Source organism: Hylobates moloch, unplaced genomic scaffold (genome assembly GCF_009828535.3).
Source record: "Hylobates moloch isolate HMO894 unplaced genomic scaffold, HMol_V3 SCAFFOLD_1, whole genome shotgun sequence".
NCBI lineage: Eukaryota > Metazoa > Chordata > Mammalia > Primates > Hylobatidae > Hylobates > Hylobates moloch.
The window spans coordinates 126,212,055-126,282,860 of NW_026652276.1; the positions used below are offsets into that span (position 1 = coordinate 126,212,055).

Here is a 70,806-nt window from a genome sequence, read left to right on the forward strand (position 1 = left end):
GTAAACAATATATTAATAAAAATTTTATTTTTAAAATATTAAATATCTGTACATATATTAATAAATACATAGTTTTTGAATGAGAAAGTTTACTGGCAATAACTTTTTCAAAAGCTTTGAGAATGTGTCTTACCTATTGCTATTTTTAACTCCCTATAAACTACATCTTATGCTAACTAGAAGTATATACTTTGATTTCCCTGGCCTTCATACTCTGCAAGATAAAATCAGAAAAAATAACCCTTAAACCTTTGGAAAAACACATGACATATGACACTGGCCATTAAATCATCAATATATTTGACTGAATGGAATTTTTTATTTTGTCTAAATCTAGTTGCAGAAAAACATGAAAAGCAAAATTATAGATGGCGCTGTGGTGACGGCAGATTCAGACACTCATGCTTCTAGACATATGTATTAGTTCATTCTTGCAATGCTAGAAATACCTAAGACTGAGTAATTTATAAGAAAAGAGGTTTAATTGGCTAATGGTTCTGCAGGCTGTACGGGAAGCATAGCAGCATCTGCTTCTGGTGAGGCCTCAGGAAGCTTCCAATCATAGTGGAAGGCAAAGGAGGAGCAGGCACATCCCATGGCTAAAGCAAGAGCAAGAGAGCGAGGAGAGAGGGGCCACACACTTTGAAACGACCAGATCTCACGAGAACTCACTCACTATCATGAGAACAGTACCAAGAAGATGGTGCTAAACCATTCATGAGAAATCTGCCCCCTGATCCAATAACCTCCCGCCAGGCCCCACCACCAACAATGGGGATTACATTTCAGTGTGAGATTTGGTGGGGACAGAGATCCAAACCGTATCAACATATTCCAGAAAAGTATGAAAATGAATCAGGCTTCTAGGGTATTGTCATACGTCCTCCTCCTGGTTTAACCTTCAGGTGTAACAGTAGAGAATGTGTTCCTCTTCCTAATAAGCGCAAGCCTTGAGGCCCATCGTCTCATGATGGAACTGCATTAAAGACCTCCCCCAAGCCTGGCATCATTGCATCCACAGTCTCCTCTCCTAGTTGATAATTCCCAGCAGCATAAATACATGTTGATTTCTCAGTTTGCAGCGCACACACTTACTGACACTCATACACACAGTGGCCTCTTAATTCCCTATCTTCCTCTAGCTATTGCTTCATGTCTCTACTCCCTAGCAGAAGAAAACTTTTGCGAAAAACTGTCTAGGAACACTGCCTCTACCACCTCAGCAAACATCTTCTCTTTAGCCCACTCCAATCTGTCTTCTGCCATCAACACTGAAATAATATCACTTTTGTCATCTTGCAGATGAATTCCAATTGCCACAATCATTGGGTACTTTCCTATCCTCATCTTTATCTCCCAGCAGCATTTGACAGGGTGGCCGCTTTCCTCTTTTTGAAATGCTCTCCTTCTTGAAATCTGTGGTGTGACAGTCTAATGTCCTCCTCAACAGGCTACCCCTCCTCAGGGCTCAGTTTAGGGTTCTCTTCTTTCATAAGTACTTGCTGTGGATAATCTCATTCATTTTAATGGCTTTAAATACACTCCATCTGCTGACTGTTTCCAAATTTACATACTCACATATCCATTAGCCTGCTTGCCATCTCAGTTTGGATGTCCAATAAGTATTTCAAATATAGCTTCTTGAAAATGGGTATCTTGAGTTTCCTGCATAATCTGCCTTCACCACTCACAGGCTCCCTAATCACATCCTCTCTGTTACTCAAGCTAGAAACCTGGGAATTATCCTGTTTTCCCCTCTCATGCATTGCTACAACCAAGTCCTCACCAATTCCACTTCTGAAATATGTATCTGTATTTCCTCTAGTTCTTTCTGTCCTTGGCCACCATTCTGATTTGGGCTACATCATCTTCAGCCTCGATTTCTTCCAGAGACCCTTAGCCTGTCTCCCTAGATCCATTCTTGCCCCTTCCCAGCACATTCTCCTTACACTGGCATCCCTTCCTGTCACTCCAAACTGAATGCCACTTGGGACGCAGGATATGTTATGGGGGTAGAGTCAAAGGAGTTGCTTATGTGGGATGAAAAGAGAGAAATCAAGAATGAGTAGGATTTTGCTGGAGCAGTTTGATTTTTGTCAAGGTGGGAAAGTTTGGATGAGGTACAAGTTTGGCTAGTGGGGTAAGTGATGGGGTGATCAGCAGTTCCGTTTTCAATATGCTAAACCCGAAATGTCCATTAGTCAATCAGAGGTGGTCTATGGTTGGAGAAATGTTAGACATATTTGTTGAATGGATAAGCCAACCAAGCTAGGCTATCAGAGAAGCAAATTTACAGGGAGAGATTTGGAAAAGTTGTTAGGCTATGATCTACTGAGACTTATGTGACGTTCTAATGGAAATCTTGTATTATTTGGAAACATGGGTCTGGACATTAATAGAAAAATGAGACCTAGATATATAGACCTGAGGGTCATCACTGCATGTTTAAATTATGGAAGAAAATAAGATGGCTCACTGAGACTTCTAGAAAATTAAAATATTTTCATGTCATATTTTTTATTCAAAAAAGTTAGTGTTATTGAGTCTGATAGAGGAAAATATTGAGCATCGTCCCTGGCTTTTACCCACTGGAAGCCAGTAGCTCTCATCATCCCTCACCCCCCTGCCCCAGCGTGACAACCAAAAATGTCTGTAGACATTGCCAAATGTCCCCTGGGGTGGGAAGGGGATCATCACTGGTTGAGAACTACTGATTAGAAGAATGTCAATGAGAAAATCAGTACTTCTTTTTAGTTACTGAAATGTAATATTGGGGAATATTGGAAAAGAGTTTTTATCCTGAAAAATGCTCTTGGAAAGGATTTTAGAATTAAGCTGGCTGCATGTACCCAAGGATGTAGGGTTGGAAAAGAAGAGGGTCAAGGAGGGCACACTGGCAGAGAGCAAACTGACCCAGGGCGGAGGAAGAGAAGCCCTGGACACAGTGATAGGGAGGCTCAGTTTTGTTGGCAGCCTGTAGCTTTCACTCAGCATTGCAGACAGCCTTTTCTCCCCCTGCAGTAATCCTGTCTGCCAGCCACAGGCTGATGGCTTTGGCAGAAACAGACAATGTCCCCAGCATTGCTGGACCTGATGGTTTATTAGTTCATTTGACAATTTCAGTGCAATTCACCTGCTGCCCCCTAGTGGAGCGGCTTGGTGATGCCTAGTAAATTGTAGCAGTTCCTGATATGAGATTGAAACTGTCAAGCTGGCTCTGAGCTTAAACACTAGGGTCCAGAGACTGGAACTCGTTAACCCTCTAGCTTTCCTCCTGTCCTTCCTCCAAATTGCATGCCTAATGTTTACTAGCGACTCCACAAACGTGGAGGAGGTGAGTGCACAGACAGGTGCTGGGGCCAGCAGAGGAACACAGGGGCAGGGTAACACAAAGGTTGGAAGTAAGGTAAAGAGTAGCCCAGGACATTATACTGAGCACGAGGGAATATCTCTCTATTTGCCTTGGCTGTTGCTGTTCTGGATTCTCTTTATGGAAAAAACGAGAGGACAGCAGCTGGAAGCGATACCATCCTGTTTCGAAGGCAAGATGGAAATGTTATTCACTAATCTAGACCATGGAATGACACTGCTCCCTAAGAGTTGCAGTTGAAGACAGAGCATCTATGTTTGTGTATTTGCCAGAAAAACACTAATCATAGCAGAATTCCTTAGCACAGATTTAGAAATATTGAAGGGAAAGTCCTGCCCCTGAAACATAATTGCATATGGGAGGGTGGAGGCAGGTGTAGAAAACAGTTCTCTGAGGAGAGTGGGAGGGCAATACCCACATCGTGAATGTTACAAAGGCCCCTACTCATTGCACTTCTTTAAAGAATAAATTTTTAACTTAAAAGTCACACTACACAAATTATGAAAAAATTGTATTTTTAAAAGATCACAATTTATTTAAATTAGGGTCATCCATAGTGCACCAAAACTATTTTTGGTTTTCCAAGAAAAAATATGTATGCATAAATCTTCATGTTAAATGGTCAGATTCTAAGTATATATTGAGGGTAGAATCAATGGGATTTTTGGATTTGCTCACAGGTTGGATGTGAAAGGGATGCAATGTGGGATGTCAGAGTCAAGATGACTCCTTCCAAAATAACCTAGTAAAATGTCTCAACATCTTCATGTTGTAGGGTATGAGTAGGGACAAGGGAATTAATTTCTAATTCAAAACCTGAATCAGTTACATAATTGGTTTAATTTCAACTCATAATGATTTTCTGCCATAGTAAAAACTGGAGGCATGAAGTGATAAAATGCATTATAAAGAAAACTTTGAGGGGACAACCCCTTCCTAAAAGTTAAAGTACTCTAATTTATGACATGGTTTTCTGACATGAACTAGATATCTGGTTTTGATATCTAATAATTGCCTGATTTGGGGATGCATTTTGTAAGTTTCTCCGTTCATGAATTGAAAACAGAAAAGTCAGTCTGCCCGCTTGCTCTTACTAGGTAACCTGCATATAGAGCCTCTGTCTTAGCTAAAGCTCCTGTTAAGAAATTAACAAACAGAGTGTCTTAAGTGATTCATCTCTCACAGTTCTGAGAGCTGGAAAGTCCCAGATCAAGGTGCTGGCAGATTTGGTACTGGTGAAGACCTGCTTCCTGATTTGTAGTCAGCCTTCTCCTTGGAGCCTCACATGGCAGAGGGCAGAGAGAACAAACTCTTGTTTCTTCTTATAAGAGCATCAACCTTATTCATAAGGAGTATACCCTTATTCCCTAATTACTGCTCAAAGGCCTCATTTTCTAATACCATCACATTGGAGGTTAGGCTTTCAACATAAGAATTTTTTTTTTCTCACATCTGTAGCAGCCAGATCAATATATGAATACATTCAGTCCGTACTATCAAAGGACAATTTGTTACCTGGAGATACACTTTGCAACCTATTAGTCAACCGAGGATACTGAGTAGGCAGTTGAATATATTCATCCCCAGTGTTCATGAACCATTGATTCCACCTCAAGTCTATCTTTGACACACAGCATGTGTATGACTTCTCAGGGTTAAAAATAATTATCCGTAGAGGTTTGTCTAAATACTATGCAGATAACCAATTCCTCTGGAATTTCAACTTTTTAATGCTTGGATTAAGCCCAGCCTTGAAAGAGCTATTTGCTGGGATTCCAATACTTTGGAAATTTTAAAAATTTTTTACTGAATTGCACCTCAACATAACATTGGCCTATACCATCCCCAATGAAATTGGTGATTTTACCTCTAGGAATGTTAACATAGATCGCGCCATTATACAATTTTCATTATGAAGCCCCAGGCCTTAGTACACTTCAGGCCTTAGTACCAAGATAATGATGCACCTTCTAGATTATCTGTCTTACTTGGGGAAGACTGATCCATGCAAGTGAATCTTCCTTCTTTCCAAAGAAAAAAATGTTCAGCCTGTAATTCTGGCACTTTGGAAGGCCAGGGTGGGCAGATCACCTGAGGTCAGGACTAAAAATACAAAAATTAGCTGTGCATGGTAGAGGGTGCCTGTAATCTCAGCTACTTGGGAAGCTGAGAACAAGAGACTTGCTTGAACCTGGGAGGTGAAGGCTGCAGTGAGCCGAGGTAGTGCCATTGCACTCCAGCCTGGGCGACAGTGAAACTTTGTCTCAAAAAAAAAAAAGAAAAAAAATGTTGAGTCAAATATGCTGCCTAATATAGCATGTGTTCAGGTTACTGCAGCTTGTATTTTTGCTGTAAATACTTCCCTGGGCTATATCTTGTCTACCGATGTTACCTTTAACTGTAATTCCCTAAGTTGCTTATCATTATGTGTTTTAAATAGCTACCTCACTTTGTTCATTTTGAATGAGACAGGAAACAAAACAGCAAACCTTGGGCTCAAGGTGAACACAGGAATGACAGAGGTAGAAGAAAATAAGAAATTAACTGTAGAAAGTTAAGTTAAAGGCCAGGCACACTGGTTCATGCCTGTAATCCCAGCACTTTGGGAGGTTGAGGAAGGTGGGATCGCCTGAGGTCAGGAGTTCAAGACCAGCCTGGCCAACATGGTGAAACCCTGTCTCTACTAAAAATACAAATATTAGCTAGGCATGGTGCCGGGCGCCTATAATCTCAGCTACTTGGGAGACTAAGACAGGAGAATTGCTTGAACCCAGGAGACGGAGGTTGCAGTGAAGCTGAGATCAGGCTATTTCACTCCAGCCTGGGTGACAAGAGCGAAACTCCGTCTCAAAAAAAAAAAAAAAAAAAAGAAAGTTAAGTTTAAGAGCCTATTGTTACAATGAGATCAAATTGATAAAATGTAAAATAAACTAACAGGACATATTAAAAGAAAAATGCAAAGAACATTCTTATCACATTTTCAGTGTGCCATGGAATCTGCTCACATCTTTACTAATAATCTCTTCCAAAACATGGGCTATCTCATATATTCTGAAAATGATTTTGATTTAATGTAAAATGTAAAGAAGTACTTCCATCACCTAAGTAAATTAGTATGTTTCCTAAAAGTAATTTCCTCCAAAAGCAATTTTAATTTGCTAAGAGAAAAATAAGAACAAAAACCTTTCTTACTGCCACAACTACCATCTTAAAAAACAATACCAAAAATGCAAATAATAACCTATTTCCATGTGTTACTTCAATGGAGTTATCTGTGTTAAGTATTCTTGTCTAAGAAAAAGCACTGGCAAACAAAACCAAAGCCAAAACACAGAATTTTTGCTATGAATTTTAAATTTTTTATTTTTGTTCTGGAAATTTTATGTTTACTTAAAACCTTGTATATAATAGAAACACAATCCATTGAGCCTTTGGATAAACAAAATTTTTGGAGTTTACTCATATTCTTCAAATTATCCCACACAAAACTGCTTAGAAAGAATGTGTTAAACTATATTGATGATTTAAAAACAAGCACAACAACATAAAGAATCTTCCTCTATTTCAAGAGAAATGATTTACTGTGAAGTTATCCTTTTAACATCTTTGGTGTCAATTCTGGGTGAACCAGGATGGTCGCTTTCTCTCTCGTTCAATGATTCTCTTGCCCTGATCTTGTTCAGACGGTGTCTCTCCCGTGTACAGCACCACAGTCTCTATGGTGGGAGCCTTAAAAGGGCCCCCTTCTTGCTTCCCTATTTGTCGTCTGATTTCTGCAGTCTCCTTGCGCACCTTTTCATAGCAGTAGGCACAAAGGACATGTTTCTGTTTCAGGTGACCACATTCAGGACAAACGTCTATGTTGTTCTTTAAAAGAATAAACAAAAACGTATTTTAACAAGAGGCAATATAACGAACAAATAACCACTGACAGGAGCAATGTTTACATTTTAACTTTCTTAGGATGTTCAGGCTACATGAGGTCATCATGCACCATCTAGTTCCACCTCACTTTAACAGGAAGACTGAAGACAAGCAACATTGAGTTCGAATTAGAGAAAAACTAGAACTAGAATTTAGCCAACCTGAATCTGGTATATCTTTACTTAAACACAGCAGTTGTAGTTATGTAAAAAAGAAAAAAAAATACTCATTTCCCCTAACTCCAAATACTAAATATCAAATAAGGAATTCGGCAACATAATGAAGTCATCCATACAATCAGCATCTTAAATAAGACACCAAGGAAAAGTGAATTCCCTTTGTCTTTCAATCTAAGGGAAAACAAGATAAGAACATTACAAGTTGACTTCCTTGGCTTCCTCTTTTTATCATGGTGTAATTCAAATTCCTGTACAGAATACAGGTTTGGTATATGGTATAATTTTTATTTTTAAAAATGAACACTGATTATTCCTTAATGTAAAATTATTTTCTATGTTACATTCTTAGGGTATTTTAATGATTTATATATATGTATATATATATATCCAACTTTAACTATAAAATAGAATAATTATAACCTCTAAAAGATTTCTCAACTTATTCTAGATGTAGGTTTGAAAGAAAATACAAAGAAAAATACTAAACAGGATCATTACAGAAGCTTTAAACACTTGATAAGATTAATATACTAACATCTGTGAGGCAGATAATAAAAGAATTTCCTTTTCTGAAAGGAAGAAAGAGGCTTGTATATTACTTGCCTAGCCATATTCTCATTTTACTCCACTACTGGAAACTGGATTGCATGTACAACTGAAGGTATGAAGACACCCACAGTCAGTTGATCTTCTTTTCAGGATCAAAGTAGCCAACATAACACAATATATACCGTATGTAACAGAAAATAATTCAAGGAAGAAAATAAATGCACAGGATAAGAACTATTCCCTCAGAATAAATGTGATCAGGGAAGTCACATAATAGATCAGTGCAAGATCTCATTCCTAAAATCTTACATCCTCTTGAGCAAATTTATGAATTACTGTAAGTCTTAAGTAATAAAGTGTTTTTCAGTTCTACATTTAAGTTCAGCCCCAACCATCACTCAATAATACTTTCTGGCTTAAGTTCTAAGGTTTTGCTTAACAGAATGTGGACGCTTATGAAAGTCAGTTTTCTGTTCTTGAGTTTCATTTGTATGGTGCTGCTGCTGTGGAACACCATGAAGTAAACAGTAACTGAAATCCTAACTGTTAAAACCATAAATCAACAGATCAGAGGTAATACACACTGTAATTTTTCTTTACTAGATCAATGAAGACAGTACATCCATGTTGTCAGAGAGGAGAATCTGAAATTGTCTGAGGATAGGAAAACACAAAGAAAATCTTTAAAAGAACATGAGGTCAAAAATCAGAGCTCGAAAATCTACTGCTTCATAGCTGTGTGACCACAGGCAAATTCTTTTTGCCTCAGTTTCTTCATCTTAAAAATGAAGAACGTCTTATTTGCTTTGGAGGGCTATTGTGAAGCCATGATGGGATATAATAAACATAAGGCACTGAGATACATCATAGACATTTAATTGTTGTTAGCTATTTTATTACTTAGGGTTTTCCTTCACAGTATTTTATTGGAAATGATAAAAAAAAAAAATAAATATGTAAGGGCATGTAAAAGCCAAGATTCAGTATACCTACTGCTTCTAGCTTTAATTCTAGGCTCTGCCATAGTTAGGATGTTTATTCATCTGTAGTTCGAAACTCACACAGCTCAAGACTGACACAGCTCACAATTCAGAAGTCATGTAGGCACCTCACAGCTTCGTTCCTTGCCCAGTCTCCAAACTCACTCCTTCCTTGACTGTGTTTCTAATACTCAGGCTAGAGGACAGCAGGCATACATAATGAGAATATTGTATTTCATTTAGGCCAGAGGAAAGTAGACACATATAATCTGAGAATCATTTATTCCTAGGCTATAGGAATCTACCATGAGCTTATTCAATGGAGGACTTGAGGAAAAGCACACCCACAAAAATCAATGCATTACCTTAACTTTAATAAGCTTCTGCGGATTTCTTCTCCTACACCGGTTAACTTCAATGGTGCGTCTATTTTTGGGAGCTGCCATCCAAAAGATACTACCAAAAAGGCTGGAATTCTCTTTACTTCCACTGGTATCATTTTCTGGCTCTGTAAATATGGCTGGGCCCTGTACTGCTAATGCTGGTCCTAGGAAACAAAACATAAGAGATATAGAATTAGTTTCTAGCTTCTAAATTACTATTTACAGATATCATTTTCCTTAACAATCAATGGTCAAACATACACACACACACACAAAGACTATATATAAAATTTAGAATGTGAAACTCAATAATGGGAAACCTTAGCTATTAAAATACACTAAAGCTTATACAATACAATTTTAGGGAACACAGAATTTTTTCTAAGTGGATCCTGCTGAAAAGAGATCAGTGAAATTCCATCAAGTTTCTTATCTCATCAAATACAGGACTCTGATAGGCACCTAACTTGAACAAAACAAGCAAAGAATCACTCAACTGCCCACATTCTATTAACACTTGGTGGGTAGTAAGTACCTGATTAATTTACAAGTAAATCTAGACAGATTTCCTGAATACAATTCTGACCAGCACTGATGTAACTGCCAATTGGCTCTTTCTTATATTCAAACTGAGTCAGGTCCTTTATGATACAACCTCTTAAGTCACTTAGTTCCTCATAATATTTAATCTTGATTCCTGTCTGCTCTCTAAAGAGCCAGCTCACCATTTCTCTGTATGGCCTTATTTATGTGACTATCAAAGTTTCTCTTTTTCTGAATTGCTTATAAATCAAGAGATTACCCTTTCCTTGCTATTTCTTAGCCGTGCCACACTACTTTTTTTTTTTTTTTGAGACTGAGTCTCACTCTGTCACCCAGGCTAGAGTGCAATGGTGTGATCTTGGCTCGCTGCAACTTCCGCCTCCCTAGTTCAAGTGATTCTCCTACCTCAGCCTCCCAAGTAGCTGAGATTACAGGTGTGCACCACCACACCTGGTTAATTTTTGTATTTTTAGTAGAGACGGGGTTTCACGATGTTGGCCAGGCTGGTCTTGAACTCCTGACCTTAGGTGATGCACCTGCCTTGGCCTCCCAAAGTGCTGAGATTACAGGCGTGAGCCACCGTGCCCAGCCGCCATACTTCTTTAGATCTTAAGAACTCTTAAAAATGCACAAAGTTCTTTAACACTTAACAACTGGCATTTATTTTTAATATGTCCACAAGTACTGCCAAGCATGCCCCGGTGATTAACAACACAGGCTCAGGACTGTCTGTGAACTTGGGCCCATTGTGAGCCTACTGCTTCAGTTGGAAAGTGTATACACCTAATGGGACTGTTGTCAAGATTATCCCAGGAAGTACATGTAGAAAGCTTGGCAGATTGCTTGGCATATAGTGGCATGTATTTTCTTGGTATATTTCTGGATATTATCACTTTCAGGCTGCTTCGAAATTGAGTAGAATGTAAATGCCAAAGCAATGACAGTTTCAACATCCAAGATACTTCCAATTAAGATTAATTCCAAGTGAAACATGGGAAACAGAATTCATCGCCTCAGAGCTCAAACACCACAGAAAACATGTACTGCGGGGAAGGGGAGGGGAGGGGAGGGGAGAGGGGAAGGGGGAGGGGAGGGGAGGGCAGGGCTGGAAAGGAAAGACAGATCCAGAGAGTGTTGAGCCTTGAGGCCAGGTGAGACCTGCAGAACTCTCCTCTCAGGACAACTCTGTACAAATCCCTGAACTCCGCAGACTTGACCAAACTCTAGCATAGTTTCTAGCAGCATAGGGCTGTATCCTAGGATGACGTCGGCCCCCCTTTAAAGTGCCTGCCTGAGAAAGCTCAACGCTGCCTGGAAAAAAAAAAAAAAAAATCCTATTTATTTTGGCCAACATACCCCTGATAGTAGGTCCCGAACTCTCTCAGAGCATTTCCTGGAAAGGGCATATAATTGTAAATACGTATCCCTTGCAACTAACTGGGAAGCGTTTCTTTCAAGGCCCTGAGAGCCATTCCTTTGAAATCTAATCATTAGGAAGGATAGGGCCTTTGTCTCCCAGTCTCTGCGGGAGGATAGAATCCTACCTAAGATAACTGCGAGCTAGCAGACACAGCCGGATAAGCACATTTGCACTGACTTCACTGTACTACACTTCTCTGACTCTAGAGCCCCTACACTCCCGCCTCGCTCATTCTCCCTTTAAAACGCCCAAGTCACCTCTGCACAAACCGGGATGGAGCTCAGCTCTTTACCTGCAGTAGTTACTGAATAAAATCCGTTTTCAGCGCTTTACTTACTGGCTGGCTATGATTTATCTTTGACACGAGCTTGGGTTACATTCTGTGTACGAATGGAAAAAGCAGAAGTTTTTTTTTTTTTTTTTTGCGGCGGAGGGAGCGCAAAAACAGTCTTTCTGTTCTCGCTAATATGTGAATGTCACGAACTACGTCCCCGACGTGCGGCCGCGGATCAGAACCGGGACGGAGGGCGCAGAATGCAGGCTGTGTCTGCTACGATGCCCGAGGTCCCGTCATCAGCCCCCTCTCCCACGGAACCTTTCTTTACCTACCCCATGGAGGACTGGGAAAGCCCGGCCAGCTCTGCGGAAGCTTCCGCAGCAGTCGCTCCCAGTAGTTTCGAAGCACTCCTCGGGCCGCAGGCCACGGCGGAACCACCAAGACCAGCATGGCCAGCGCCATTTTTCCTGCTGGAAAACCGCCCCGGTCCCGCCCCTGCTTTCAGCATGCGCACAGGCACAGAATCGGGCAAGCCTCCCTTCCTAGAACTACAACACCCCGCATGCTCTTGGAGCAGCTCTGACTCTTCTCCAATCATAGAGAGAAAAGGAAAGGCGAGGGGCGGGGAAATGAAAGGAAATCGGCCACAGTGCGCATGTGTGCGGATGTGCTTTGGCTCTTTGGGTAAAGATGGCGGAGCGCGGGTACAGCTTTTCGCTGACTACATTCAGGTATGGAAGGGGCCCTCGAGGTCCTCAACGTAGTTGAGATTGCAGTGCTCTGTCGACTTAGTTTTTCCCATTATGACGTCGGCATTGGTGCTTCTGGAGGGTCCAGTAGGGAATGGAGGTGGAAATGCGGCTTTGCAAAGTCATTTGCCAGGGCGGCCCGGGATTCCTGGAGCTTCCTTGGTCGGAGGCTGCTGGAGGGTCGGGGGGATGCGGTTTTGTGGGGTTAACATGGGGCTGCGGGACGGTGAGGCACATAGCCAAGGATTCGCTTTCACTTTGGAGACTAGAAAAGAAGGCAGTTTTAGCTTAACCATCTCTGGGTGGCCCGTTCCGAACCCAGGATTTTTTTCCTGGCTCAAGTAGACCTGATGCGGTGGTTTCTGAAACTTGGAATCTTGGTCAAATATATGGGGTTCCCTTTTCTTGGAAAACTCTCAGCTTTACAGTCAAGTCGGAGTCTTGGTCTCCATTTGGCGCTAGTTTCTTTCAAAACCTCCCGCTTTCGGTTTCTTCGATGCACGAATTAGAAACATAAGGACTAAAAACCGAAAGCGCCTGTGACTTTTTTGTGAACCCCTAACAACGAGGCAACAGTTTGAGTTTTGGCCTTTTTTTGGTGGACGGGGGGGAACGTGGGGGGGTATGTTTACTTTAAACAAGATTGTAGGCTTTTCTATTGTAGAACAGGGGCTTAGAATAATAAGTTTACTTTCCTAAATACAGTTGGGGCGAACCGTGGCTCTCAATGTGAGAAAACCATCACCGAAGACTTTAAAAAATTGACTGGGAAAGTTTTCTGACTTACCCATTTTCTTAAGGATCAGTAATGCCCAGTTTACTTCAAATGTACTCCTGACAACTGAAGGCAGGCGGGATCTAACTTGTTGAGTACTTTCTGTTAGGTGCAACTTAACCTTAACCTGCTCCATCTCTTTCCACTGCTATAATGAATGTTATCTCAGCTTCTTACAGATGAACTAACCACAGCTTGTACAAATTAAATAATTTGTCTAAGGTCATCGGTGAGTAGCTGAGCTGACATTCAAACTGGGTTTTTTTCTGATAACAAAAATACACTTTCCATTACATAATGTTGTCTTAAATTCCAGAAGTACCTTTCTCTTGGCAGTTTTCAGTAAGCAGTGGGTGTAAGTAATAGTTTTTTTGTAACCTTTGAACGAGATTAATTTAATTATGCAATAAAAGGTCTCATTATATTACACATGACAGAATAGTGTGTGCAGGATGTATTCACTGTTCATATTTGTGAAGAAAACAAATGTGGTCCTTTTTTTAGAGACAGGGACTTGGCAGCCTCCAGCTCTTGGACTCAAGGGATCCTCCTGCCTCAGTCTCTGGAGTAGCTGGGACTAGAGGTGTGCACCACCCTGCCTGCTAATTTTTTTTTTTTTTTTTTTAAGGCGTGGGGTCTTGCAATGTTGCCCAGGCTGCAAATGTGGTCTTTTATCTCGAAGAAAGTGTAATCCTGGTGGAGCTGAAAACATAAAACAACCATATACCTTCAGGGACTGAATCTTTTTATAACAAATTTCTTTATTAAAATAAACTTTTGGCCGTGCAGGGTGACTCACACCTGTAATCCCAGCTACTCGGGAGACTGAGGCAGGAGGATCACTTTAGCCCAGGAGTTCAAGACTAGCCTGGGCAACACAGCAAGACCCTCTCTCTGAAAAAATTAAAAAATTAGCCAGGCATGTGCCTATAATCCAAGCTATTTCGGAGGCTGAGGGCGAGAGGAGCACTTGAACCCAAGAGTTTAGGATGCAGTGAGCTGTGATTCTGCCATTGCACTCCAGCCTGGGTCACAAAGTGATACCCCATATCTAAAAGTTTTTTTTTTTTAAAAAACAAACGTGTGTCTGTGTGTGTGTGTGTGTGTGTTTTAACATGGTGGGTTCAGCTGTTTTAGATAAAAAGAAAATATTTGTTTCTAGCCTCTTGTAATCAGAAGTAAACTAATGGTGGAAGGGACTAGAGACCATACAGGATGAAACAGTTCTTGTGGACCACATTTGGTTGAGGAATTGTCAACAAATGAGTAAACAAATTGGTGCCTACTAATACATTCTCTTACTAAGGGATTTTATTTTAAAAAGGGTGAAGGAAGGAATTTGACTTTAGATTGAGTAATCAGGAAAGGCTTGTGCTTGGGGGTGATTTTTGAGACTGGAAGATTAAAAGTAGCCAGCTATTTGAAGATTTAGGAATAAGGATACTTGTAGACAGAGGGAACAGCATGTATGAAAGCCCTGAAACTGGGAAGGAGCTTGAGCTCTTAAAGGAGTAAAAATGAGGCAAATGTGCTATAGTGAGCAAGGAGGTAATGTGGGAGAGGGCTAATCGTGTAGGACTTTGTAGGCCAGAGAAGGAGATTTTATTTTAAGTGAACAAAGAAGTTATTACAAAATCTAAGTGGAGGTGACATGGTCCAAAGGTAACTTTGGCTGGGGTTGGAAGTAAGGTTGAGAAAGAGGAAAACCAGTTAGAAGGCTATTTCAGTTATCCCATGTAGGGATGCTGATGCTATGGAATGGGATAGTGGCATTATGGAATATAAAGATGGTTGACTGCTCAGCCAGCTCACAGGTTAGTGAGCTTTCACGCAGTGAAATCATGCAGTGGTAAAGATAGGTATGTACAGGTAATAGGAACAGAGAAATGGTAACTATTAAGTTTACATGAGCCTTTAAATGTTACTCAGGGGTATATGAATTAGGTATTGAACAATAATTGAAAGCTGGATGGACCCAGAAAGTTATGATATGATTATTGAAATAGTGACTATTAAAGGAAAAAAAAGTTCAGCCTAATTTTTTAATTTAACTGTCAGTTGATGTAATTCTGCTCAAATTAACTAATTATATCAAGAGCCTTATAGCTGTCACTCTTAGGTCTGTTTCTTTAATTGGTCTAGATGTGTCTCTATCAGCCAAATGATTGTGGATTCCTGGTACTAGGTTATGTGCTGGAATCCTGACTGAACATAACTACTTTATTGAGGAAGACAAATATTGTAAAAATAATAAAGAGACCGAGGCAGGAGGATTGCTTGAGACCAGGTGTTTGAGACCAGCCTGGGCAGCATAGCAAGACCTTGTTTCTACAAAAAAAAATAACAATTCAGATATGATGAATCTTAGGCAAAGAGGAAGTACAGGACATCACAGGCATCAGTGAATAGATATTCAACTTAATCTGAGGGGTCAGGGCAACTTCCCTTAGGACATGATTGAAGGAAAGGAGTTCACAGGACAATAGAGAAATGCATTTCAGACGGAGGGATTAGCTTGTCAATGAGGCGTTTGAAGTCTGAGAGTAGTCTATGTGTTGTCAATGAGGTGTTTGAAGTCTGAGAGTAGTCTATGTGTTGTCAATGAGGTGTTTGAAGTCTGAGAGTAGTCTATGTGTTTGGAGCAAGGAGGGATGGAGTTGGGATTTGAGTGACCAAAGGAATATTCGTAGTTATACGAAGAGAAAATACAGCCTTCTGAAATTTATCTTTTCATTAGTAGACGGGAGATAAGGACCTAGCTGTGTCACTTTGGACAAATTACTTTCACTCAGACTTTATCTATGAAATTAGGTTGGTTTATGATGATTCTAATTAAACAATTAGGTTGAAATAAAGGATAACTTTAAAAGGCCATTTTGAGACTTCTGTTTAGCTACCAAATCCATGGAACCAGATCTGTTAAGTGTGACCATCTCGTGACTTCTAGAAATAATTGTATATTATATAAAGAATACTTAATTGTGAGTGATATCTAGGTCTTATTGTCTTAGACCATGTCTGTTTTCTAAAACCACCCTCCGACTTGAAATATGTGCTGCTGTTTGGTTTTCAACAGACACGTACATGTTCTTAATAACATTACTATTCAGTATGTGCTTGTTACTGATTTTATGCCAGTTAGTTTTATAGGAATTACTTCACTTAATCACAACAATGCTTTGAAATAGGTACAGGACCCTTGTAGGGGATGGTGATTTCAGGACCCCCACAAATACCAAGTCAGGGCGTATTCAAGTCCTGTAGTCAGCCCTGTGGAATCCACTGATACGGAGAACCAGTTGTGGTTACTGTATCCTCATTTTACAGGTGAGAAAACAGGCACAGAAAACTTAGAGTGAAAAGAAGCAACAGTAATACCACTGCTCCATGTGGCAGACAAAAAACAACCAAAGAGAAAGTAGTGCTTCAGTAGGAGTATGTTCCAATTGCCTTGTAAACTTGGTTTCTTTCTTTCTCTCTTTCTCTTTTTTTTTGAGATGAGGTTTCGGTCTTGTTGCCCAGGCTAGAGTGCAATGGTGCAATCTTGGCTCACTGCAACCTCCACCTCCCGGATTCAAGCGATTCTCCTGCCTCAGCCTCCCAAGTAGCTGGGATTACAGGCATGCGCCACCATACCTGGCTAATTTTTGTATGTTTAGTAGAGACAAGGTTTCACCATGTTAGTCAGGCTGGTCTCGAACTCCTGACCTCAGGTTATCCACCTGTCTCGGCCTTCCAAAGTGCTGGGATTACAGGCTTGAGTCATTGCGCCTAGCTGTAAACTTGGTTTCTGTGCCACTTCATGATAGAGGTCAAAGGCCAGTTACTCCCTGGGGTTGGGTAAATTGGATTTGACCTGTATGTCTGTACTATCTCAGAGATGTTCTTACAATAAATATTCAATGATATGTGAACTTACAAATACTTGTGTTTCTTTTAAGCCCATCTGGTAAACTTGTCCAGATTGAATATGCTTTGGCTGCTGTAGCTGGAGGAGCCCCGTCCGTGGGAATTAAAGGTAATGAAATGCTTCATTCATTTCAGATGCCTGTTAGTAGTTATCCTAATTATTTTGGAATTAATTAGTAATTAATTTATACAGAGCTGTGGCATTATAATTTTTAACAATTTTTTGTTAATTTACAGTGTTTTGGAGTTTAAATAGTAATAAGTCTAAGGTCATTCAAATTCCTTTTCAAAGTAAATAATAACACCTTTATCTGTTAGTTGTGATATTCACAATAGTCTTTCTCATTCAGAAAACTGAGTCTTTTTTTGTTTTTCCACTGATTATATCACTACTTCCTGGCAGTTTTTATCCTTATAATTTAGGAAAGTTTAATTATAAAACATAAGCTAAATGTGTTATGTTTCACTTTAAAAGCCTGTATCATTTATTGTAAATTTCATGTTATAAGAATATTGGGACAAGTAGGCAGAAATCCATTATTTTAAAACATGTGAACTCTCAGGTATCCTTAGAGTGCTTTACAAAAGGTTATATAATACCTTTAGCTGTAGGGAGGATTTTTTTGTGTAGTACTAAATGACCAGTGAGGGAAAAACTGACTTAACCATTTCTTAGGTATTTTTGGTAATAGGACTCCGGAAGAAAAGGTTTTATAAATTAAAGGAAATAAAGGAGTTTGAGTTTAGCGCATCCGTAATTAGAAAGCTGTTAAAACAGTCTTAAAAATGATTAAACATTTATGTCTCTCTCTTTTTTTTCTAAGCTGCAAATGGTGTGGTATTAGCAACTGAAAAAAAACAGAAATCCATTCTGTATGATGAGCGAAGTGTGCACAAAGTAGAACCAATTACCAAGCATATAGGTTTGGTGTACAGTGGCATGGGCCCCGATTACAGGTACTTTATACTTTTTATAGTGTTTCTCACTGTCTCATGAATTGATTGTAATCTGTATTTTCAGGAGAAAAACCAAGGTTGTTTTCCTTTAATCTTCCAATTCCTCTTTTTTTGTGTGCTTTGTTTAGCAATAGCAGCCTCATTGAGAGCTGAATTTAGTTTGCCTGTATAGGTTACTTTAAAGAGAATAACTCAGATGTGAAAGAGAAGGTAGATAGATTACATAACTCCTCTTTTCTCTGTTTAGTGGACTTTCCCTTCTGACATATTCCTCTTCTACTATCCAGGAACTGGGCGTAAGGGCTTTAGTTTTTGCCACTGCGGTTTAAAAATAATGAAAGCAATTTATGTTATAATAAACTATATTTTAAAAAGTATGAGGCAACAAAAGAAAGCATCACCATCCAGAGTTATCTTTTTTCCTGTTCTTCACAAAGGAACAAAATTCTCAAACACCACTGCAAGTTGTTGATAGTGGCAGCCAACCAGGATCCCAATGCTTGTATAATCACCCCTTTTATATTTCACAGGAAGAGAGAATAATCTTGTTACTCAGGGTACCAGCAAGTTGAAAGAGATTGACAAGCTTTCTGTGTCTGTCATTTAAACAAGTAAAAGGAGTATTACTTTATTGCTCATGATTTTGTGGAGCAAGATAGGTAGAGGCAAAGTTGCACTTCAGTGAATCAATGCAACAAGGTCAGTGGAATGTGATCAGGCAGTGAATCTTGTCACCACTATACAGGCTGGATACTGCAGTGTGCTGCCACTGATACGATAAACTGAGGGATGGGACATGACTGTCACACAGAGGGAAAATGTGCATATTTCAGATCAGTAGTATATGAGCTAGTAAAGATAAATCCTATTTGTCTTGCTAATATATTTGATATATAATATCTTCTTAATCTCTTTTGACAAATTTTACTTTTGAAAAAAAATTTTAAGAGACAGGGTCATGCTGGGTATTGCTTTTATCATTTTAAACTGCACTGGAGAAAACTAAAGCCTTATGCCCAGTTCTTGTATTGTAGAAGAGGAATATGGCAGAAGAGAAAGTCCATTAAACAGAGAAAAGAGGAGTTATGTAATCTACCTTCTCTTTCACATCTGAGTTATTCTCTTTAAAGTAACCCAGGGTCTTGCCCAGGCAGGTCTCAAACTCCTGGCCTCAAGTGATCTTCCTGCCTCAGCCTTTTAAAGTGTTGGGATTACAGGCATGAAACACTGCACCCAGCCGAATTTTACATTTTTAGTTACAAGTAGTTTCTTAATCTCTGAAGGGTACTCCTTGAAGCACAGGCAGAGAGATTGAAACAGTCTACAGAAAGTAGTGACCTGAAGTGAGAAAAATATGCCCAGAATTGTGTGCCTGTGTGTTTATGTGTGCTTGTATGTGTGTGTGGGCTGGAGTGAGCTATAAAAAGATAAGCGGCTGCCCTTGGTTGGGGGGACAGTCTTGAAGAAACCATGGAGCAAGATAAAGTTCTCATTTTTGTACATTACATCTGTTACTTTTAAGCTAACTGGTACTCTATGATGCTCTGATATTTTCTTCTATATCAACTGGAATCCAATGTTAGAGTAAGACTAGCTTTGATCCAATAGCCACCATTAAAGAGATACATGTTAAACTTGTGCTGCAGGTACATGCCTGTAAAAGGAGAATGAGTCTTTAGGTAGTAGAGCATCTTCTGTGTAATTAAATCTTATTTTTTCCTTGTTAGAGTGCTTGTGCACAGAGCTCGAAAACTAGCTCAACAATACTATCTTGTGTACCAAGAACCCATTCCTACAGCTCAGCTGGTACAGAGAGTAGCTTCTGTGATGCAAGAATATACTCAGTCAGGGTAAGTTGCTGTTTTTACTTGAAATGTGCCATGAATTATAGGGGGAAGTTATTTTAAAGAGTAGATATATAAATAGAGTGGGACTTACCATTCCTGTATTTGCTTAACAAGTGGACAAAATCACTATGATGAATATTTCTGATCTTATCTGGATCTGGAGTATTTATTTAAGGAAAAAAATGTGTTTTCTTGTTGCTCATGTAACAGCAGAAAGCAGCTTCTAGATATACAAAGTTCTTTTGCCAGTGATTAAAACACTTTATGGGCAGACAATCATTGCTACTTTTAATTTTTTTTTTTTTTCTTTGAGTCAGAGTCTCACTCTGTCGCCCAGGCTGGAGTGCAATGGCATGATCCTGGCTCACTGCAACCTCTGCCTTCTGGGATCAAGCAATTCTCATGCCTCAGCCTCCTGGGTAGCTGGCACCACGGGTGTGCATCTCCATGCCCAGCTAATTTTTTTTTTTTTTTTTGTATTTTTTTTTGGTAGAGATGTGGTTTCACTATGTTGGCCAGGCTGGTTTCAAACTCCTGACCTCAAGTGATCTGCCTGTCTTGGCCTCCCAAAGTGTTGGGACTGCGCCTGGCCACTACTTTCAAATTTATCTTTCTAACCAGAAATGATGGTAAGCACATGATGAAAGCAGCTCTTTGACATATTCATATTTCTTTTCATTCCCCAGTTTCTTAAGTTTGGGTGTGGATGAGATAGCATATAGGTAGTTGTTGATATGTAAACCTAGTGGAAAAGCTGCATTAACTGAAAATTGTCATTTTGTAATAGGTAAACCTAGTGGAAAAGCTGCATTAATTGAAAGTTGTCATTTTGTAATAGGTAAACCTAGTGGAAAAGCTGCATTAATTGAAAGTTGTCATTTTATTAGGACACTAAATACTACACAATTATTAACCCAAGTGTCTTAGGTGACACTGTTCAATCCAAATTTTTTTTTATTTGGCTACCATTCCTCACTACCATAAAGAGAATTAGTTTTGAATTGATTCACTCAGAAAGGTGTTAAATACTTTTTAAGGAACTTACAAGTCTAATTCAGTTTGCCTGATAATTTGCTTTATTCGAGAGTACTGATAAATTCTTGAGGATGACCCTAACACCATGAAAATGCCAAGTAATTTTCATTTTCCTCTCTGCAGTGGTGTTCGTCCATTTGGAGTTTCTTTACTTATTTGTGGTTGGAATGAGGGACGACCATATTTATTTCAGTCAGATCCATCTGTAAGTATCATTTGATGTATTTGAGGGATTTGTTAAAAGTGCTGTTTGAATATCTAACAGAAATAGAAGCCATAAAAACTTTACAATTTAGCAGTATTTTCTTCTTTTTCTCTTGGGCTTTAGAAAGTATGAGGTTGTGCATTTTTGTGTGTATATTTAAAATTTTGGTAATTTGGTCTTCTGATAAGGAAGCTGTATTAGTTCTACCCTCTTTTGCCATGTTCATTAACATCATACACTTGGGGGATTTGTTGAAATAGTTGTTATCAAATGTGTTTAAACCTGTTACTTTGGGAAATATTGCAATTGAAGATGTGGATCTGGAGGACAGTGTTGTAGTGTTTGCCATCAGTTGAATCTTGGGGCTGACTTGAGTGACTTTTCCAGCAAAAACATTAATCTATCTTGAATTCAGTGTTTTGCAAAAATGATTGTGTAATTGGTACCTTGAGTGAGTTGTCTGCTCTAATGCAGAAGAATGGTATCTGAATAGAAGGTGTTTGTAAAGGATAATACTACTACACATCTGTCCCATTTGCTATGAGAACCGTAAGACAAAATTCAAGATTAGGAAATGATCTTTCATGTTTTATGGGTTATTAGATAATTACAAGTTCACTCAGTATAAACCTTATGATCTGCTTTTATAACCTGAGATGGCAAAAGAAAAATATTTTGGTTGTTACTTAAATCAGAAAAATAAGTATTTTGGAAACTTTGATAGTGTTGTTACTCCATCTCTGAGCTTCCAAAGCTAAATCACAAGCCCTCTTGTCTTTCTTTCCAGAAGGTAGCAGAAGCCCCCATTTCTGGAATCCTGATTTTATCTTTTGTCCTATTTTCCTCTATTGTATCTAAAAAACAATTGTTTTCATTTAAAACGTATTGGATTATGTTTCTTTTGTTTTTTTTTTCCAATGAGATGCTCTCTTTTTAATTCACTAATGATCAAGAGTTGATCACATTTTTCAGATTTATATGATAGATTTTTAAATCGCTTCAGTCTATTAAGCTAAAATACTACTCTTGATTATTTGCTTTAAGTTAACCTCAGTTTCTTTTAACTGGCTTTTCTACATAATTTTACACTTAATTGCATCATCACCAGCTCATCAGTTTGATGAGTTCTGATATATGTAAATGCCTGAAGAAACCATTACTACAATGAGGATATCAAAAATTTCCAGAACCTCCAAAAGTTTCTTTATGCCTCTTTGGTTTCCATCCTTCTAGCCTTCTTAAAAAATAACCTATTCTGTGACATTTTCCATTCTAATAATATTCTGTGACCTTCGAAGTTAGAGAACAGTTAATAAAGCTAAAAATTAAATGGCAGGGCAATATAATTGTATTTGTGTTTTAAAATATGGTTTTTTACTCTTTCTTTCCTGATTAGGGAGCTTACTTTGCCTGGAAAGCTACAGCAATGGGAAAGAACTATGTGAATGGGAAAACTTTCCTTGAGAAAAGGTAGGCAAACTCATTGTAACAGCATTCATTAGCAAACTCACTTTATGGTTTTTGGTGCTCTTTAAGTAAATTAATATCATGGGACTAAAGAAACTTGCTGTATTACTCTGTATATGAATATAGTTACAGATAAACCAAAAACTTCTCTCCCTTCTAGTTTCCTAGACTTCAGTATATTAAGTGGTAATTGATATTCATTTCCTAAGGAGTTCTCTTTCTACATTCTATGGTTTCCTAAATGCTTTTGGTTTTTTTACTTTTTAATTCACTTTTTGTGCCATTTCAGGAGGGAAAAAAAGAACATTGAATCTGGAATAAAACATTTGGGGAGACAAATTTTTAAATGATTTCATGATAACAGTTTACGACAGTAAAAAAAATTGTGAAACCAAATGCCTGGAGTTGAAGGTATATTAAATATTTGATATATGTGCTTGATAAAAAGTGGAGCACTATGTAAAAATCTGTCGGTGCCCAAGTACAAGCTGCTCTGACTTATTTCCAGCTGTATTCTAGTCTCAGTGTTACTGTAGTCCTTCAGAACTCTCCAAGCTTTTGAAGAGGAAAACGTTTTATTTCTTGATATGTAATAGTTGCACATATTTTTGCAATACATGTGATATTTTGATACCTGTATACAGTGTGTCAAATCAGGGTAATTGGATATCCATTACCTCAAACATCTGTCTTTGTGTTGGGAACATTGCAAATCTTCTAGCTGTTCTGAAATATACAGTAAATTGTTAACGATAATTTCCTGACTGTACTATTGGACACCAGAACTTATTGTTCCTGTCTGACCGTATTTTTATACCCCTTAACCAACTTCCTTCATTTCTTCTTCCCTTCTCCCTTCCCAGCTTCTGGTAACCACTGTGCTACTCTCTCCCTCCATGAGATCCACTGTTTTAGCTCCCACATATGAGTCACAACATGCAATATTTATCTTTCTGTGCCTGGCTTATTTTGCTTAACATAATGACCTCGAGTTCCATCCATGTTGCTGCAAATGACAGGATTTCATTTTTTTATGGCTGAATAATAATAAAAAAATTTCATAACTCCGTTTAACAGATGAGCCTTCACAGTACATTTTTCACGTAATGTTAAAGTTATTAAAAGTCTTAGGCCTGGGTTTAAATGGTAAACTTAATCCTAGGCTCTTAAAGCACTTTTTCATTTTTCTTTTATATATTAATGAGTCTTCCAAAGATTTCACATTGTTACTACATGATATGTTTTATTTTTTGTTTCAGAGGCATTTTATTTAGACAACTAAAAATAATTAGATGTTCAGAACCAGTGTACAATGAAAGAGAAATTAAACCAGTTACTTTATCATGTATTCCCTCTTAACAACCAAAGCAAAAAACAACAGCAACAAAGACATTCTGCTTTAAGGGAAAAGTCAGATAAATAAGGCAATATATTTTTCTTCTCCATAATGACATAAACAGCTGCAAGAACTCTAATTGTAATAAGAGAAGTCGGATGTTATCTTGTACATATTCATTAAAAAGATGACAGGCCATTGTACTACAAGAGGATAACTCAACCTCCCTTCATCTGATACTGTTGAGATTTCACTTACGGGTAACACCAAGTTAGTTGTTCCAGCAGTGGAGCTAATTCATATTCCTCATTATTTATTGCTGTTTTTGCCTTAAGCAGAGAGTAACTCTGGAAGGCTGATGCTTTTCTCTGCTTGCTCGTTCTAGTCCAGTTGTATACTATCTGTGGCACATGCTTGATGTTCAGGCCTTAACTCGAGGAGTTGAAGAATAGATGGAATCTGAATTCTCTGAAGCAATTTATTCTAGCTCTTCTCTTGTCTCTGGAAAACCAATCTTTGGCTTTGCCAGCTCACCACTATCTTCTTCAGGAAGCACACAACATTTCCAAAGGCCCTATGTTTTTCCTACCACAGTTTGCCAGTCTCAGTGTTCCACCTTCAGAACCACTGGCATAGAGTTCTCCATCAGGATCAAATCTCACACAGTGAATAGGACCGGAGTGTCCTTTGTAGGATTCTAATTCTTCTCCACTATTATCATCATACTTACAAGTTTAACATCTTCACCACCTGCAACAAGAAATTCTTTCACAAGGTGAAGAGATTCAGAGTTAATGGTTGCAGGAGCTTGAAAGGATTTAATTGGTTCCAAACTTACCGTACTGTCAAAAGCACTGGATCAGCCATAAGTTATTACCAAAATCTCTCCCTCAGGAATATATTCCATACTACTAGCCAACATAATAAAATTTAGAGATTTCACTTCTGTCATAGTAACATGATCCCAAAGTCTAACAGTTTTGTCATCAGAAGAAAGAATCTGTTTATCCTCACTGCATCATAGGGCCTTTTTTTATCTCAGAGCTGTGATCACTAATTTCCTCAGGTTCTGCTTCGGGTTTGTTCAAGTCATATATGCAAAACAGTTTATCCTGTCCCCTGGTTAACAAATAATTACTATCCTGCATGAAATCCATAATCTTGATAATGTGTTTATGAGCCAGGGTCATCAGTTCATCTCCTGGGATAGCATCCCATACTTTGTGAAATCTGAAGCTGCTATGGCTGCTTTGGTGGCATCCTTATTCAGTGTTGCACTCCAAACAGCATCTTTATGACCCAAAATTGTTCCAATCCAGTCTCCTGTATCTCCCTGGCATAGCATAGGTTTGCCGTCTTTGCAAGCACTGATTTAGAAATACCCGTAAGGCTGGCCGGGCGCAGTGGCTCACGCCTGTAATCCCAGCACTTTGGGGGGCCGAGGCAGGCAGATACCTGAGGTCAGAAGTTCGAGACCAGCCGGCCAACATGGTGAAACCCCGTCTCTACTAAAAACACAAAAATTAGCCAGGAGTGATAGCGTGCGCCTGTAATCCCAGCTACTCAGGAGGCTGAGGCAGGAGAATCACTTGAACCTGGGAGGCGGAGTTTGCAGTGAGCCAGGATTGCGCCACTGCACTGCAGCCTGGGCGACAGAGCAAGATTCTGTCTTGAGGGAAAAAAAAACCCTAAGGCATGATGCCACTGAAGGCCAAGTCAGCCACGGGCCGTATGTGGCTAGAACAGGTGAGCAGCATCAGTCTCATTGCTATGGAGGTGGTGAACCCAGTGATTGGGCTGGTGGGCTGAGGGTCATCCTTGTCTTCTCTCCTCTGGTACAGCACCCGGGGTTCCTCCAGGCTTCACCCTAACACGGGCTGGGCAAAGAAACAGGAAAAGGTGGCACCGAGATTAGGAAGGAGCTAGGGAGGGGATGGGGAGTCTGGGAAGGGTGAGCAACAGTTGACAATGGAGGGAGGAAAGTAGGGGATGGAGAGAACCGAAGAAACGACACAGCCACTATTCGCACCGTCCACACCGGTATCGGCAGGAAGTGACATGCTATGTTTTAGCTTATAAGAAAAAGATTTTAGCAAGTTCTGATTTTTCTGTGTTTTAAAAATTATAATAATGCCACCACATCCTGATTGTTAAAATATTTATACTTAAGAAGTTTCCTGGCTGGGTGCGTTGGCTCATTCCTATAATCCCAGCTCTTTGGTAGGTCGAGGCAGGCGGATCACACAGTTAGGAGATCGAGACCATCCTGGCTGACACAGTGAAACCCATCTCTACTAAAAATACAAAGAAATTAACTGGGTGTGGTAGTGGGCGCCTGTAGTCCCAGCTCCTTGGGAGGCTGGGGCAGGAGAATGGCATGAGCCTGGGAGGTGGAGCTTGCAGTGAGCCATGATAACTGCGTCTCAAAAAAAAAAAAGAAAAAAAAAAATGTTTCCTAAACTCATTTTAGGGTCATACCCTTCATGATGTTGGGAATTGAGCACCAGATATTGTCAGTTTTTTTTTATCTGGGGACAGCTACAAGGAGGTGATTAAAAGAATGTATAATTTAGTATTTTTAAGATGTTTAGAGTTTTAAAAACTTACATTGTTGCTGTCATTGTATTTAAATAGTCATAAAGAATATAAACAATGATATAAGTAATTTTTTTTTTTAATTCTTCAGATACAATGAAGATCTGGAACTTGAAGATGCCATTCATACAGCCATCTTAACCCTAAAGGTTAGCTCAGTATTCAACAACTGGATTTATAATGATTTCATGATTAACTGCTTAGAAAATTGACCTTTTTTCCTCCCTCCTCAATAGGAAAGCTTTGAAGGGCAAATGACAGAGGATAACATAGAAGTTGGAATCTGCAATGAAGCTGGATTTAGGAGGCTTACTCCAACTGAAGTTAAGGATTACTTGGCTGCCATAGCATAACAATGAAGTGACTGAAAAATCCAGAATTTCAGATAATCTATCTACTTAAACATGTTTAAAGTATGTTTTGTTTTGCAGACTTTTTGCATACTTATTTCTACATGGTTTAAATCGACTGTTTTTAAAATGACACTTCTAAATCCTAATAAACTGTTAAACCCACCTTCCAGCCTTTTAGGAGTTGCTAAAATTTTAACAGTTATTTCCTGCTTTTTATCACAGTTGATTTCTGAAGACTACATTGCAAAGCAGAATGACGAAATGACTTTTTCGTTGTCGGGCAATTTTGGTTAAGTCAAATCTTAATGCGCTCTTCGCTATCAGATGTTGCCTGTGTTTCCATAAAACAAAATGCTGATTTTGGTAAAAAACATGACTGCTTCTAGAGCTGGGAGGATCTGCAGATTTTCACGGATTCATGGGACAAGAAAAGAAGCATAGGTTCTTTTAGGTGCCATTAGGTATTGATCAGTAAAATCCTAGGGTGTGCTATGAGATTGTACTAGGCCTGTGAAGAGTGGTAAGCCAAATAGGTCTCCATGGGAGATACATTATGTAAGTAAATAAACAATGGTTTTCTGGTTCCTGTTGGTGTCTCCACAAGTAGGTAAACACGTTTTAAAGGAACCCGGGTTCTTAGATTTTGTTAGACTTTTTAAACTCAAGGATGAGCATATGTGCTTGAAATAAAATGCTAATACGTAAGTGTCAAAACTATGGCTTAAGGCTCTTGTTAATTCATTAATGTAATCTCAGTATAATAAGTACCTTCACTATAATGAAAGTTATAATTAAGTATCTGCATTCATATGAAGGCAGTGCTTAGTTTTTTTTTTTTTTAATTTTTTAAGGCATCTTAGGATAAAATCATTAATTTGGTTTACAGAACATAAGGAGAGTTTATAAGCATAATCATTCTTACCAACTTGAAAGTATAGTGGGCAATTCCATGATTTAAATGTAGCTCAGAAGATTAGTTAAGGGCAAAAGAACCTTATTTTGGAGATTTTTCTCAGGGTCCCCAGTTCTGTTCCCTACCGTCACTATAACACCCATATCTTGTTTTCGGTGGCAAAAGCGTTATAGGAGATGAAAGATGGTAACTTTGGCTTCCTGTTTCAAGATGTTTATCTTGGCCTTGTCTAATAATCTCTCTTATGGGCTCTTGATATATTTTGACTTTAGCACACTAGAAAGTGGACATAGTAGCAAAAAGGGTCTTTGAAGTCAAGTCTCAGCTATCTCACTTACTGGCTGAGTGACTATGTGAAGTAATTATCTCAGGGTTTGTTTGTTTGTTTGTTCTTTGAGACAGTCTCTCTGTCACCCGGGGGGAGTGCAGTGGCGTGATCTTGGCTCATTGCAGCCTCGTCCTCCCAGGCTCAAGTGATCAATCCTTTTACCTCAGCCTCCCGAGTGGCTGGGACTACAGGCGCATACCACCATGTTCGGTTTATTTTTGTATTTTTAGTAGAGACAAGGTTTCACCACGTTGCCCAGACTGGTCTCCAACTCCTCAGCTCAAGCGGTTCACCTGCCTCGGCCTCCCAAAGTGCTGAGATTACAGGCATGAGCCGCTCTGCCTGGCCATATCTCAGGGTTTCCTAAGGACTAAATTTGATAACACAAGTTAAAGCCTGGTGTGGTTAATAGTTACTCTGTTAACTGCTGTTGCATTTGTTTAGACCTTCTGTAATGTCCAGTATCAAAAGAGCAAAGCAATGTCAAAATTCTACAAATCAAAGAAGGGAAAATTAAGGGCATGTAATATTTCAGAGGTAAGGAAAACTCATGTAGGTTTTTATTGTGTGCCAACAAAATTAGTCCTAAAGAATAAAGGGAGGAAAAATCAGCTGAACCAGATTTGATCCAGGTTCTGTTTTCCACCTCCTGCCCCCATTAAATGCAAAGCCCAGTTCCAGTTCAAGCTGCCTACACTTCTCCCTTTGTTCTATTTGTTCTTTCCACAGGACTTAAAATTAAGTTGTTCCTTTTTGTCCCAGTTCTTAGGAAACAGTTCTTTGATGTAGCAACCCACTGCATCCCTAAACATTCCAAAACTCTTGAACCATTTCCAGCCTGTGGATTTTAGCTTAAGTATCATAATGTTTCTAATGTTCATAGCCTCTCCCTTCTTTTGGTTCATTTTGTATCTTCTAACCCTTAAAACACTTTAACTCCATTTGTTCTACTTCTTCCCAGTTCCCTACTGAACCATGAATTTAAATTTTCAAAGCAATTATTAGCAGTGAAACATGGAGATGTTTAAAATTCACATACACGGGCAATAAAGAAGACTAATACAGAGCCTTATAATTATCGAGTGCTGATACACTCAAGCATCCCTGAAAGAAAAAAAAAAAACAACCCGACCTTGAGATAATTACCTTGCACAGTCTCTCAGGCATCAAGTAGGTGATAACTGAACATTGAAGAGTTTTCATCTATTGCTCAGTTTTCTTCATAGAATGAAACTGCCAACTCTTAGTACTTACCTCACCTTTTTTTCAGGAGTCTACTCACCCATGTAGGCAAGCTCTCTTGAGCCCCCCCATTGCAAAGAAGAGCAAGTTGATGTTCAGTGAATTGCCCAAGAACATATAGGAGTTGAGAGTTCCCTTGGATTAGAATCGTGATTTCCTGAAAACCAGTCCTGGTGGTTCTGTATGAAAGTCACATTGCCTCACACAGTTCCTTCAATTTAGAGCTCCTCCCTTCACCCTGTTCTCAAGAAACTTACGGAACTAGCAATATCTGGCTGCCAATTAACTGATAACTTCCTAAGCATGAGCATATTTAAAAAGTTAAGTAAAACGTGAGTGCTACTCCCTGAAAGCCATCACTTGACTTTTTTAGGTGTTTCATCAGGTACTTGCCTCAGGTGTTTCATCAGTTACTATTTCAAAATAGTAGGATTATATGCCTTTTTCTTGGATTCCCGGAGTTGAGCTGCCAAACTTCCCATTGTGCAAGATGAGAATTTAGAATCCTCATCACACTGACTTCCTTCTCCCTACCTCAATTAAATCATGTTGAAGATTTTTCTTATGACTAAGTGTACTACTATTACATTTCCTGAACAACTTTCCTGGTGGTGGTAACTGCTTTTTTTTTTTTTTTTTTTTTTTTTGAGACGGTCTCACTCTGTCACCCAGGCTGGAGGTGGCACAAATCAGTTCACTGTAGCCTTGACCTGGGGTCAAACGATCCTCCCACCCCAGTCATTGCAGTAGGTGCGAATACAGATATCAGCTACCATGGCCAGCTAGTTTTTTTATTTTTTGTGGAGACAGGAATCTTACTACATTGTCCAGGCTGGTTTTGAACTCCTGTGCTCAAGTGATTCTCCCGCCCTGGACTCACAAAGTGTTGGAATTACAAATGAGCCATGACGGCACCCAGCCCACTTTTTTGGTTACTTTGTTTTCTGCATAGCTGTCACCAATTCTTGCCAGATTCCCCCAAAAGAAATTTAACACCCTCTGCTTAATGTTTTCCTCATCAGTCAGGTATCAGGCACTCTATCAGTTCTCTTCCCCACATCTCAGAGAAGTTTCTCTTAGAACCCTCTGTCTTCCTGTTCCAGTCCAGGCTAGGTGCTTGTTTGAAACTATCTTTATTCTCCTTGCTTTCTCTCTGAATTGGCTGGGTTTAAAAACTCTTAAGTTAGAAATAAATTATCTCCACATTTTGAAAGCATTACTCCCTTCTAAATTCCAGTGTTGCTGATGGGAAGCCTAATACTATCGTGTATGTGATGCCAAGTGCTTTGTAAGTTTTCCCCTCTGCAGCTCTTGGTTTTTCTCTTATCTGCTGTGTTCTGAACCTTCACAACCATGTTCCTTTGTGTGGGTTTCTTAATAGTCATGTGAGCACTCAGTGGGCCCTTGCACTGTGAAAAACGTTTCTGTTTGCCAAATTTTCTATTAAGTTTTCGAAAAATTTTCTCTTCATTTTGTTTTTGTTTCTAAACTCCTGTTAATTGGATACTGGATCCTTTTGTTTTTGCTCCATTTTTCATCTATTTCTACTTCTAAATTTTTCCAACTCATATTGACGTTTTAAAATTTGGGATATCATTTTTACTATAGAAGAACCATTTCCTGTGCTCTGCTGTCTCCTCTTAAAAAAAGAAATCCTCTTGTTTCATAGCTGAAATATCTTTTATTTGAAGATGCTAGTTATAGAATACTTTTTGAGACCATTTTGTTCCGTTTTCCGTTTCCTTCAAATAACAAAAACGTTGGGAAATGCTGTGTTTGTGAGGCTCACACCAGGGGATGTTGAATGTTGGTATCGCCGAGCCATTTCTCTAGGGTCTTTCGTCTACTCATTTCTTCAGAGAAAAATAGGGTTATGGGGAGAGAGTGGTAGGGAGCGGTAGAGGGGTGCCTGCATTATGGGAGGGGCAGAGAAGGGGGCTGCTAGCATTGCACTATTCAGTAGGAAAACTTCATCATGGCACCTCTCATCCTTTGTTAGGCTTTGGGTCTGGAATCCTTCTGATGCCCTATCTTTAGCATCTTAAACTAGTCTTCTGCCTGAACAATTTACTGCCCTCCCTTCTACCTTCAAGGCACCTGAAGCTTTCTGGGGTTCTGCTTTGTGAATCAGTGGCTAAATATCCCCTTCTACAGGCAGTTTGCTCAGTTCTTCTGACACCTCCATCTGCAGAGAGGGTGCTTGGGTTCAGGTAACCTACCTATGGCTCACTTATCTGTAAAGTATACTTAATATCTACCTTTTAGGTTGTTTAAAGGATTGAACAATGTAAAACACTTATAACAATGTCTGCCACGCTGTAAGGACTGAATAAGTTATTGCTCTTGTCCTCCAAAAATGTGTTGGTATAACCGGTCTGCAGTCATCTCCTCTCTTGTTCTTTTTGCCTTTGTGAGTTTGTTCCCTTTGTCATTGCTTTACTGTTATTTAAGGTTTGGAGAAGGAGCAGGATACATAGGATTAATTATAACTGGAAGTCCTCTTTAATATTTTAAATTAGCTTTACTTTCTTACAGCCCTAATCTTTCTGGGTGACTCTGGACACTCTACTAGACTAATATGAATATGGCAGCCCCTCGGAAGCCATGCAATCATTTCTTCTCTTCAGAAGGACAGCACACTTTCTATGGAGGGGCCAGGACAATGCAGTGGAAAGTGCTTTGGCTTGGAGGCAGAAGTCCCAGAGGCAGTACTTCTCAGCTGTCACCTCTGACAAGCTTCTCCAGCGTTCCTTCTGTTAAAATGGGCCCCCAAAATGCCTACGACCCGGTTGCGATCGAGTGGCCGACGCCACCAGTGGGAGTGAGGCCCAACACGCGAGCTCGGTCCCTCTTCGCGGAGCCAGGTGGGTGCGCGCTTCGAGGCTCACGCGGCGGCGCAAGCGGGAGAAGCCAGGTGCCCTCAACAAACATGGCCGCCGCACCAGCGTCAACCCGGCTCGGGAGGCCGCGCTGCCGCTTGGGAATCGCAGGTTTGGCGTCACCCGGCCCGGAACCACGTGATGCAGGAGGTGCCCGAGGCGGCGGGGCTCGCGCGGGTGGAGACGCCTCGGCGTTCGAGCGGGGTGGGGGCTGCCCGGTTGAGATTTCCCGGCGGGTCCCGGCCTCTGCGTGCACGCGCGTGCGTGCTCGCGCTCGCGGTTCTGGCACTGCCGGTGAGGAGCCGGGGAGCGAGGCGGGGAGGCTGGGAGCGGGGCGCCCCTTACGAGGCCAGAGGGGGCTGGGCAGGGCCGGCCCGGCGAGAAGGGGGTCGGCCGCGCGATCTCAGCTCCTCGCCCCTGAGCCGCGGCGCTAGCGGTGGGGGCTTTTCGGCCCCGGCCCCTCCTTGCAGGGCCCGGCTGTGCAGGTGGCCGGGCAGGGCCGAGGGCCCCGCAGCCCACCGAGAGGGCCCCGCCGGCCTCTGGCCCGCCCACCCGGCGACCTGCGCTGGGGCCGCCTGCACGGCCGCCGCGGGTTGCAGCCTTGGAGTTTAGTTTCATCTTCGGATTTTCCTTCAGAGTCGGAGTGGGAGTGGGACGCAAGTTGGTGGTCTTCTTCGGTCTTTTAAAATAATCTGGGTTGACGTCAAATGCAGAAATGAGGCAGTGTTGATTTTTTTTGGCGTAAGTACCCCAAGCCTCGGGGGAAATCATGAGGCAGCTGGTTGAAGGAGACCAACTTGGGAAGGAGGAAAAGGTTAGGGAGGCTGAAGTGCTCAATTTAGGACAGACACTTGCTTTGGACAGTTTGCTAAATAGCCAGTCTGTGTGTATTTTTGTTTTCGCATTTTTGTCTTGACTGTCCAAGCCTTTTATTAAAATTTCTCAGCAGTTAAAACAGGCCGCTGATAGACATAAGGGAATTATTTATATAGCAGATTGCCCAACTCTTGCATTGTATCCTAACCTAGGACCATGCTGTGTCCCCATGGCTTTCAAGCTGAAGAAATGAAGGTCCAAAGTGTCAGACATACCTAAAGAAGAGTTCGAAAGTGTAGCTGCCATCCTTTCCTTAGCTATCAGAGGAAGCAGTCACTCCAAAATGAGACATACACAAGCCCAGATTCATAGACTCACCCTCCATAAGCTGTGTTGCTAGATTGAAGTTTTTAATCACCAGTGAAGAATTGATTGCCATAATTTTAGGAGACTACTCAAATTTGCCTTGTTTCTTTCCCTAGGAAAGGAATAATGCTGACAGCATGTCTGCACATTCCATGCTCTGTGAACGAATCGCCATAGCCAAGGAACTGATCAAGAGAGCAGAATCACTTTCTAGATCAAGAAAAGGTGGCATAGAAGGTGGTGCAAAGCTGTGCAGCAAATTGAAGGCAGAATTAAAATTCTTGCAGAAAGTAGAAGCTGGGAAAGTAGCTATTAAAGAATCTCATTTACAGAGCACTAACCTAACACACCTGAGAGCCATTGTGGAATCAGCAGAAAACCTGGAAGAAGTTGTTAGTGTTCTTCATGTCTTTGGTTATACAGATACCTTAGGAGAAAAGCAAACCCTTGTGGTAGATGTAGTTGCAAATGGTGGTCATACTTGGGTGAAAGCCATTGGCCGGAAGGCTGAAGCTCTTCATAACATCTGGCTGGGCAGGGGCCAATATGGTGACAAAAGCATCATTGAGCAGGCTGAAGACTTCCTCCAGGCCAGTCACCAGCAGCCAGTGCAGTATAGCAACCCTCACATCATCTTTGCATTTTACAACAGTATCTCCAGCCCCATGGCAGAGAAGCTGAAAGAAATGGGCATATCTGTGAGAGGAGACATAGTAGCAGTCAACGCTCTGTTAGATCACCCTGAAGAGCTTCAACCGAGTGAGAGTGAATCAGATGATGAGGGCCCTGAACTTTTGCAGGTGACCAGAGTCGACCGAGAAAATATACTAGCAAGTGTTGCATTTCCAACAGAAATTAAGGTCGATGTGTGCAAAAGAGTAAATCTGGACATTACTACTTTAATCACATATGTATCTGCCCTCAGCTATGGAGGCTGCCACTTTATTTTCAAAGAAAAAGTGCTCACAGAACAAGCAGAGCAAGAGAGGAAAGAACAGGTTCTACCTCAGCTGGAGGCCTTTATGAAGGACAAAGAGTTGTTTGCTTGTGAATCTGCTGTCAAGGACTTTCAGTCTATTTTAGATACCTTAGGAGGACCTGGGGAGAGAGAGAGGGCCACTTTGTTAATTAAGCGAATTAATGTGGTACCAGACCAGCCTTCTGAGCGTGCCTTGAGACTAGTGGCCAGTTCAAAAATTAATAGCCGCTCATTAACAATTTTTGGGACAGGAGACACCCTAAAAGCCATCACAATGACTGCTAATAGTGGTTTTGTCAGAGCTGCAAACAACCAGGGTGTTAAATTTAGTGTGTTTATCCATCAGCCCAGAGCACTTACTGAGAGTAAAGAGGCTCTAGCCACCCCCTTACCAAAAGACTACACAACTGACAGTGAACACTAAAGATACCCTTTAAATATTGTTGTGGAAGTAAGTTATTTATACCAAAGGCTGGGTCTTCCCATCTAAACTGGTGGGAAAAAAGGTCCCTAGTAAAAGTAAAACTGAGAACTCAAACCAGTAGAGTTTCTTTGTGTCTCATCTAAACTATAGAACCTCCCAAAGTAGAAAAAGCACAAGAGAGAAGCTTATCTATCAAAGTGTCTGCATTAGTGCAATTAAGAACCGAAATACATCTATATAAAGCTTTCAGTGTACTGTAATACTTTGTTTGATTCGATAGGGCTGCAACTCCCCTACTGCTAACCACGTTTCATGGAATATGGCTACATTGCATCTTGCATTAAATATCTGGAGAAAATTCAAGCCTGTTTTTCATTGTATTGCTTTATCTGGTTTAGGCTGGGAGGTAGTCATTGGTAATTAATTTTAGATTCTAAAGTTAACCATTAATGAAAAACTTATTTGATTGCTGTATGTCAGGTGCAGTCTGATAGGTATTTTTACAAAAAGTACATAATACAGAAGAAATGAAAAAGTGAATTATGGTTATTTAAGTGCCATGAACCCATTGGTAGACCTTTGTGAAAAGAAAGCCAACAATCTTACTACTATAAGATAAACCCAGGACACTTAAGGTAAAATACTAATTTGAATGAATTGAAAGAGGATTATGTAAAAGATTTTAAAAATTCAATTTTATTTTTAAATACAAAAAGCCCCCATATTTTAAGTATTTGAACAATAAATACTATTTTCACGTTTCATTTGCAAGTGGCAAGTGACAACTGCATTACCTCACTTTGATGAGATGGTGACAGATATTCCATGCCAATTGCATGACACAAGTTGTAGTTAAAAATACACTTCTATGGCTACATTGCGCTAGATTATCAGTTTTCAATAAAGCAAAACTAGCAAAGTCGATATGTATTCACCACATTTAAAAATTTGGAATTTGAGTCCTGGAGCTTAAATATTAACTCATGCTAAGTGTAGGAGCTGGTATTAAAACTTGATGTTTCTAGCCACAGCCTGATCTCTTTCTACCATGCCAAATGTCCTATTTGTTGAGAAGAGAATCTCAGTTTACAGCCACAGTGTTTGTTGAGGGGGTGGAATTTGGTTATTGGCATTCATGAACACCCAGAAATGAATGCAAAATTAAGTGTATGGGGGTGGTTCTCTGGGGAGAGATTGCTTTACTAAGTCAGAATACATTTCCTAGCAGAAAGGCTGTGATTTGCTTCCAATTTAGTGTAGAGTGGTACATGTCTAGTGTTAGAAATTGAATTTAAGCTTTTTGAGCACCTATTAAGGTCATGTAGTACTTGGTACTATTAAGTACCAAGCATTATAACAGTTTGGTATGAAAAGATGAATGTTTGCTCTAAGGAATTCTTAAGTCTAAAGTGGAAGTAAACAACTGAAGTGCAATTAAATGTACTAAATTCTCTAGGATATGTTGAAAATACTATGGGGACAGATTAAAGGAGTACTTGTTATGGGGCCAGGAAGTCAGAGAGGAAGTGACGTTTGAGGGTTTGGGGTGTGAAATTTCACAAGATGTGTGAGAAAGGGTACTCAAAAGTACATGGAGGAATGGGATTGGAAAAGTACCAGAACTGTGAATATGAGGACCTGTACAGGGACCAGGCTCAAGTGGACAGTTTATAAAACGAGATGGAGCTAGAAAAAAAAGGTGAAGTTCTCTGAAGAGTTTGGCATTAGAGAGCCATTGGTGATTTTTAAGAAAGTGTGGCTTATGATCAGGTCTCTTAAGGAAACCACAAAAATCTGTAGTGTGGATAAAAATTGAAGGAAGTTTGGACTATAATGACCTTAGTTAGAGCAGGAATGATGGACTGTAGAGTCATGGACACATGTTGGATTTGTTTGAGGCAGAATTGACATATTAATGTACTCATTCGTTTAATAAGCATTGAGTGACAGCCATGTGTCAGACACAGCACAAAGGGCGTGGCATATAAAAGACTTGTTTTAAAGGAGCAGCAGGAAGAAGGTAGATTTCTATCCCTGCTCCCTATGAATCAATCAATACCTAAGAACTTGGTATCTTTGCCAACTAGAAAGTGGACAGGCCACAGCACTCTTTAGGAAACTGCTTTGTGAAGTGACCACAGCTGTGGCCCTGCCAAAGACCGTGATGTTTTTTCAAGCATTCCAGTGATTACAATTCCTAATATAATAAATAATGCAAGCAGTACATATGCTCAAGTAGTAGGGCACTGGATCCTGGAATGTAAGAAATAGCACCTTCCCTAGAGACCACACACATGAACTACACTGTATGCCAAGGTCTATTCCAGCTGGCCAAAACATTCCTTTCATAAAGGTAAAATATTAGACAATAAAGTCCGGATGTGGTGGCTCATGCCTATAATCCCAACACTTTGGGAGGCCGAGGGGCGGATCATCTGAGGTCAGGAGTTCAATACCAGCCTGGCTGGCATGGTGAAACCCTGTCTGTACTAAAAATACAAAAATTAGCCAGGCATGGTGGTGGGTATCTGTAATCTCAGCTACTCAGGAGGCCGAGGCAGGAGAATCACTTGAACCTGGGAGGCGGAGGTTGCAGTGAGCCGAGATCACGTCATTGCACTTCAGCCTGGGTGACAAGAGTGAGACTCCATCTCAAAAAAAAAAAGAGACAATAAAAACAATGAGGGAAGTTATAAAAGGAATGTTCAATTAAATATCAGTTAACTGCCAAGGCAAAGGAATCACACAGCTATAGCTATAAAGCAAACAAATGTCCAAATAGTTCTAAAGAGCGAAGATACGTAATAAACTATCATTATGCCTGGGAATTGGAAGTAGCTGAGGAAAGTAAAAGCATGCTAAAAATCCTCATCTTACTTAGAGTCAACAGACACTTTGAAATTTTGCTATTGAAAAATAGAGCTATTTAGTTTTGAGTGTCAAACCGGAAACATAACTGATAGCATAAATTAAACCAAGCTGAATAGCTGAATAAATTCCAAACAAAAGGTAAGGATGGAGAATAAATGTAGTCCAATAGAAAAAGACAAGTTAGGCTGGGTGCTGTGGCTCACACCTGTAATCCCAGCACTTTGGGAGGCTAAGGCAGGGTGGATCCCTTGAGCCCAGGACTTCAAGACCAGCCTGGGCAACATGGCAAAACCCCGTCTCTACAAAAAATACAAAAATTAGCCAGGCATGGTAGTGTGCTCCTGCAGTCCCAGGTACCAGGGAGGCTGACGCAGGAGGCTCACCTGAGCCTGGGAGGTCGAGGCTGCAGTGAGTTTGGGTTGTACCACTGTACTCCAGCCTGGGCAACAGAGTGAGACCCTGTCTCAAAAAGAAAAAGACAAAAGAATTGTGAATGAGGCATAAAAAGCAGAAAGCATAAAATAAGAGTGCTAGCTGCAAGCACAAGAAAGATGTAAAACAGCTTTGGAGGGAAATATATAGACAATTGTGATATACTGGGAAATCTCATTGGAACAGATGACTGTCTCAGGAAATGTACATTAGAATTGAAGAGTAGAAAGCCTAAATAAGCAATAACCATTTAAAAAATTGTTAAAGAAGTTAAATAATTTCTCCAAAATATGTGCAGGTGCAGTTTATTAGACAAGTTTTTTCCTACTTTTAAATACCGAATAATCCCCGTGCTCTAAAAGGTAATATGGAGCATAACCCCGTAAGTGGGGTTGAAATATATAACATGGTAAGATGTGTTGTTCCTCTCACTCCCTGTCCCCTGCCCCAAGAGGAGAACTTTGGCCTGCTGTCCTGTTTGAGAACAGGGTCTGGGTATGGGACAGTAGCCCATGGGGTGTTTCTTGACTCATGTAATAACAAGCTGACTGTCTCAGGTCATCATTGTATTGGAAATGTTTTCAGACTCATTTTACAGAACATGAGTATAACTCTGATACTAAAACCTGACAAGATTGCATAAAAAAGAAGCTGGAACAAAATTTCAGTTTAAAAAGATACATAAACATCCCAGACAAAATGGCACTGCAGACAAAATGGATTCAGGCAGAGAACATTTCACGCTGTGGGAATCTTTTTGTTGTTGTTATTTGTTTTTGAGATGGAGTTTCACTCTTGTTGCCCTGGCTGGAGTGCAGTGGCACAATCTTGGCTCACTGCATCTTCCACCTCATGGGTTCAATTGATTCTCCTGCCTCAGCCTCCTGAGTAGCTGTGATTACAGGTGTGCACCACCACGGCCAGCTAATTTTGTATTTTTAGTAGAGACGGGAGTTTGCCATGTTGGCCAGGCTGGTCTTGAACTCCCGACTTCAGGTGATCCACCCACCTCGGCCTCCCAAAGTGCTGGGATTACAGGTGTGAGCCACTGCGCCCGGGAATCTTGTTCCCAAGAGGAAGAAAGGCAAGGATGAGTTCCCAACCTTAATAGTAGGGATCTGGGGATTAACCTCCATGCTGGGATAGAATCAGAGGCATGAGGCCTGCTTGAGGTAAAGAGGTAACCCCAAGCCCCCCACTGAGTGAACCAGAACCTTAAGGCTGTAATGCCCATGAAAGAGGATCTTGTAAACTTTGCCCAGGGACACTGCAAGGGTTTGACTCTAGTGGTTCTGGGGGTGGGGGGGTGTGGGGTGTGGGGTGTGGGGTGGGGGCGGCAGGGTGGGGGGAAGAAGTCTGAAAGAAATCAAAGCCCAGACTGTGCCCCACATAGAGTTCAAGTCGTTTAACAGCATCATGGGGGAAACCCAGAGATGTGAAATTAGTATAAAAATTGGCCGCTGGCAAGTGCTATCTCTCAGACACCTGAGAACAACATACGCAACCTCATTCTGGACTTAGGGACATTTTAGTTTCCCAGCTACATAGATTTATATAGAAAAACTGAGCTTTGATTGGATGCGCTTACAGTGAGAAATTGTCAAAACGTAGAAGGAAACCTTCCACCACCAGCAAATCAGCAACACATAAAGAGGAGCATTAGTTCTTCAAGAACTTAAGATTATAACAAAATACATTAAAATAAAATATATGATATTATAGAATATATATGTAAAAATATATAATAGCAAAATAGAAAGTAAGTTTGGGATCTTCTAAGTGTTCCCTATCCTCTGGAAAAAAAAAAAAAAAAAGAAGTAGTAATTCAAAGTGGCAGAGGGAGGTTGAAAATACCACCTGCAACCAAACATTGCACACACAGCTCAGGTGGAGGATGTGGTCTATATGCGCAGCAAGTATGCTTCCTAATACTGAAGTCCAGAATTAGGCAGACATTAACCACTTGATTGCAGGTAATTCTGGGGCATGTGACAGGGAGAGCTTGTCTCAAAAGGGCTGCAGAGAACACCTCACCCTGTGGCAAGCTTATTCACAAGAGGCAAAAGCTCAGAGATTAGCCAAGCCAAGCCAAGCCTCCAGGCATGCCTCTCAAACTTGCAATCAAATACATTTCTCTATATTCCCAGGAGAGAAGGGCCAGGTGTATGCTGAGGATATAACCCCCCGCCATCATGCAAGTAAGAATGGGGAAAAAAGGCATTTCCGTCTTCACCTAAATAATAAATGATTAAAGGGGATAAAAAAAAGGCATAGAAACTATAAGGGGCCAGGCGTGGTGGCTCACGCCTATAATTCCAGCACTTTGGGAGGCCAAGGCGGGCAGATCACCTGAGGTCCCGAGTTCAAGACCAGCCTGGCTAACATGGTGAAACCCCATCACTAAAAATACAAAAATTAGCTGGGCATGGTGGCGTGCATCTGTCGTCCCAGCTACTAGGGACACTAAGGCAGGAGAATCGCTTGAACCTGGGAGGCGGAGGTGACAGTGAGCTGAGATCGTGCCGCCACGGCACTCCAGCCTGGGCGACAGAGCAAGACTCTGTCTCAAAAAGAAAAAGAGAAAAAAAAAAGAAGAAAAGAAAAAAGGAAAGAGTACGAGCAAATAAAACTTCAGGAAATAGAAAAACTCACTAAAATTACAATCTCAGAAATAAAGTTTAAGATAGTAGGTAAGATAAACTAAAAGAATTCTGAAATGAATAGAATTTTCCAAGATTCAACAAATAAATTAAATGATGAAAAATATAAACAAGATGCTGAGACATGGAGAAAAAATGAGTCCACTCCATCAAAGGTTCTGGCAGACAATATGGACTGAGCAAAAAGTCGTGTTCCCATCCTCACCGCTTTTGCCTGCCTGTGCCATAGAGGCTGGAGACTAAAAGCCTCATGCTCCCAGTGTTGCGTTTAGCTGGGGCAGCCGATTCCTTGCCTCTGAGACACAAGTGCAAGTGCAATAGTGCTGCCTTCTCCTTCCACCACAGGGTCGGATGTGGTCGATGGCTGTACTTGCTTCCATGTTATGGTGAGGAGAGAAAGATCAAGTGCGGCATGTAGGCTTTGGTGCTGATATATGCTTCCCGCAGGACTTCTTGCTATGTGGAAAATCAATCCCAATTTATTTAAGCCACTGTAGTTGGCTTTTCCATTACATGTAGCTGAAAATATTTCTAACTGATATTAAAGTTTATTTCTTCCTAAAAGAGGCAAATTAGAATGGTGGAGAGAGAACAAAATCATTTTGCAAACATACAGACAAAAAAATAGAATAGAATACGGACACCAGTGTACCATTCACCGAGGTTTAAACAGAGTCATTATTTTGCCTTATTTGCTTTCTCCAGGTTTTTCTTTTGCTGAAATTATTTTAAAATAAATTACAGACGTCATGATATTTAACATATATCCCTCCTTCAGTACTTGGCTCTAAAAAGAACATTTTTCTAGACAACCATGATTCCATGAGTACATCTAATGAAATTAATAATTTTGATCACCATCTAGTGCCCAATCTATATTCAGATGTCAGGGGATTTGTCTATCAGAATCCAGTGAAACACCAGATATTGCATTTGGGTTTATCGTTCCTTAATTCTATTGCAATCTATGGTATTACCTTACCCTTTTATGATTTTGAGTTTTTTGAAGATGCCAGGACAGTTGTCTTACAGAATATTCTATATTCTTTTGCTTTTCCAAATAAAGCCAGTAGGATAGCTTGTACATAGTTTGTGGTTTTGTTTTGTTGTTGTTTGTCCTTGTGGAAGTGCATCTACACTAGTAAGAATTTGTTATCAAAGGGTGTCTTGGTAGCCAGGTATTATCCAATGTGTCTCATTGGGAATTTTAACAGTTTGCATTCTCACCAGTAATGTCTGAGTGTGACTGTTTTTCCATAGCTTCATCAGTACAGTGTATTGTCTCACTATGGCATTATTTAATTAGTTAATTATTTGCATTTTCCCTTTTAATAATGAGCTTGAGAAAATTTTTCTGTGTTTAAGGGAAATTTGCATTTTTATTTTTTTCTGTGAACTTTTCATATGTTCTTAGGGCTGTCTTTTTGATTACGTTGTTCATTTATTTTTCTTCTCTTCTCTTTTCTTTTCTTTTTTTTTTCTGAGATGGAGTTTCGCTCTTGTCGCCCAGGGTGGATTGCAATGGTGTGATCTTGGCTCACTGCAACCTCCGCCTCCCAGGTTCAAGTGAGTCTCCTGCCTGGGCCTCCCGAGTAGCTGGGATTATAGGTGCTGACCACCACGCCCAGCTAATTTTTGTATTTTAAGTAGAGACAGCGTTTCACCATGATGGCCAGGCTGGTCTTGAACTGCTGACCTCAGGCGATCTGCCTGCCTCGGCCTCCCAAAGTGCTGGGATTACAGGCGTGAGCCACCACGTCCTGCCTGTGTTGTTCATTTCTTCTATATATTCTCATTTTCTGGTTCATTTAATCTATCTTATTGAGAAAGTATAGTAACACCTCCTTGAATATTCAATAGTTTCTGTTTTGTGCAAATTACTCTTTATTTATTTGGTATTAAAAAATGTGTTAACTTCTAATTGTGAATTACAGCTTTTATCATTAGAAAGTATCTATCTTTGTCATCCTTAATACTCTTTTTATTTTGTCTGATATCAAGATCAGGACCTCCCGGTGAATATTATATTAATTTGACTAGTATACCTTTTTCCATTCTTTTTATATGTTTTTTTACTTTTTAGCCTTTGAATTATTATATATATATATATTTTATTTTTTCATAAGTTATTGGGGTAGAGGTGGTATTTGGTTACATGAGTAAGTTCTTTAGTGGTGATTTGTGAGATTTTGGTGCACCCATCACCCATGTATACACTGCACCATATTTGTAGTCTTTTATCCCTCACCGTCTCCCACTCTTCCCAAGTCCCCAAAGTCCATTGTATCATTCTTATGCCTTTGCGTCCTCATAGCTCAGCTCCCACATATTAGTGAGAATATACGATGTTTGGTTTTCCATTCCTGAGTTACATCACTTAGAATAATAGTCTCTAGGCTGGGTGCAGTGGCTCACGCTTGTAATCCCAGCACTTTGGGAGGCTGAGGTGGGTGGATCACCTGAGGTCGGGAGTTCAAGACCAGGCTGACTAACATGGAGAAACCCCGTCTCTACTAAAAATACAAAATTAGCTGGGCATGATGGTGCATGCCTGTAATCCCAGCTACTTGAGAGGCTGAGGCAGGAGAATGGCTAGAACCCAGGAGGCAGAGGTTGCGGTGAGCTGAGACTGCACCATGGCTCTCTAGCCTGGGCAACAAGAGTGAAACTCCGTGTCAAAAAAAAAAAAAGAATAGTCTCTAATCTCATCCAAGTCGCTACAAATGTTAATTTATTCCTTTTTTATGGCTGCATAGTATTGCATTGTGTGTGTATAGATGATAGATAGATAGATAGATAGATAGATAGATAGATAGATAACCACAGTTTCTTTATCCACTTGTTGATTGATGGGTATTTGGGTTGGTTCCATGATTTTGCAATTGGGAATTGTGCTGCTATAAACATGCATGTGCATGTGCAAGTATCTTTTTTGAATAATGACTTATTTTCCTCTGGGTAGATACCTAGTAGTGGCATTGCTGGATCAAATGGTAGTTCTACTTTTAGTTCCTTAAAGAATCTCCACACTGTTTTCCATAGTAGCTGCACTAGTTTGCATTCCTACTAGCAGTGTAGAAGTGTTCCCTGATCACCACATCCATGCCAATATCTACTGTTTTTAAATTTTTTTATTATGCCCATTCTTGCAAGAGTAAAGTGGCATACATTGTGGTTTTGATTTGCATTTTCCTGATCATTAGCAATGATAAGCATTTTTTCATATGTTTGTTGGCCATTTGTATATCTTCTTTTGGAAATTGTCCTATTCATGTCCTTAGCCCACTTTTTGATGGGATTGTTTGTTTTTTTTCCTTACTGATTTGTTTGAGTTTGTTGTAGATTCTTGATATTAGTTCTTTGTCAGATGTATAGATTCTGAAGATTTTCTCCCACTCTGTGGCTTGTCTGTTTACTCTGCTGACTGTTCCATTTGCTGTGCAAAAGCTCTTTAGTTTAATTAGGTTCTAGCTATTTATCTTTGTTTTTATTGCATTTGCTTTTGGTTTCTTGGTCATGAAATCCTTGCCTAAGCCAATGTCTAGAAAGGGTTTTCCAATGTTATTTTCTAGAATTTTTATAGTTTCAGGTCTTAGGTTTAAGTCCTTAATCCATCTTGAGTTGATTTTTGTGTAAGGTGAGAGATGAGAATCCAGTTTCATTCTCATATATGTGGGTACCCGATTATGTCGGCACCATTTGTTGAAAAGGATGTCCTTTCCCCACTTTATATTTCTGTTTTGCTTTGTTGGCTGTAAGTATTTGGGTTTATTTCTGGGTTCTCTATTCTGTTCCATTGGCCTATGTGCCTCTTTTTCTACCAGTACCATGGTGTTTTGGTGACTATGGCCTTATAGTATAGTTTGAAATCCCATAGTGTGATGCCTCCAGATTTGTTCTTTTTGCTTAATCTTGCTTTGGCTATGCGGGCTGTTTTTTGGTTCTATATGAATTTTATAATTGTTTTTTTCTAATTCTGTTTAAAAGGATGGTGGTATTCCGATGGAGATTGGATTGAATTTGTAGATTGCTTTTGGCAGTATGGTCATTTTCACAATATTGATTCTACCCATCTATGAGCATGGGATGTGTTTGTATTTGTTTGTGTCATCTATGATTTCTTTCAGCAGTGTTTTGTAGTTTTCCTTGTAGAGGTCTTTTGACTTCTTGGTTAGGTATATTCCTAAGTATTTTTTTTTTTTTTTTGCAGCTATTGTTAAAGTGGTTGAGTTCTTGATTTGATTCTCGGCTTGGTCACTGTTGCTGTTTGGAAGAGCTACTGATTTGTGTATGTTAATCTTGTATCCAGAAACTTCGCTGAATTCTTTTATCAGTTCTAGGAGCTTTCTGGAGGAGTCCTTAGGGTTTTCAAGGGAAGTGATCATATCGTCAGCAAACAGTGACCATTTGACTTTCTCTTTATCAACTTGGATTCCCTTTATTTCTTTCTCTTGTCTGATTGCTCTGGGTAGGACTTCCAGTACTATGTTGAAGAGGAGTGGTGAAGTGGGCATCCTTGTCTTGTTCTAATTCTCAAAGTGAATGCTTTCAACATTTCCCCATTCAGTATTACGTTGGTTGTGGGTTTGTCATAGATGGCTTTTATTACATTAAAGTATGTCCCTTGTATGCCGATTTTGCTGATAGTTTTAATCATAAATGAATGTTGGATTTTGGCAAATGCTTTTTCTGCATCTACTGAGATGATCATGTGATTTTTGTTTTTAATCCTTTGTATGTGGTGTATCACATTTTTTGACTTGTGTATGTTAAACCATCCCTTTATCCCTGGTATGAAACCCACTTGATCATCGTAGATTATCTTTTTGACATATTGGTGGATTCAGTTAGATAGTATTTTGTTAAGGATTTTAGCATCTATGTTCATCAAGGATATTTGGTCTGTAGTTTTCTTTTTTGGTTATGTCCTTTCCTGGTTTTGGTATTAGGGTGATGCTGGCTTCATAGAATGAATTAGGGTATGTTTCTTCTTCCTCTATATTGTGGAATAGTGTCAAAAGGATTGGTACCAATTCTTCTTTGAATATCTGGTAGAATTCTGCTGTGAATCTGTCTCGTCCTGGACTTTTTTTTGTTGGTAATTTTTAAATTACCACTTCAGTCTCACTGCTTATTTGTCTATTCAGGGTATCTAATTCTTCTTGATTTAAACTAGGGTAGTTTTCCAAGAATTTACCCATCTGTTCTAGGTTTTTTAGTTTATGTGCATAAAGGTGTTCATAGTAGCCTTGAATGATCTTTTGTATTTCAGTTGTAATATCTTCTGTTTCATTTCTTAGTGAGGTTATTTGGGTTTTCTCTCTTCTTTTATTAGTTAATCTTGCTAATGGTTTGTCAGTTTTATTTATGTTTTCAAAGAACCAGCTGTTTGCTTCATTTATCTTTTGTATTTTTTTGGTTTGTTTGTTTGTTTGAATTTCCTTTAGTTGGGGTGTGATCTTGGTTCTTTCCTTTCTTCTGCTGTGTTTGGGTTTGGTTTGTTATTGTTTCTCTAGTTCTTTGAGGTATTACCTTAGGATGTCAGTTTGTACTCTTTCAGTCTTTTTGGTGTAGGCCTTTAGGGCTCTTAAATTGCCTCTGAACACCACCTTTGCTGTATCTCAGAGGTTTTGGTAGGTTGTGTCATTACTGTCATTCAGTTCAAAGAATTTTTACGTTTCTATCTTGATTTTGTTTTTGACCCAGTGCTTATTCAGGAGCAGGTTATTTGATTTCCATGTATTTGCATGGGTTTGAAGGTTCCTTTGGGGGTTGATTTCCAGTTTTATTCCACTGTGGTTTGAGAGAGTGCTTGATATAATTTCAATTTTCTTAAATTTATTGAGGCTCATTTCATGGCCTATCATATGGTCTATCCTGGAGAAAGTTCCATGCGCTGCTGAATAGAATGTGTATTCTGTGGTAGTTGGATGAAATGTTCTGTATATACATGTTAAGTCCATTTGTTCCAAGGTATAGTTTAAATCCATTGTTTGTTTTTTGACTTTCTGTCTTCATGACCTGTCCAGTGCTGTCAGTGGAACATTGAAGACTCCCACTATTATTTTGTTTCTATCTCATTTCTTAAGACCATTAGTAATTGTTTTATAAATTTGGGAGCTCCAGTGTTAGGTGCATATATGTTTAGGATTGCGATATTTTCCTGATGGAGAAGGTCTTTTGCCATTATATGCTGTCCCTCTTTGTCTCTTTTAACTGCTGTTGCTTTAAAGTTTATTTTATGTGATATAAGAATAGCTACCCCTGCTCACTTTTGGTGTCCATTTGCATGAAATGCCTTTTCCCACCCCTTTACTTTAAGTTTATGTGAGTCCTTATGTGTTAGATGAGTCTCCTGAAGGCAGCAGATAGTTGGTTGGTGAGTTCTTACCCATTCTGCAGTTCTGTATCTTTTAAGTGGAGCATTTAGGCCATTTACATTCAATGTTAGTATTGAAATGTGAGGTATTGTTGCTTTCATCATGCCCTTTTTGCCTGTATACTTTGGTTTTTGTATATTGTTTTTACTTTTTAACTTGTATTTTTGTTTTATAGGTCCTGTGTAATTTATGCTTTAAAGAGGTTCTGTTTGGATGTGCTGCCAGGATTTGTTTCAAGATTTAGAGCTCCTTTTAGCAGTTCTTGTAGTGGTGGCATGGTAATGGCAAATTCTCTCAGCATTTGTTTGTTTGAAAATGACTGTATCTTTCCTTCATAGATGATGCTTTAGTTTTGCTGGATATAAAATTCTTGGTTGATAATTGTTTTGTTTGAGAAGGCTGAAGATAGGGCCCCCAATCCCTTCTAGCTTGTAGGGTTTCTTCTGAGAAATCTGCTGTTAATCTGGTAGGTTTTCCTTTGTAGGTTACCTGGTGCTTCTGTCTCACAGTTCTTAAGATTCTTTCCTTCATCTTAACTTTGAATAACCTGATGACAATGTGCCTCAGTGAAGATCTTTTTGTGATGAATTTCCCAGGTGTTCTCTGTGCTTCTTGCTCTTATTTGGCTGTCTAGGTCTCTCACAATGCAGGGGAAGTTTTCCTCAATTCTTCCCCCAAATATGTTTTCCATGCTTTTAGAATTCTCTTCTTTCTCAGGTACACTGATTATTCTTAAGTTTGGTTGTTTAACGTAATCTCAGACTTCTTGGAGGCTTTGTTCATATTTTCTTATTCTTTTTTCTTTGTCTTTGTTGGATTGTGATATTGTATTTCTTTATTCTACTTGTTCAATTATATTGCTGAGACTTTCCAGAACATTTCACATTTCTAAAAGTGTGGCCAGAGCTTCTTGACTCTTTGATTGTTTTTTTCTTTAAGCTACCTATTCCCATGAATATTTCTTCCTCTACTTTTTGTATCATTTTTTGGATTTCCTTGCATTGGGCTTCACCTTTCTCTGGTACCTCCCTGAATAGCTTAATAACTAACCTCCTGAATTCTTTCTCAGGTAAATCAGGGATTTCTTCTTGGTCTGGATCCATTGCTGGTGAACTAGTGTGATTTTTTGGGGGTGTTGAAGAGCCTTGTTTTGTCATATTACCTGGGTGGTTTTCTGTTTCCTTCTCACTTGGGTTGCCTCTGTCAGAGGGAAGGTCTAGGACTAAAGGATGTTGTTCAAATTCTTTTGTGTAATGGGGTGTTCCCTTGATGTAGTACTCGCCTCCTTTTCTTATGGATGTGGCTTACTGTGAACCAAACTGCAGTGATTGTTGTCTCTCTTCTGGGTCTAGCCACCCAGTGAGTCTGCCTGGCTGCAGGCTGGTACTGGGGGTTGTCTGCACAGAGTCCTGTGATGAGAACCATCTATCAGTCTCTCACCTGTGGATACCAGCACCTGTTCTGGTGGAGGTGGCAAACAGTGCAATTGACTCCTTGAGGGTCCTTAGCTTTGGTAGTTTAATGCTCTATTTTTGTGCTGGTTGGCCTCCTGCCAGGAGGTGGCGCTTTCCAGAAAGCGTTAGCTATATGTAGTATTGTGGAGAGGGACCAGCGGTGGGTGTGGCCCTGGATCTCCCAAGATTATATGCCCTTTTGTCTCTGCTACTGGGGTGGGTAGGGAAGAACCATCAGGTGGGGGTGGGGCTAGGGGTATCTGAGCTCAGACTCTCCTTGGGCCAGTCTTGCTGTGGCTGCTAGGAGGATTATGGCTGCCTCCGCTGAGTCATGCAGGTTGTCAGGGAAGTGGGGGAAAGCCAGCAATGGTAGGCCTTAGCCAGCTCCCACGCAAACTGAAGGGCTCACTCCCACTGTGCACCCCCCAACATCCTGAGTCCATGCACCCCCCCAACATCCCGAGTCCATTTCCAGGTGAAGGCAAGACTGGCTTGAAAATTTGCCCGAGGCTATCTGCCTCCCAGCTGTGAGAGAAAAGGACTTTAGTTCTTCCTGGCCTGTGAAGTCTGCATGCCCAATTTGTGCCCTCCCACTGAGTTCTGGCCAGGAGGCTTCTCCCCCATTCAAACTGTTACAAAGTTCAGGTAGAGAATTCCTTCTCCCTGTGGAGGTTTACCCCTGTTCCTCTGGCCACCCTCCCGATGGATCCCTGTGGTGCCAGGCAGGAATGGGCTGCTTGGGGACCCAGCGAGCTCCCAGGGCCTTTCTGCTGCTTCCTCTACCCCTGTACTTTGCTCAGCTCTCTAACCTGACTCAGCTCCAGGTAAAGTCAGAAACTTCTCCTGCAAACAGACCTTCAGCTTCTTCGGTGAGGATATGTGTTTGGGAGAGGAGGGTCACCCTTTCCCACTTCCACAGTTGGGGCACTCACAGAATTTGGGGTGTCTCCCGGGTCCTGCAGGAGCAGCCTACTTCCTTCAGAGAGTCTGTGGATCCTCTCGGGATTGCTGGTTTTTACTTGCAGTTGATCTGGAGCTAAAATTCACAGCGCAAGCCTCCGCATGCTGCTCTGTCTGGAGCTGCAATCTAGTCCTCGGAGTTATTATATTTTAAATATGTCTCTTGTTTTATAGCACAGGTTTGAGTTTTGCTATGTGATCAGATTTGAAAATCATGATATTTAATTGGTCAGTTAAGTCCATATATGACTTCAGGTTTCATTTTGAATGAAATTCACTGCAATTCACCTCTTGGTGCCTCAGCATCTTGTTCAAAAGTAAGGCAGTTGTGGTTGAGCGCTGGAGATTTCTCAAGAGTAAGGGGAGAGAGGGATCATAGTGGTGATGTTTGGAGATGCAGGGTGAGAGATTGTGATGAAAACTGGAGGGGCTTAGTAGGAAAGATTTCAGGGAGTAGGTGGTCATCTCCCCAGGGAGCCACGGGATTGACTGACATGGGGCTGGTGCCTCCTGGGAAAGGCAATAATCTTCATTCATTTTAGTAACCTGTATTAGGAGTTTCCTTTAGCTATGAGAGTGTGGAGGTAACAGAGAGTAAGAAGTATAGCAGGATCAGGTAGACAGTGAATTCAGGAAGAAAAATAATAAGTGTCCTCTGTGCATTTTCTGCTTTTGGAGAGGCAGTCTGTGAGTATCACTGGGGGCAGATTTTAGTGTCCAGAGTGAAGCCATGTCTGGCACAGGGAGCAAAGTCATCTCCAACGTTGAGGACTGGAGTTGGGGCAGTGTCCTCGAGGAGGTGAGATGTCTCAATGGGTAGCCACCTGAGTTGGTGTGGGCCTCAGCATTTGTCGTAACTGGTTGAAACAATGATCTACTACTGGAGGGTTTGGGTGTCCAGTTGTAAACCGATGAAAGCACCCAAACTGATAGTAATAAGACCAACAATCAAAGAAATGGTGTGCAGCTGCACCTGACAGGGTTTTGTTTTGGGTGGACATTTAGGTTCAAATGGGTTTCATATAAGATGAGCAGCTGCCAGGCCTGTGGGACAATATATGGCTAATGAGTCCCAGGAGAGTCTATGTCCTTGATCTGACCTACAGCCCTTAAGGGATGGGGACAAGATAAATAAATTGTTAAAAAAAGTAGGTTAAGGCCTGGGGCAAGCTAGAGAACTTTATTTGTGGTATTGAAGTTTGAAAAGGAGTTGTTTAAGCTATCATGATGTCTCTTATTGAGACCAGTTATTTGGGACCTGTCATGGACATGAAAGTTCTATTGAATGTTTCTCAGGAGCCCAGCATGATGTATTCTAAGAAGTGAACTGTGTGCCTTGGTTACTATTAGTAACAACCGTGACTCTGAAGGGAATAAGGCGTGACTAGCAAGGCCTTGCATTGTGGCCTTAACTCTAAGTGGAGAAGTGTGATTCTAATTTATGTTTTGGGTGAGTGTGAAGTAAGAGATTCCCAGAGATTTTTTTTCTTTTATTTTTTTTTAACCTTGAAGGGGCCAATTTTTCGGTAATGGCCTAATAGTTTATAATAAACATGAAGACAGGACCAGTTGTTGACCAGGGTATCCAGTGCTAAGACGACCGCCTGGAGTTTTGGCCACGTGCGTTGTGTTTGGGCCCCATCCTTTCTTAGGGACATCCTGACTAAGGAATGGAAAGTAGCACATTCCACTAGGCTCCACCATGCACAGGGGCTGGCAGTGCCGTTCACATAGTCTATGAACTCCCTTTACTGGTCACTCAGTTAATCCACAAGGCTTCCTAAGTAGTCAAGGGGTTTAGGGGAGGGATGTCATCCTCCAGCACCCTGGCATCTGGTAAGGGGCTTAGAACAGGGGAAGCCATACCCTCCTGTGGGTAGAATATACCAGAGGACCCAGGTTTGTTCCCATCTGTCTTAGGGAGCCTCAGTAGCTGTGTTGAGCCTTTGGGGTCTGTTTCCATGGCCCAAAGCATAATGGGCAGCTGGGTATAGAGGGTCACGGGTTCAGGGTCTGGGAGAGCCTCTATTTCTGGGAGAGCCCAGTAAGTGGGGGCCAGTCATCTGTTGTATTAATGCTGTATAGCATGAGGCCAACAGGGGCAATATCTTGTATCAGAAATCCTGGGACAACTGATGGCCATCCTAAAGGATCCAGAGATTGCAGGAGGCATTTGAAAAGGTTGCAGACTCTACAGTAAAGGCATTTTTTTTTTTTTTCAAGAAGTCACTTACAGGAGTGTCTGTAGACTTTAATTTAGAAGTAAAATTTATAAATGAGGAATGTGTTGCCACCAAAACCCAAATGTACTAAGAAATATTGGTCTTAAATGTCATTAATGTATGTATTAAGTGAGTCTCCTTGGCTGAGAATGTCCTGGATGTACTCTCATACCAGTGCTCCTGGAAGGTGGATGTCATTAAGATTAATTAAAGATTGTGTGTGATGACACAGCTGCAGAGGTCTGAAAAGGTGTACTGTGTTCTTTTAGAGGAGGAGGCAAACTGCAGTGAAGAGGCTATTGAAACAGCATGTTAGCCAAATCCACAAGAGCAAAATATTTACCAGTTGTTGATTGAATGGAATCAGCAATTTTAATAATATTAGGTATTGGATATGGGGGCCTTAACCAACGGGCTGTTAAATGGGGAAGTGGAAATAATCACGCTTTTACCAATAGGTTTTTTAGAATTAGTTTTAATCCATTTCAACTTACTTTGGGCAATATTAACTATCTTAACTGGGGGTACAAGGGGTTCCATTTTATTAAGCCAATTTGTAAGTGCCAAAGACTTACTTTAATTTTAATTTGTTATTTATTGTGTCAGAGCATCTGTGCCTAATACAGAATATCTTACAGCAATGGATATATAACTATGGGAAATTTAGGCCATGCTACAAATGAATATACAAAATATTCATTTACAAAATATTATATTCAGTTACCTGCTCAAGATTACACGAGCAGAGTGTTTAAGTTTAGTGGAATTCCCCAGGTATAAATATAATTTGAGCCCCAATATTAAGTCCATGAATTTTTGTTAGTGCATTTTAACAAATGGTTAAAGTTAAATTAGAACTGATGTTGTAGAAGCACAAATCCAGTAAGTGTCCTTTTTAATCATTTTGTTATATAAATTCTTTTATATATAAATTACTATATGCATTATGAACTTCTAACTATATCAAAAGATGAAAATATATCATACACACCCATTTATCAACATATATTTATGTTAAAATATTATATATAACTTTTATTTAATTACCTCTTTTCCCCTCTGTATCTAGGGGTTTGTTTGTAAATCAGTAAGTGATCTAGGGCTAGCATGTTTGCTAGACCTGGCAGCCGCTCAGTACTTAAAGTTCATCTCTTTTTTTTTTTTCTTGGACTTGTAATAGCATAAAGCAACAGTCTCTCTCCCTCTCTCTCTCTCTCTCTCTCTCTCCCTCTCTTCTTTCTTTTTTATTTTAGGCTTTAGTTGCTTGAAGGCATTCTTAGTCTCCGCTTCTGGTTGGTAAGAGGAAAAGAGGGTGGAGGGAAGGGCCCAGTATATCTAGGTAGCCAGCTCTCTACAACTTCCGTGATTGCAAGATAATTGGTCCCCTTTTTCCTTCCTTTTTTTTTTTTCTTTTGAATATAGTCTTTAGAACGGCTTGTATTTCTAGGTGGCTAAAATAAAATTTTTTCTTCCTTCCTCTCTCTGGACATTTACCTGACAAGCTCTTGGTGGTAAGAGTAGCCTCCTGGTGTTCTGTCCTTACAGAATGTTATCTGAAAAAATTGGAGGGTGACCTCTGTGTCTGCTGGCCTTGCAGGCAGCGGCTTCCCTTTCCAGGGTGACCCACCGGAGCTCTGGGGGTGGTGGGCAGCGAGGAGCGACAGCAGAAGGAACCGACCAGGGAGGCGCCTGCCTGGCAGCATTACTTTTGCGGGGCCCGTGGGACGCAGGGGAAGTTACTCCCATTCGGGTTAGGGTTAGGCTATCTGATCCTTTCACCCTGGCTCCGCTTCACGAACACAGTGAAGCCCAGTGTCGCATCACCCTCTCTGACTGTGACTAAGGAGAAATCGCTGCTTCCCAAGAGCCTGCTGGCGGGTTCTCGGGAAGTAGCGCGCCGCCGTGCCCTTTGCCATGGACAGGCCCGCCCACCACCGAGGCCCCAGGCCACGCAACAGCGCACCCGGCTCCAGGGACAACGCATCCTCCAATGGAGGCCGGCGACCGAGGGTCCCCACGGTCCCAGGAGGGAGTCTGATTCTGCAAAGGGAACACATCCTCCTACCACTGGGACCTGTCCTCCGCGCTGCAGGCAAAGAGCCGGCTACAGCCGCTGCGATTCCGGAGAGTCCCGGAGGCGACTCGGACGACAGCAGGACCCAGTAGCGCGCAGCGGCGAGCAGCGAGATCCAGCGCCTGCAGGCAGCGCGCGGCCCCAGACCTACTGGGCCAGCTGATACAGCAAGGTATCAAGCCCTCTGCGGGAGACAGACACCGGGATGGTGTCCAAGCCGCGACCGCAATCCTGCAGACTAGGCCAATTGTTTGGAATGAAACTTTATCAGTTTAGCTCGGCAACTATTGTCCTCAGCAGCTGAGAGGCCAGGATAAAAGAGCGTCAGCATGGGATCTACCTGCTTGGGGCCCTTTGGGGCGGTGTCACACTCAGGGATTAGATCTCAGGCACTGCTTCAGTGACACAACCGCAGTGTGAAAGTTTAAGCGTTTTTGGTACTTACAGATCCTGGAGGTACTTACTGATCCGCGCGCGCGCGCACACACACACACACACCACACCAAGGAGCACAGGCAGAGAGAGAGAGAGAGAGAGAGAGAGAGAGAGAAGGGACCCGTAGGCCAATACCTTTATTGGGTTCAGAGTGTTATCCAAACAGGTTTAATTATTGAATTTAAAGCAAGCAGGCACTGGTTCCAGGAGGTCCCCCTGACTGAGAGGCAGTCACGTTAAGTTTGCAGGCAAATGTCTGAATGGTCCCTTGAAATGAAGCAGTATCTCTGGCCACCGACTGGAGCCATTCCAGTGGAGAATAGTATTAGAAACGGTGTCAAGGCTAACTGAGCCCTGCTTCTGGTATGAGAAAGTTAAAACGTATTTTAAGATGGATGCCAAGGCAACATAAAATTATAAGCACTCACCACATGTTTATACTCAGTTCTGGCATTTAAAAATGCTTCATTTTTTCAAAAAGAGCTATAAAAAAACTTTTACCATGTGTTCTGTTTTCTTAGTTTTTCTGTTTTTTGCTTTTGATAATTGGAAATGTTTGAACTTTTGTATTAGTACTGACGTTTTTATAATACCCATTCTTCCTTCTTTCCTTTAGATAATATTGACTGGGTCTCTACTGTAAGCAAGAAGAATATAATTTGTTTTGCAAACTCTTCTTTCCTTCCTTTCTCTGCCATTCAATTTTAATGATTAGAATAATGCATATTCTGTTTCTTTACTTTCACTCTGTGCACCTAAATATATTTAAGCTTCTGCTTTTTTGTGTGTGTGTAGCTTGAAATGATGTCATTTGTTTCCCAACTTTTGTAAGTAAATCAGTGAGCTAATTATGCTTTTCCCTCTCTTTCTTTTTTTAGGTTGTGCTTTTTTCTAACTTTGTCAGAGAACATGTTTCCATATCATCCTTTGATTCCTATCTTACCTTTGGTTTAGTCTTAGATCTTCAGTTAAATATATTAAACACTCACTATTAATCTTGTTTCACCAGTTTTTCCAGGTGTCAGGTTTCTCAAAAAAAAGCTCATGGGTCAGCATCCCCTGAGTTTCAGCATGTTCAACTGTTTCTCCATAGCTTGGATATGTGAAGAAATCTTGCTTGGTTATAGAAGCCTCACTTCACACTTTCCTTGTTTTCTTGTAAATATTCCTGCATTTTGTTCTCTTTGACTCCTTTTACTTTTTAAAAAATTGTGCTATTTTAAAATACCAGTCATAAAGCCAGCTAGCTATTACAAAGATACGTGTAGTTACTTTATCACAAATTTAATTTAATTTAATTTATTATTATTATATATATATTTTTTGAGACAGGGTCTCACTCCGTGGCCCAGGCTGTAGTTCAGTGGTGCTGGTTCCAGGAGGGCTCACTGCAGCCTATACCTCCCAGACTCAAGTGAAACCCCCACCTCAGCCTCCTGAGTAGCTAGGACTACAGGCATGTGCCACCACACCAAGCTAATTTTTCGTATTTGTAGTAGAGAAGGGGTTTCACCATGTTGCCCAGGCTGGTCTCTAACTCCTGGGCTCAAGTGATCTGTCCCCGTCGGCCTCCCAAAGTGCTGGGATTACAGGCATGAGCCACCGTATCTGGCTCACAAATTTTGTATAAAATGACTTCCTATTACCTTTAGATGAGAAGGAAAAAACACATAGCCTGTGGTTCCCTCAAAACTCTAACATGTAACTTTTAGTGGGGAAAATAAGGTACTTTTGCTAGTTATCCACAAGGGGGAAGACTGATTCCATTTCTTCTGGAAGGTATCCATTGGGCCATCATTACTGATCATTTATTTTATTTTTATTTTTATAGATTTGGAGAGTATGTGTGCAGTTGTGTTACATAGATATATTGTGTAGTGGTGAAGTCTGGGCTTTAGTGTTCTATAAATTACAATAATTTGTTAAGATATCTCTTGCAGTCTATTTTTCATACATGTGCTGTATCTTTGCCATATGTAGATTCAGAACTTATTTTTTTCCCCGGGAAAGTTTTCTTAATTATAGTTTTACAATTAGTCCTAGTCTATTATTTGGTTTTTCTTCATCAGGTTCTCTAATGACACTTGTGTTCGATTGTGCTTGTATCCTGTTCTTTCTGCTTCCATTTTCTTGGCTTTTATTATTTCTATCTGTTATGTCTCTTACTGTACTTTTTTGTCTTCCTATTCTCCCTTGGCTACCTAGTAATGCAGTTTTTGTTTCTAAGATTTGTCTTTTTCTCAAGTTCTTAATTATGTCAGTTCTTTTTTTTTTTTTTTTTAAGACGGAGTCTCGCACTGTCACCTGGGCTGGAGTGCAATGGCACAATCTTGGCTCACTGCAACCTCTGCCTCCTGGGTTCAAGTGATTCTCCTGCCTCAGCCTCCCAGGTAGCTGGGATTACAGCCACCCGCCACCACAGCTGGCTAATTTTTTGTATTTTTAGTAGAGATGGGGTTTCACCATGTTGGCCAGGCTGGTCTCGAACTCCTGACCTCAGGTGATCCACCTGCCTCGGCCTCTCAAAGTGCTAGGATTACAGGCGTGAGCCACTGTGCCTGGCCTTTTTTTTTTTTTGAGACGAGTGCAGTGGCTCCATCTTGGCTCACTGCAATCTCCACCTCCCGTGTTCAAGCGATTCTCCTGCCTCAGCCTCCCGAGTAGCTGGGATTAGAGGTGTACGCCACCACACCTGGCTAATTTTTGTATTTTTGGTAGAGAGGGGGTTTATCCATGTTGGCCAGGCTGGTCTCAAACTCCTGACCTTAAGTGATCCTCCCACCTTGGCTTCCCAAAGTGCTGGGATTACAGGCATGAGCCATCATGCTTGGCTTGTCAGTTCTTGTTTCACTGTTTGATCATCTGTTTTCTGAGTTGTGATTTTTGTATTTGTGGTATTATTTAATATCTTCAATTGCTTATTTAATTATTCGTAATAAGACCCCCTCCCAGATATAACCAGTGTTCTGACCTCTGGTACCCTAGATAAGTCTTATCTATTTTGAGCTTCCCATAAATGGAGAATACATTATGTATTCTCTAGTTTCTAATTATTTTCCTCAATATTTTGTCTGGAAGATTCATTAATATTGTTGCATGCAGTAGTAGTTCATAATCTTTCATTTTTCTGTAGGACTCTATTGTATGACTACAAACTTTAATTCAAGTATTGATAGAAATTTGAGTTGTATTCAATCTTTGGCTATTATGAATAAAGTTTTTATGAGTATCATTTTACATGTCTGTTATTTTACATGTCTTTTGTGGAACGTATGCACTCATTCCTAGAGGTGGAATTGTTGATCGTGGGGTAGATGCATGTTTAGTTTTATAAAATACTGTCAAACATTTTTCCAAAGCATTGTACATATTGACACTATTTTGAATTTGAAGTGTTATCTCATTGTAATTTTTAATTTGTAATTCTCTGCTGACTAATGATATTGAGTATCTTTCCTGTTTATTTTGGATTTTAATGTCCTTTTTAGTGAAGTTCAAATCTTTTACTTACCATTTAACTGGGTTGTCTGTGTCTCCTTATTAATTTGTAGAAATCTTTATATATGCTAGATATAAGTCATTTGTAAGATATATATATAGTATATATTGTATATGTAGTATATATTTTATATTTATATACATATATTGCAAGTATCTTCTCTCCATTCTCTAGTTTTTTTTTCACTGTCTTATGTCTTTTCATGAGCAAATGTTTTGTTAATGATGTCCAATTCTTTTACTTTTTTTAATTTAAATTTTAATTTTTTTGAGACAGGGTCTCACTTCATCCCCTAGGCTGGAGTGCAGTGGTGTGATCATGACTCAGTGCAGCCTCACAGTCTTCCTGGCTTAAGCAATCCTTCCACCTGAGCCTCCTGAGTAACTGGTGATGGCAGCAGTGGCCTGCCTGGAGCAGTCACTGCCAAAAATCTGGCTGCAGTGGGGGAGGTGTGGCTGGGCTGCAAGAGCCAGCGGAAGCCAAGAACGCACCCTCCTGGGCACAGCTGCAGCCGCCCAGCCGTGGCTGCGGACCTGGGCCTCCCTGTGCTCCTGGGGGTTGGGAGCAGGCAGGAGCCCTGCCATCCTGGACACAGCTGCAGCCATTCAGCCACAGTTACAGACCTGGGCCTCCCTGTGCTCTGGGGGGCCCAGGAAGGCCTCCCTGCTGCCACAGACTCAGAAGCATCTGCTCCCACTGCCTGGCTTCTCCCCACTCCTGGCACCTGCTCCGATCTCGGAGTGAGGTTGGGGCCAAGACCGGGTGCTGTCACACACGGCCAGGTGTGTGCACACTTGGGGCAGCACAGATAGATGCCAGCCTTCTGGTACCTTGGCCCCCTGTGGACTTTGGGTGCTGATGGGCATGGGAGGGAGACTGAGGGGGTGTGAGGGCAACTCAGCGCTGGCCTGCAGGTGCCCCTCAGCATGAACAGCCTAGGCGCTATGAACGGCAGCAGGAGGCAGACAGGCTCCTGGGTGGAAATGGGCAAGACCTTGGTGAAGCCCCACTTTCAAACTGCAGAGCGTCTGAAGCCTGGGGCCAGGTTGCTGGTCCCATGGACCGAAGTGGGAACATGTGGTACTTTTTCTGAGCCCACCCACGGCCACCCATGGACAAATTGGATGCACTTCCTTCCCTCTAAGGCCTATAATAGCCCCAGACTCAGCCAGACTCGAGGGGAAAATGACCTGCCAGCTGTGGAGAGGAGCTGCCCACTCCAGAGTCTCCTCTCTGCTGAGAGCTGGGAAGACAACAGAACAATCAGCTGTGGAGAGGAGCTACCTACTCCACGGTCTCCTCTCTGCTGAGAGCTGAACACTCACTGGGACACCCTGCCTGCAGAGAAGAGCTACCCAATGCAGGTCTCCTCTGAGCTGTTCTATCACTCGATAAAGCTCCTCTTTGCCTTGCCTACCATCCACTTGTCTGTGTACTTCATTCTTCCTGGATGCAGGATAAGAACTCAAGTCCTGCCGAATGATGGGGCTAAAAGAGCTGTAACACAAACAGGGCTGAAATGCCTCTGGTTCTCCACTTTGCAGGCGACAAGAAGGAGAGAAGACAAAATGATAGAAGAGCTGCAGCCCTTTGGGGAGCACAGACCTAGGAGATCCCCAAGCCAGAGCTGTGACACCCTTTTTCAGGCTCTGTGGTTCCTGGCATCTCCAAGCTTCCAGGTGCCACCATGTTTCCTAGTGCCAGCCACAGAAGCTGCTTATGGTACACCTGGTCCAGCCACAGCCTAACAGGGAGCTGGCATCTGTGCCAGTGCCTGGAGCTGCCCACCCCACTGCAGCTGGTATGCCTGGCTGTGCACAGTGGCTGGACTGAGTGCTCGCTCACACACCCTTTGCTGCTCTGTGCCTGGCTTGCCCTTGGCAGGCATGGGATCTAGGCTGGTAGTTATAGCTGAGTACAGCCTGCCAGGCTGAGTGGGCAGAATGAGCCCAGTAAGTCCAAGCAAAACTCGGGCAAAGGTGCCGCTGGTTACAGAGATTTCTGGATGGCAAAGCAATACCCCAAAAGTCCCATGACACTGGGACTACAGGCAGGCCACCACACTCAGCTAATTTTTAGCTGAATTTTTAGTCTCCCGGTGTTGCCCAGGCTGGTCTGAAACTCCTAGGCTCAAACGATTTTCCTGCCTCAGCCTCCCAAAATGCTGGGATTACAAGTATGAGCCACCATGCTTGGCCTGTTTTACTTTCTTAATAGTAGTCCTGTAATTACCTGATAGGTTCTTCCTGCCTGCTGCACAAACAACATCAATCCACTGAAACCACGACGTTGCAGTAAAGGGCTTAATTAACACTTGGCTGGCCATGCCACATGGGAGACAGTTATTACTCAAATTAATCTCTCCAGAAATTTGTAGACTAGGGTTTTCCAAGGAGAATTTGTTGGGCAAGGGGGTCCAGAAGGGGACATGCTGACTGGTTGAGGATGCAATCATAAGGGTGTGGAAAATGATCCTTGTGTGCTGAGGCTGTTTCTGAGTGGGGGCTATTAGAGGAGTCCAGGTCCAATGTCCAGGTCCAAGTGGAATCATCTGGTTGTCAGAAATGCAAAAGCCTTAAAAGACATCTCAAAAGGTCAATCTTAGGTTCTACAAGAGTGATGTTATCTGCAGGAGTAATTGGGGAAGTTGCAAATCTTGGGACCTCCAGAATAATGACTGGAATAATTATTTAACTATGCCTACATGTAGGAGAATTCAGACCCCTTTCATCCTCCTAACTTGGTGGCCTTTCATTAGTTTTACAAAGGCAGTTTAGTTTTTGGGAAGGGCTGTTATCATTTAAACTGTAAACTAAATTTCTCCCATAGTAAGCTTGGTCCATACCCGGGAATGAATGAAGACAGCCAGCCTGTGAGGCTAGAAGCAAGATGAACTCAGTCATATTGGATTTCTTTTATTGTCATAGTTTTGCAAAGGCAGTTTCAGTTTTGGTGTCATGTTTGAGAAATATTTGCCTCTTCTAAGCTCATGAAGATATTGTCCTATATTTCTTATAGAAACTTGATTTTCTCAGCTTTCCTAAAGTAGAGGGCCAAGGTTTCTTGTTTTTGTTTTCCATGTACCTTTTCCCACTGAACTGCAGTGGAGTTCCCTCTCTCCCCATTAAGGTGTGGGAGACTTGCGGGTCTGTTTCTGGACTCCTCTTCCTATTGGATTGGTCTGCTCCATATTCTAGTACCAGTACTGCACTGTCTTAATTTCTGTAATTTTCTAATAGGCTTTATATCTCATGGTTTAAAATATATGAGCTTTGTTCTACTTCCTTATGTCTTTGGACATTCTAGGCTCTCTGCATTTCTGTATGAATTTTAGAAACAGCTTGTCCGCTTTGAGGGAGCCTAGCCAATGGGGGAAAGAGAAAAGAATCAACTTGTCAATTTCTACCCACGCCCCCAACCAACCCCTAACACAACAACAGAAAACCAAGGGAGTTTTACTGGGATTACATTGAATTGCATTGAATCTATAGACCAATTTTGGGAGAACTGACATCTTAACAACATTGAGTTTTCCAGTCAATGAACAGATACATCCTATTTACTTAAGTATTTCAAACATTTTCTTATTAATGTTTTGCAGTTTTTTGTATAAAAGTCTTACACATTTATAAGTGTTTTATGTTTTGATGTTATGGCAAATGGTAATTTATATTTTCTACTTGTTTGTTGCCTTTATATAAAAATACCACCAACTTTTGTATAGTGCCCTTGATAAATTCTGTTACTAATAGTCTGTTTCTAGGTTTATTTGAATTTTACCCATTTTTCTCATTTGTTTTGTTAATGTGGTTAATCACATTGACTTTGAAATGTTAAACTAGCCTTTTATTCCTGGAATAAACTACCCTTGTTCAAGATGTATTACTTTTTTAATATGTACTTGCATTTGATTTACTAAAGTTCTCTCCTGTGTTCATGAACTATATTAGCTGTGGTTTCCTTTTTTGAAATAATGCACTCATAGGTTTAGAAATCAAAATTCTGGTGGCCTCATAAAATGTGTTGAAATGTATTTCTTTTTATTCTCTCTCTCTTTAAGAGTTTGGATAAGATTGGTTTTAGTTTTTTCATAAATGTGAAGGAGAATTCACTAATAAACCATCTCGCTTAAAGTTTTCTTTGTGGGAAGTTTTTTTTTTTTGTAAATTAAAAACAACAATTATTATTACAGATTCAATATCATTCACATTTTCCATTTCATCCTGTGCTAGTGATGGTATATTGGAATTTTGAGGATTGTTTTTCTCCATGTAATCTAATTTTTTGACACAAAATTTTTTAAATTTATGGGCATGAAGTTTTTAATAATATCTTTTTATTATCTTTTTAATATTTCTAGGGTCTGTGTGATTTCTCCTTGTCTATGCCTGATACCGATAAATTGACTTTTCTCATTTTTCTTCCCTTGATTAGTCTACCTAGGGACTTATTAATTTTAGTAAATTTTTCTAAGAAGCAGCTTTGACTACATTGACTTCTAGTGTTATATCTTATTAATTTCTGCTATTATATTTATTATTTACTTCTCTTATCCTTGGGTTTAATTCACTGTTCTTTTCCTCGTTTATTGAGATGGAGGCTTAAGTTAGTGATTTTCAATCTTTTCCTTTTACCTAATATATGCATTTGAAGCTATTAATATTCCCCAAAGCATCTTTTGGTGTATACAATAAGTTTGGTTTATTGTCTTTTCTTTATCTTTCAACTCAAAATAGTTTCTATTTTTTCATTGTGATTTCTTCTTTAACTCATGGGTAATTTGAAATGTGTCGCTTTTCTAGCTTCTATTTATCTTTCTCTTATTGAGCACTCAATTCTATAGTGGTGAAAGAACATGCAATATATGATCTAAATCATTTGAAATTTGTCAACTTGTTATATGAGCCTAGGATATGCTTCTGTCTTGTGGTCTATGGTAAATGTCTTATGTGCAATTTATATATGGATATATAGATACACAGGTGTGTCGAAAGTTTCCCAATTTCCATGTGTGATGATTAGCTATGTGTTAACTTGACTGAGCCACATGGTGCCCAGATAGTTGGTTAAACACTATTTCTGGGTATATCTGTGAGGGTGTTTCTGGGTGAGATTCACATTTGAAGGGGTAGACTGAGGAAAGGAGATTGCTGTCTCTATTCTGAGTGGGCCTCACCCAATTTGTCAAAGGCCTGAATAGAATAAAAGGCTAAGTAAGAAAGAGTTCTTTCTCTGCCTGTCTTCAGTCTGGGACACTGGTCTTTTCCTGCCTTTGACTCCGACTCAAGACTGGAAGACTGGAACTGCTACCATCAGCTCTTCTGGGTCTGTACTTCTCAGCCTCCAGTGTTGCATGAGTCAATTCTTTATAATAAATCTTTGTCTTTTTTCTCACTGCACACACACACACACACACACACACACACACACACACACACACCCCCTATTTGCTCTGTTACTCCCTGACTAAAATATCTTTCATATTTAAAAAAATGTTATTCAACTAAGTCCTTGTCTGCTAACTCCCAAATATATATCTTCTAGATCACTATTTCTATTGGTTATTTTTTCTCTTAATTATCTATAACATTTTCCTTTTTTATGTGCCTCATAATAATAATAATTTGTCTTGCAGACATTGTAGATTATAAGTTTGGGAGGTTCGTCCTCTAAAGATCTGTTAAATTATTTTCTGGTGGACAACTCATTTACTTGTGGGTTGCTTGATCCTGCCAAAGTTTGGTTTTCTGGGTAGCATTACTTTCAGCTTTGCTGTTAGTGCTACAGCACAGCCCTTATACTAAGGTGTTGTCTTTATGTTATAGGATCTTTGGGGTGTTGCTTTTCTGGCTGGAAACCTGTGGCTGGTGGTGCCTTTGCTTGAGTTTACTCAATCCTGTGGGGCTTGTTCTGTCCACTCACCCTGGCAGGCGATGCTCAGCTCACACTACCAGCCTGGATCCCATGACTGCCAAGGGAGACTGTGTGGAGCAGCAAGGGCTGTGTGAGTGAGCCTGGTGTCCAGCCACTGTGCAGTCAGACATGCTGGCTATTGCAGTGGGGCGGGCAGCTCCAGGTGCTGGCCCTCTGCAAGGCTGCGGCTCGACCAGGTGCACCACAGGCAGCTTCTACAGCTGGCACCAGGGAACATGGGTGTGCCTGGAAGCTTGGAGACACCAGGAACCACAGAGCTCCTAAGAGGAAGTCACAGACTTGGCTCAGACGGTTCCCAGGTCTGGGCTCCCAGAAGGGCTGCAGCTCTTCTCTCCTTCTCTTTGCCTGCAATGTGGTGATCTAGGGGCATGTTTCAGCCCTGTTTGTCTTATAGCTCTTTCAGCCCCACCACTCGACGGGTCCCAAGTTCTTGTCCTGTGACCAGGAAGAATGAGATACACAGAAAAGTGGAGGGTGAGCAAGATAAAGAGGAGCTTTATTGAGCAATAGGGTAGTTCCTTTCCACAACCAGAGTGTCCTGACAAGTGTTTAGCTCTTAACAGAGAGGAGACCCTGAAGTGGGAAGCTCCTCTCTACAAGCAGGTGATCCCATTTTCTGCCTAGCTCTCAGCAGCATGGCGGCCCTGGAGTGGGTTGCTTCTCTCTGCAGCTGGTTGTCCTGATGTCTGCTCTGCTCTGGCTGATCTCAGGGCTTTTATGGGCCTCAGAGGGGAGGAAGTGTATGCTGATTATTCCATGGGTAGCCATGGGTAAGCCTGGAGAAGGCACCACAAGTTCCCACTCTGGTCTGCAGGACTGGCAGCCTGGTCCTCAGCCTTCAGGCCCTCCCTGGCCTGAAGGTGGGGTCTCACCAGGAAGTGGGTCTCCCACTTTATTGCTCAATGAAGCTCCTCCTTTTTCAGGGTAGAATTATTGATTGAATTATATATATATAGGTTATAAGTTATATGATACATATATAATATAATATAATATATATATTATATAAAATTCAATAATTCTATCCTTAAAGAGTGGGGAGTGCAGGACGGGGACTAGTGGGCAGAGGGCTGTGGTTCCTAAATCTCCAGTTCAAGAAAAAGGTAAAGAGCCCTTGAGTCTTCTACAGTATTTCATGGTGGATGAAAAAGAAATATTTCTCAACCAATAGAATTACCTCAGAACATGAAGACAATGATAATAGCAACAACAGTACTAATCATAGCAGTATCAATGGTAAAAATGTCCTCTCTGGGTCTACTTTAATCATTTATAAAACAAAGAGAATAAACTAAATAATCCTTAACTTCAACTTAGCTCTGAAGATCCATTGTTTCCCATTTTTCTTTTCTTTTTCTCAAAAAGAGGAGCATAGAGGTGGTTTAGTGATCTTATGTTAATCCCTTAGTATTCACCAGTCATTTGTGAGCATGTCCAGTGTGGAAGATGTTGTTCTTGATGCCAGGAACACAGAGGTGAATGAAGTTATCTTGTTTCTGGTTCTCATGGAGCTTTATGTATATCGCAATAATTATATTCTTCAGGACTGGGATGTGTGTGACCAATTATTCACAACATGTAATTTATAAATTCTAGGCTGAATGAATTGCTATCGTTTTGGTCATGAGGTCAAGATACTTAAAAATCAATTTGATATGTGAACTTATTTTCTTAACTTTGGTGCAATTAAGAATGCTAGAAATAAAAAAGACTTTGGAGATCATTTTTATTCAACCCATCTCATGTTCCAGGTAAGGACAGGGTGCTCTTTTTCAGTCTGGGTATTTTCACTAAGCATGGGGTCTCTGAGCTTCATTGGTGTTGCATGTATTAGCAGCATATTCCCTTTGATGGCTAATTAAATATGTATGGATTTACCATGATTTGTTTATCCCTTGACTCATCTATCAACACTGGGACTGTTTCTAGGTCTTGGCTGTTGTAAGTTCTCTATGAAACTGTTTAAAAAATAAAATGAGTTCTAGGGAAATGAAGGAGTAATAGAACCAGAGTTCAGGCTTGGTAATTACCAGCTCTTGCCACTGGGAGGCAGCACATGTAAAGGTCAGAGCTTGGTCTTTGGCGTCAGGCCCTAATTTGATTGTTAGTTTTGCCAGGATCTGTGTGATCGGGGCAAGCGACTTAACGTCACCAAGCTTTAATTTTCTTATCTGTAAAATAATAATAGTATCTTTGCTTTAGACCTGTTATGAGGATTAAAATGAAATACGATACTGTACTGCATTTAGAGGAGAATTTGGCACAAAATAAAGACCTAGTAGCCTTGTTATTTTACTCCCAGTACCTTTTTTTTTTTTTGAGAAGGAGTCTCGCTCTGTCGCTCAGGCTGGAGTGCAGTGGTGTGATCTCGGCTCACTGCAAGCTCCGCCTCCCAGGTTCACGCCATTCTCCTGCCTCAGCCTCCCGAGTAGCTGGGACTACAGGCGCCTGCCACCACGCCCGGCTAATGTTTTTTTTTTTTTTTGTATTTTTAGTAGACACCGGGTTTCACCATGTTAGCCAGGATGGTCTCATTCTGCTGAACTCATGATCCGCCCTCCTTGGCCTCCCAAAGTGCTGGGATTACAGGCGTGAGCCACCGTGCCGGGCCGTTACTCCCAGTACTTTTTAAATGTAATTCTTTTAATTTTCATGCTAATTACTTATTTTTTGAATAATGTGTACATTTGCATTATATGTACTATATATGTCCCACACACACATGCTTCTTCCTTCTCTATAATTTTGCATCTCAATTACTTTTTATTTTGAGAATTCCAATTTTTTTCTGCTTTTTTGCTTGAATCCTAAAAACAATTGCACCTCTTTCCTGGTAATAATTCTGGCAATAATTCAGGCATGACAATTAGAGAACCTAGTGAGGCTTGACGATGGCACTCCGTGACCAAGCACCTCCCCAGAACAGGAATCCTAACAATTTGTCATGGGGGCTATTTTCAGTTTCTGTGAAGAACACATTGGCCAGGTTACCTTACCTGTATGTCTGTGTCTTAAGAAGTGGGGGAGGGCAGATGGAGTTGGGGAAGATGGGACTTTTGTGGGCAGGTAGACTGGATATGGGGGAAGTTTCAGTGCTGATGGTAAACAGTTCAAAGACAACCGAGATGTTCCAATCAACCTTGGTCCTCAGTTCAAGACTGCTCATCTGTGCATACGCTGCTTGTCATTTGTTCAACGAATTCTGAGTTTGAACTCTGCCTAAGTGTGCATGAACCCTCAGGGTATGCAGTGGTGGAAAAGATGACTCAGCCTCTCCTTGGTCACCTGCTGTAAATGTCACCCAGAGAAAGCGTGGGAGACTATGTGGTGTTTATTTCTTAAATATTGACTTAAGTTTTGACTCTAGTTAAAGTTCTTGTCTTTGTTAACTCTCTTTCCTTCTAACCTTATTAACTACCTTAAATCATTTTTTGAATCAAAGTGGTGATGCAAGTAAAATAAGCCCTTATTAAATATTCTGTGTGATTTTAATATTCATCAATTATTAAAGACATGTATGACAAAAAGAGCGAATCATACAATGTTGCTAGTGGAGCATTTTTGACTGTGATGCGTGGTTCTATTTTCTATAATGAGAAAGGAAATGAAAATATTTGGCAAATAAGGAGAATTGGAGGGGGAAGATTCATCTCACAATATTTATATTCTCTGTGTTATTTTCAGACTTCATGTCTTTGTCATGGGTTTTAGTTTGCTCCATTATTAATACCACCATCTGTAAGATTCTAGCTCTCTTGGCATTTCTTCTGTTCAAGAGTCTTGTGATCTTAGTCTATGAAATAAAAACAAATAGGGGATGTTTGAGTTGGGACCAGAAAGTAAATTCATTTCTTCTTATTTAAAGGGTTGCCTTGTGCATTCTCTCCTGCACCTCTTTCTCTTTCTATTTTACAATGTGTACTGATCTAAGGGAACACATTATTCTCATCCTACATGATTTCTGGAATACAGAACATTGGTTCAAAAGAAAAGATGTGACAGTAGAGCAAGATTACAACTCTAAAGAAAATTTTGCAGGAAGGAAATAAAATGGAAAATGCTAATAGAGCCTATTCATTTCTGAGAAATGAGTTAGAATACATTTTGGCTGCAAGAGAAGGGTTGTTTATTGTTCCACATTTATCAAAGGTGACAGAATGGAAGCTGTATTAGGCCATTCTTGCACTGCTATAAACATCTGAGACTGGGTAATTTATAAAAAAAAAGGAGGATTAATCGGCTCATGATTCTGCAGGCTTTAGAGGAAGCATGGTGCTGGCATCTGCTTGCCTTTTGGGGAGGCCTCCAGAAGCTTACAATCATGGCAGAAAGGGAAGGGGGGGCAGGCATGTTACATGGTGAGAGCAGGAGCAAGACAGAGGGGAATGGGTGACTGATACTTTTTTTTTTTTTTTTTTTGAGACAGAGTCTCGCTCGGTTGCCCAGGCTGGAGTGCAGTGGTGCAATCTTGCCTCACTGCAACCTCTGCCTCCCGGGTTCAAGCAATTCTCCTGCCTCAGCCCCTGGAGTAGCTGGGATTACAGCTGCCTGCCACCATGCCTGGCTAATTTTTTTGTATTTGTTTTTAATAGAGACGGGGTTTCACCATGTTGGCCAGGCTGGTGTTGAACTCCTGACCTCAGGTGATCCACCTGCCTCGGCCTCGCAAAGTGCTGGGATTACAGGTGTGAGCCACCGTGCTTGGCCCCGGTGCCACACACTTTTAAACGACCAGATCTGGCAAGAACTCACTCACTATTGCAAAGACAGCATCAAACCATGAGGGATCCGCCCCCACAACCCAACCACCTCCCACTAGGACCCACCTCCATCACTGGGAATTACAGCTCAACATGGGATTTGGGCAGGGACAAATATCCAAACTATATAAGGAGCCAAGTAGAGTGGTAGACTGTAAAAGGTGCATGAATGAAAAGGAAAAACAGACAAAATAGGGAAACCCAAATGAGCAAAATTTGCACTGGAAAGTTAACCGACAGCCTCTACATAAAGTCAAGAAGCAGAGCATGCTTACTGGCCATGGAATCCTCACATGGGTTGCTGGTTTCTCAGCAGGGTGCTGGACTCTAAGTGCCAGTCATCCGGTCAGTAACACTGCTAGACCCTGGTTGCTGAGTTGGCTCTTGAATGGTCTCTTCAATGGAGAAGGTAAATGGTCTTCCTGTAGTTACTTCATTTTCAGTTAGCTCTATAAACAATCCTCCGTTAAGTGTTGGCTAGTTCCTTGACTAGGTGGAATAGTTATTTCTTCTGTAAATATTGGACTTGGACTTGTGTTTCTCAGGTGGCAAAGTTGGAGATAGCTCTGGAAAACGAGACCTACAGCAAATGAAATGTGGCTCTATATAAGATTGCTTTCATCTTTCTGTTGAGTTATTAAGGCAATTAATAATAAAAAGGGGATAAAGACTCAAGTTATCTTAGGAAAAAATTTATTTCCATTTAAAAATTATGCCTAGATCACAATGATTCAGTTTATGTTAAGGTCTCCCATTCCCTTCTATGAGAATTGCTGTTGGCCTCCAAATGTTAATACACAAATGATCAGATAATCAGGCCTGGAATTTACCAGATTCATATATCTTAAGGCATCTGTTATGTTAAATCCAGACACTATCTTTCCATAAAATCAGCATTTGTGTTTGAATGTGTCCTAGGAAGGAAAATGATCCTATGTCTGGAGATCAACAGAAATACATGACAGTCAACCCAACACAGATAAATTCCTAAAACGTTTACTTTTCCTTGCTCAAATATGTCCAGACAGTGGTTTAGATGACTGAAGAGTTCTATGCTTAGCCAGAAATGGGTCTGCAGCAAACCAGCAATGGAAAATAAACACTCTTTTCATTAAGGAAGACACAAAATCATACTGAACACATTTTCTTAAGTTGAAAAGTATAGAACAACAAGTTCTCCACTTCAGAATCAACATATCAAAATACAAGCCAATAAAGAGAGAAAAGGATTGCAATTACCTTGCCATTTTATTGATTCCATCCAAATCACAGCTTTTAGGCCTGAAAGGTTCAAAATATCCTTCAGTGTCTTGGCAAGTTATCTCAAGTGTGAGGGATAGAAAGGAACCAAGGCACAAGCTACTGCTAAGTCAGTTGGTCATATTTAAAGAGGCTCAGTCCTTTGGTATTAGTATTCTCCACCCATCATGACATGTTGCTGCAAACATGAATAGATCTTGTAAGTGAAAGTTAGAGTCCTCCAGTTCCATCACCACACAAAAATCTCGATGTTTCAGTTCATTCCCATGAGGAAGATCTTGGGTGAAGTGGGGGCTGGAGGGGTGACTGGCAAGATAGCAAAGACAGAGAAGGTCAGGAGGTGGGATGGGCTGGAGGATCAGGGTGTCCTCTCAGGGGGCTTCTGCTGGAGGACCTGGGCCAAGGAATTCCACTCTGATGGCGTAAGCTGAGCTTTCTTAAAGTCAGCAGGAGCTGGCTGTGAAATAGACCTGACTGCATTCTGGCACACGGAAGTTCTCTTTCTCCTTCTTTATTCGGACCAGTGACAGGTGGGGCATAATTTAAAGATAGCTGGAACTCATTTTAAACTATGTATTTTTTCTTTCTTTTTTTTGAGATGGGGTCTTGCTCTGTTGTCCAGGCTGGAGTGCAGTGGCACGATCATAGCTCAGTGCAGCCTTGAACTCCCAGCTCAAGTGCCTCAGCCTCCTGAGTAGCTGGGAATACAGATGTATGCCACTACCACACCTGGCTAAATTTTTAATTTTTTGTAGAGAAGGGGTCTCATTGTGTTGCTCAGGCTGGTCTTGCACTCCTGGGCTCAAGCAATCCTCCTGCCTTGGCCTCCTGCTGGGATCTCCTGCTGGGATTACAAGCATGAGCCGCTACACTCAGACATTTTTTTTCTTTAAAAACTGATTCAGAGGTGCCCGGGCAAGATGGCCGAATAGGAACAGCTCTGGTCTGCAGCTCCCAGCTAGACCAACGCAGAAGGCGGGTGATTTCTGCATTTCCAACTGAGGTACTTGGCTCATCTCACTGGTACTGGACAGTGAGTGCAGCGCACGGAAGGCAAGCCAAAGC

The 70,806-nt window shown here is 40.8% G+C and overlaps 3 protein-coding genes and 1 pseudogene across 6 annotated transcripts; 2 read left to right on the top strand and 2 right to left on the bottom strand.

The window, feature by feature from the left end:
* Nucleotides 1-6,806: 6,806 nt before the first annotated feature.
* Nucleotides 6,807-12,195, bottom strand: MRPL32 (mitochondrial ribosomal protein L32). Its single transcript, XM_032758256.2, has 3 exons — nucleotides 11,958-12,195; nucleotides 9,368-9,549; nucleotides 6,807-7,237 (listed from the first exon to the last, which is right to left on the bottom strand). Exons 1-3 carry the CDS (start codon nucleotides 12,085-12,087, stop codon nucleotides 6,983-6,985), a joined length of 567 nt encoding a protein of 188 aa, XP_032614147.1. The 5' UTR covers nucleotides 12,088-12,195; the 3' UTR covers nucleotides 6,807-6,982.
* Nucleotides 12,196-12,253: 58 nt separating this feature from the next.
* PSMA2 (proteasome 20S subunit alpha 2) lies at nucleotides 12,254-27,015 on the top strand. 2 transcript variants are annotated; one of them, XM_032758257.2, is made up of 8 exons: nucleotides 12,254-12,356; nucleotides 17,091-17,167; nucleotides 17,883-18,015; nucleotides 19,743-19,865; nucleotides 21,021-21,102; nucleotides 22,499-22,572; nucleotides 26,592-26,649; nucleotides 26,737-27,015. In XM_032758257.2, the coding sequence occupies exons 1-8, from the start codon at nucleotides 12,316-12,318 to the stop codon at nucleotides 26,851-26,853; spliced, it is 705 nt and encodes a 234-aa protein (XP_032614148.1). In that variant the 5' UTR covers nucleotides 12,254-12,315; the 3' UTR covers nucleotides 26,854-27,015. The 2 variants fall into 2 exon arrangements, with proteins under 2 accessions (XP_032614148.1, XP_058301484.1); XM_058445501.1 differs by lacking the exons at nucleotides 26,592-26,649; nucleotides 26,737-27,015 and adding an exon at nucleotides 22,859-23,426.
* On the bottom strand, nucleotides 24,327-25,965 carry LOC116809402 (serine-threonine kinase receptor-associated protein-like; annotated as a pseudogene).
* A 4,641-nt stretch (nucleotides 27,016-31,656) lies between the features above and the next one.
* On the top strand, nucleotides 31,657-35,163 carry CUNH7orf25 (chromosome unknown C7orf25 homolog). Of its 3 annotated transcripts, none has more exons than XM_032758259.2 (2): nucleotides 31,657-32,365; nucleotides 33,514-35,163. In XM_032758259.2, exons 1-2 carry the CDS (start codon nucleotides 32,357-32,359, stop codon nucleotides 34,798-34,800), a joined length of 1,296 nt encoding a protein of 431 aa, XP_032614150.1. In that variant the 5' UTR covers nucleotides 31,657-32,356; the 3' UTR covers nucleotides 34,801-35,163. The 3 variants fall into 3 exon arrangements, with proteins under 3 accessions (XP_032614150.1, XP_032614149.1, XP_032614151.1); XM_032758258.2 differs by having other exon boundaries at nucleotides 32,163-32,509; XM_032758260.1 differs by lacking the exon at nucleotides 31,657-32,365 and adding an exon at nucleotides 32,520-32,956.
* Nucleotides 35,164-70,806: the final 35,643 nt, after the last annotated feature.

Coding starts and splice junctions, on each gene's coding strand:
- MRPL32 (XM_032758256.2), bottom strand. CDS start 12,087: ATGGCGCTGGCCATGCTGGTCTTGGTGGTTCCGCCGTGGCCTGCGGCC. Junction 9,550..11,957: donor CTTTCCCAGTCCTCCATGGG/GTAGGTAAAGAA, acceptor TTTGTTTCCTAG/GACCAGCATTAGCAGTACAG. Junction 7,238..9,367: donor AGAAGCTTATTAAAGTTAAG/GTAATGCATTGA, acceptor ATTCTTTTAAAG/AACAACATAGACGTTTGTCC.
- PSMA2 (XM_032758257.2), top strand. CDS start 12,316: ATGGCGGAGCGCGGGTACAGCTTTTCGCTGACTACATTCAG. Junction 12,357..17,090: donor TTTTCGCTGACTACATTCAG/GTATGGAAGGGG, acceptor GTTTCTTTTAAG/CCCATCTGGTAAACTTGTCC. Junction 21,103..22,498: donor TATTTCAGTCAGATCCATCT/GTAAGTATCATT, acceptor TTTCCTGATTAG/GGAGCTTACTTTGCCTGGAA.
- CUNH7orf25 (XM_032758258.2), top strand. CDS start 32,357: ATGCAGGAGGTGCCCGAGGCGGCGGGGCTCGCGCGGGTGGAGACGCCT. Junction 32,510..33,513: donor TCGCGGTTCTGGCACTGCCG/GTGAGGAGCCGG, acceptor TTCTTTCCCTAG/GAAAGGAATAATGCTGACAG.